Raw genomic sequence first — 71,736 nt, 5'->3', positions numbered from 1 at the left:
GAAGAAGCTTAGAGAAGAAATGAATGAGCTTGTAGAAAAAGGAAGAAACTTTATAAATGGAGAGAACAAATATGTAAGAGAAAAAGAATTTAGAGAAAAATTACAAGCTCTTAGAGAAAGAAAGATACAAGGAAAAAAAAAAGAGAGAAAAAAGTTAAAGGAAAATCCTTTTCCTGGAGTTGAACTAGACATTGGCATACATTCTTCTTCTATAGAAAACCCTTGTGAGAAGATGCTTGAAGACAAATCTGTGTATGGAGCTAAACCAGATATAGATATAAACCTTTCCTCCATAGAAAAGCCAAGTGAAGGGTTGTTTGAAAAAGAAGAAGAGGAATCTAGAAAGAATGAGAAGTATCTTACAACACCTCCTACAAGTATAGTGGAAAAAGAATCTTTAAAGAGGGATTGCAATACTTTGAACTATCCTTTTCCTTTGAATCATAATTCTTACTCTTATTCTCAAAAATCACAAAAACATTTTTGGAAAGGGCCCTATTTATTTCCAATAAAACTTTTATAAAAATAGCAAAGGGCCTTATTTCCTTACTATTTTATTTGAATACACTAGTCTTAATTTCCTTATCTCACTTTTCTTTGATGTTTATTGTAAGTTAATATTTGATCCTGAAGGATAAGCATAGTATTCAAAACAGGAATAACGTTGTTGTTCGAGATCAACCTAGTAGATCTGAGGACAGACCCTCTCAAGAAGGAGGGGATGATGGCATAGCCCTAGCAACACACAACCCCATAACAATGAGGATGAAGACTTAGAGATTGTTTATTGATTTAATTGCAAATATGGGTCTAATTGAACTTTTGTTTATTTTTGTAGGCCCAATCAAGATGACAACTCTAGGGTGAAAGAATGTACAAACATATTAAAAAAGACCCCCAACTCATCAAAATATAAACTAGAGTTTTGGTCAGAGGAACACAAGAAGACTGAGTTTATGCTGACTAGTCAACATTATTTGTGGGGCAAGCTTTAGCTTAAATAAATTGTATAAAGTTGTTTAGGATTTCATGGGCCATGTATTGGGCCTAGTAGCATAAAATAACTGGACCAAATATTTGAGCCAAGTAGCATAGGTTTTTGAGCTTGTATTTAGGCCATTAGTAAAATAGGTCTAGTTAGGATTAAAAGTGACTAGTTAGGATAACAATTGAGCTTCTTTGAACTTGATGTAATCCTAAAACGTCTAGGGTATATTGGAGAATGAAAATCACCTTGGCATGGAGAACATGAATGTCCACATAACAACCTAGGAGTGGAGAAGATTTGGCATGGAAGGTGCTTGACTCACATTTTCTAAGATTAATAAATGAGTGAAATTGTTGCCAAAGTTGCTAGCCAAATTCTCACTCTTGTTTTGCCTTCTTAGGATAGACACTTTAGTCTTCTTCTCCACCTAGCTCAAGTAATATGGCACAATCAATCTAAAGTGTCTCTTTTTATTCTTGAGAATCATGCAACCACTTTTTTACAAGATCCCATTCTCGCATGCCAACTTGCACTCCCTGGTCCGGAGACAAGTCACGAAATTGGGATCCTTCTATAGCTACACCCCCCTCCGTAAGTATGCCACATTCTTTAGCTATAGCTTTTCACCGTATTTATGTTATCACCGGTAACCATGCGGACAGTTATTCCAGCAGCTAAGCAAGTTTGAACAGATCTTAACCCCAGGGCGCACAGGATCCTTGATTCCCACAATGACTATCAGAGTATAACCATCTTCAGGGATGCTGGTTTCCCCTAGGGATTCATTTACATCTTTAGCAGCTAAACAAAGAGTTCGCAAAGCTTCAGAGGCAAAGCCATTTATAATGTCAGAGACATTCTTTGCCTGCTCATCAGAAAAATCAACAACTGTTCCATTAGGATCAATAACTTTGTTACACAATTTTAACACTATTTTTGAAACACCTTTGCAAAAAGCTTGGACACCTCCATCAAGAAGACCTACTAGCACAGACATCTTCTTTCGGAATGAATTGAAAGGCTCAACCTTAAGTATCTTATATGTTGCACGTTGTGCATCAAAATCGCCATCTGAAAGCAAGCCAAATTCCAATAATGTTGATTCTGTTGGTATTCCCAATATTGTTGTATTTCCATCATTTTCCTTAACTACTTCAGAAGAAGTATTTTGGAATATAGCTCGCAAAATGACAGTAAAAATTCAGGAATGATATTTCACAAGGGAACTTAACTTAGGCACAATTAAAGGCATACATACATGGTAGTACATCAACAAATTAAGCAATCGTGCCAACCTCTGCCAACGCAAGCATAAACATCACTATTCAAGGCAAATTAAAAAAAAAAAAGACAGAATAAATCTTCTAAGCACCAGAAAAAGAGTAATAAAATTCATAATGTGCGAGCCAAATAAAACAACACCAGTTAAAATAACAAAAGTTGATTCCACATGTGTACCTATTTGTCAGCATTAGACCCTTCCACCATTCAAACCGATTTAATAGGACCGAACTTGAATAGTTGTAAACCAAAAAAAGCACAACAATATTTCAAATACTGCAACCAAAAATAAAGACATCACTATCACAACAACATTGGTCGCATTCTTCATCACTAAGTTAACACACGAAAAAAAATAAAGAATCTAGCGAGATTAAAAAAACAGAAACAAACCTGGATATCTGTAAGATAAGCATTGAGAACAATATGGTTAGATTCGTTCTGAATTTGAAGAACGTTACCAGCGAACACAACAACCCCCCGCAAAGCAAAAGATGAAGAAGAAGAAGAAAACTCGAACTCGAACGCTAACGTGAACTCTCACTGCTTCGTCTTCTGCCCCACCAAAACCTCCATTTCAATGAATCACATAAACAATTAGTGAAATGAAGTGTGCAAAACTCACACGATAGAAGTACCGAGAATTCCTTGTCGAGTTTTCTTTCTGCCACCGAAACGCTCGCCACTACCATGTGCGAAATGGATGACGACGCCACTGTCTCGGAACCGAGGAACAACGTCATTGGGGAGGATTTGAGAACAAAGAATTTGCATCAAGTCAAAAAATCTCTCGGATTCGTGAACCCTAACGGGAAGAAGAGAATGAGTTAATTGTTAGGATTCAAAAAATTTGATAGAATAAATTTAATGCGAGTTAAAATTTTAGATGATATGGTAAATAAGTTACTATAACTGTTTACAGTAAACAGATATAATAAGTTATATTCTTAAGTGACATAATAAATTTTATATTTATTATAAAAATTCAATCATCACATTTTATGATAGGTAAAATACACCTAGTAAGTTCTCATTGTTTTCTATTTTTTTTTTAAGTGTAGGGTGGTTTTCAATTTATGAAATTTTCATATATTAATAAAAAATTTAATTTTAACTGAGATTATATTTAACATTTTCGACGATTTTAACCTTATTAAGTGTATTATTTGTGATCTGTTTTATCACTAGTAGATGCAGCGTCGTTAATAGATTACCGATTATTTTAAATAATCTCTGAAAGATCAATTATTTTTCAACAGTATGTATACTCCCATTAGTTTCATGAGTTTTTTTAACCCTGTTACTTTTAAGATTTTTTTTAACCCTTGTTACTTTTAGAAGTTCCCTGAACCCATTTTACTTCCAGAAATTTTCCAAATCCCGTTACTTCCAGGAGTTTGAAAAACTCCATTATTTATAGAGATTTTGCAAAACTGTTACTTTATTTTTTGTATTTTTAATTTTGTTGTATTATTTTAATAGATTATCTTTTTTTAATGTACATAAATCTTAAAACAACTAAAAATGATAAAAATAAATATTTTAAAATTTTAAAAATTCAATTAACTCCAACTTTCTTTTACTATTTTTATTAGAAGAATAATCCATGTATAGTTGCATGTACCTGGACTCATCATTTTAATAGGAATGAATTTCTAAAATCAAAGACATTCTATCAAACATGCTAAATAAGAATTTCCAACAAAATTGAAAAATAAAAACGAATAAAAGAAAGTAACTAAATTATAAAATATAATTTACAAAGAACATAAAATATTCTCTCCTAAAATGATTTTGTGTTCTATTTAACCTATTTATAGTAAAAATTAAATTCTTTTTTTACTAAACTTTGTCCCCAGTTAATAATGTTAATATTTATGCCATTTAAATATTACATGTATACAAACATTTATTTCGTTTCAATTTCATTCAATATACATATTACATACTACATATTCATTATAATATTTAGTTATAAGTTTTCACTTGTAACAGTGCTATAGTGAAGTAAGTTAATTCAATAACTTTGTAAGTTGGCGTGCTAATAATTTACATGCAGTTTAGAAGAATAATATAAATTTAATAAAGCTATGAGTTCCAGTTTAGGATATTAAGCATACTCTGAAAAATTAATTATTCCCCAATTATGAATCCACCATGGAAAAGAAAGAAATTATTTCATTGTTTTGAAGAAAAGGAACATAAAATATTACCAGTTCACAGCTGAGGACAAGACAGTAATGAATAATTGCCATCCTCTCAATAACTTTGGGAGAAAAGGGAAGTGTCAAGTTTTTCAGTAAAAACATCATATAGCCAAAAATCCAATAGGTATTGATAAAGAGAATCAAGAACTTTAAAGTTGTCAGATGGAAGAAAATCCATAGTTACCATTTCCCCATGGACACGTGTAAAAAAAATAGAGAATCCATTTAATACCGAGACAAATATTAACTTCTATATCAAATAAAAACGAATTTTAAAATAAAAAATAATTAGTTTCTATAATAATTAAATTATGAACCATTTTAAAAATTAAAAAAATTAGTTTATATTATTGTTAAATAGTTTTTAAATTGATATTTAATTTAATTATCAATTATTTATATTCTAAATTTAGTAAAAAAACTTTAATTGTTAAATAAATATTAATTTAAAAATCATTTAACAATAATAGAAACTAATTTTAAAAAAAAATTAATTTCTAAAATGATATCTAATTTAATCATTATAACAATTAATTAGATTTTATGGCATACATTTAATCATAATCAATGGTCATAGATTTTCCTTTTCTCTTATGAATCTCTCACTTTGAAGGAGCCAAATCCTTTACAAACATGTCTTAAAATATGCAAGTACAAAGAAGGGAATCTCTAGTTTTAGTCTTAGTTGTTTTCCAATTTCCGTCAAGTAAATGAAGATTGTTGCAGACATCACATTCCAAATTCAAGCTAGGTAAGAAATTGATAAATGCTTCATTGCTACAAGTATAACCTGTGATCACAAAATGCCCATCAAGTTACATGAAAATTGTAATGAGCAGCTACAGAATCAGAAATGTTGTGTGGAAGTGCTGGGTCGGCAGTGAAGAGTCAACAAGAGCCAAATATAAGTGTAGTTGAGAATAGAATATTGAGGTCCATTAGTAGATATACAAGAATATATATGAAAGGGAAATTGGCCACATGTAAGGTTGCATCATCAAAGAACTGAAGCTACAGTTGTCCAAACCCATATCCATAATCACTTAACCTCAAACCAAAACTACAATTCATGTTTCAAAAATGTGGTGTAGAAGGATAGAAAATAGTTTGGAAGATTCTAAAGAGTTACATAGAAGCGAAACTAAACAAAAAAAATCGTTTTTACAACTTAGACAATCAATCATGACTTCAACAAGTCTAAACTTGGAGACTTGTAAAATGAATAAGTTATTTTATTTTAAACACAATTTACAGGCCTTGGTGACTTCTCAGGAGTGGGCAATTAAAAAAACACATAGTAAGAGGGAGGAATATATGGTGTACTGGAATATTATACATCATGGGAAAGGTTGTGGCATCATATTCATGCTATTGGATTCTAACTTAATCCAAAAACAAATATCACCCATATGCCAGAATCATCCTTGTTTTTTTTTTATTGGATACTTCATGATTATTCCAACCGGTATAAAAAAAAACAATTTTTGACTTAGAACATAATAAAGCTATCCTAAAATCCCTCCGAAAAATCAACCTTTACATTACAACTCCCTTAAACCACAAAGAAAAGACCAAATCCATCTAGATTCTACTATGGGCCAAGCCCAGGGAATCAAAAAAGACAAAGAAATCCATTGCCCTTGTCAGCCAAAGAAGACTATTGGTGCAACTAGATGGGAATTAGTTGCAGGCCCCAAAAGAATAAACCTCTTGGCAAAGCTGCCCTTCATAAACAGCCACAGAAACAAAATCTATGCACTTATGTTGAAAAAAACATACCAGCAGCTGCTACGTTCTGCCTTCACTCTGATATCCAAAGAAAACCCAGAATCACACGTAAGGCATACAAAGATGTTACTCCCGGTTTTGTTTCACATTTGCAGCAACTGCACTAAGAATCCACCAATGCATCTACTCCTCCATTTTACCGCAGTTAATAAGCTGGTCCAACAACTTCCTTAGTTGTCTCAAGGCCATCCAAAAGCAACCAAACCTCCAACTCTAGAACCATCATAACCTTTCCACTAAAATAAAATCTGAAACAATTGTCGATAGGCACTACCATTCCAGACAACAATGGAGCAAAGCCAGTTTGCGGGAACTACTCATGCCCTTCAAAATCCAAGTAGCGGTTGAGAAGGAGACCATGATTACAACACCAAAACATCCTTAACAACCCTCAGATGACTTGCCACTCTCTGCCGGAAGAAGACTAAGCACATTAGTTGAGGGAGAACAGACAATTGAGGGGATAGAGAACCCAATGGGAGTAAGAGAAAGTGAAGCTAGTTATTTTCCTCTTCAGCCAAAACCAAACTTGAAGTTGTGCAAGGCTAACGATTTCATCAACGTCCACCTTTCCCCTTTAAAGACGACCTCATTCTTTGATTCCAAATATTCCATAAAACTGTCACTCACACGCCTTTCCATACTTTATTGCTTTTAGAGCTGAATTAATAAATATATGAAATAGTCCTTTAAACTGCACAAACTGTGATCTTAAATCACCTCGCATCATTGTTTCTATTTCCTACCAGTTCAAAACTGACAGCCAAACTGTTGCGTATGCTTTACATTGTAAAAAGAATATGGTTTGATTTCTCCTCATGCCTATCACATTGATTATACATCCTCTTCTCATATTGTACATGTTTCTTTTTTTCAATCAAGCATTCATCAGATTAAAATTGTATAGTTATACTAGTGTCTTTATTTATTTCTTCCATTGAAAAAGCAATATGTAAACCAACTCGACCAATTGGTGGCATCTTAAACCTTTGGTTATAAACCAACAAGACTAAAGATTCATATTCACATTTTATGGGTTGAAGATTAATAAAAGTAAGCAGGAAAACTTGTGTTACGCCACCATGCATTCACCATCGACAATACGGTACTGTATTCACATTTGTTTGACTAATAATGTTAATTTTTACCTTTACGAAAGTCATCTTTCATATAAATGACAAAAATAATTCTTCGACAATGCATATAAATTCATTTTCTTCATCTCAGTTGACAAAAGAAGAACAATAATGAAAAAAATCGAGTAACCATTTCTTAAAGCTCGACTGATCGATTAGAGAGGAAAACTCACTATTAATGGAGTTTTGTTTTGTGGTCTTCGATCCTTGAGCGAAACACCCAAAGCAATGTTGTTAAAATCGTGATCTAGATCGTCCGATCTAGCGCTTTTTGAGAAAAAAAGTGCAGGATCGCATGGGAAATTGTAAACTGATCGGATAAGAGCAATCCAACGAGTTAGTGGCCGAATAAGAGGATCTCTGAGTCTCTCTAATCCGTGACTCGGCCCATTAAAAAAAAAGCAAAAAACATACCTGAAAACGAGGCCTATAAGTGTTGCACAAAATCCCTTATCATTAGAAACCCTAAAAAAAACCTTAAAAACTCCTAATTTCAATTTTGTCTGTCACTAGTGATTCTACACTACTCGCGCTTCTCCACTCCACCGCTCGCACCTCCCTCTCTCTCTTATTTCATGTGTTGCAGTTTGTCTTTGGGAGTTGAGATGATATTAATGAAAATGAAGATCATTTGGAGGAGGAAGATGATTATCCTATGATTAATATGAATAATTTTTTTGGATAGATTATCTCTATTAAACATTATGTTATGTATTTAGACCATTTTATAAATTATGAGTCTATTTTTAATTATGTTATGTATCATACTAACTCGAATAGTAACTCTTTCGAGTCGAGTTACGATTCTCGAGTTACAAGTTTTCATTCCCTTTTTTATCCTCTTTCGAGTTACGAGTTTCACAACATTAACCTGAAACACCGAACTCCCAAACCGCATCGTAGTTCTGGAAATGAGAATTAGGAGAAATGAAAACCAATTTGAAAAATCAAATAGGACAAAACAAAAACGAATACCAAATAGGAAAAAAGAATAATGAAGAAGAACTTCAATTTAAAGACAAAGATCAGAAAAGTTAAAATCGACCCTCCAGAACTAATTTTCTATGAGCAGAGTGTAGTTTAAGAAAAATGCAAGAATTGTTGTGACTCTAGAAAAAACACAAAGTGGAAAAAATAAGGGGGGAATTTAAGTTTTTGGTGTGGGTCGAGACATAGTAATACTAGTACTGCTAGTAATACTAGTACATCTAATAATAACAGTACTAATAGTACTACTACTAACTATTACTGCTAGAAATATTAGTACTGCTAGGAATACTAGTACTGCTAGTAATACTAGTACTGCTACTAATACTAGTATTGCTAGAAATACTAGTACTCCTACTAATACTAGTACAGTTAGTAATACTTGTATTGTTAGTACTGCTAGTAATACAAGTATTGCTAGTAATATTAGTACTACTAGTAATATTAGTACTGCTAGTGATACAAGTACTGCTAGTAATACTAGTACTGCTAGTACCGCAAGTATTGCTAGTAAACCTAGTACTGCAAGTAATACTAGTACTGTTAGTAATACTAGTATTGCTAGTAATATTAGTACTGTTAGTAATACTAGTACTGCTAATAATACTAGTATTGTTAGTAATACAAGTACTCATAGTAATACTAGCAGTGCTAGTACTACTAGTAAAACTAGTAATACTACACTACAAGAAAAACTCAAATTACATACAGCCAATATCCGTATGTAACACACAAAATCCGTATATAAAACCCATTTACATACGGATTACATACAGACAAAAATCCGTATGTAAAACTGTCGTAGGTAACTGTTACATGCGGATTTTGGATCCGTATGTAATTACATACGGATTTATCCGTATATAAAATCCGTATGTAAATCCGTGTGTTATTACATACGGATAAATCCGTATGTAAAATCCGTATGTAATTAACAAGCAGACTTACATACGAATTTATTCATATGTAACATTGTACACAGCACCACCAACTATTTGTATTTGGAAGCACCCCATATTCTACACCTGCATATCATCCATCAACATTCCAGTACATTTCAGTTTTCAGAAGACAAATATTCATCACATTCAAAGTTATCCATACATACAATACTTACTATTTTCAAATATCTAAATATCTAAAATGTATTTCATTAAAACAAAGTTCTAGAGAAGCTAATAATTATTATTATCTTCATCGGGTGAATTTTGTTGTTCATCATGATTATTATGATGTTGTTGGACTTCATTTGACTGCTGATTCGGTTGTGTTGGTGGCGGGGTATTTGGTTGCTGAAAAAACTGTTGTGCTGCAGTTGCTGCCTCAGGTGGTAGATATTGCATCATGAAATTTTGAAAGTTTTGAAACCTTGCATCCATGCGTTCAATATGCTGCCTAAGTTCAACAATTTCTTCTGAATTAGCCTTCTTATTACTAGAAGATGGTTGTGTTTCTTGTAGGTAGCGACCAACACAGTCGTCCTGACGATCAACACGTCCAACCCCATATACTCGTCCCTTGTACCTTCCACCTACAGTTTCTAACCAACAACGGCTTTACAGAGACAAACTAAAGCCCTGCACATTCCCAACTCAATAACCCAAAAATAAACCATAAACCATGTATGCCAAAATAAACCAAAAAACCAGCAACTTCCTGCAAACAAAGAGAGCAGCATACAAAAAAGTAGATTCTATTTTTTCCTACAATTTTTGTTACATACTAAACAAAACCTGAATGATTGCAGCGGTGGTGGCCGGAGGTCACACGGTGGTGGCGATTGGGAAGACTATGTCAGGTCGGGTCGGTGTTTGCAAAATCTCAAGCACACGGGATGGTACAATGGCAAAGGGGGAAGCTGGACACTACTAAACCGAAAGAGATCGTGCGTGCGGTGTGGCAGATGGGGTTGTTGTTCGCTGGTGCCGTTAGCTAGTGTCGTTCGCTGGTGTCCTTGGGTGGAAATGGGGTTGTTGTGATTTAGGTTTTACTGAATGAAGATACGTGAAGTGGGCTAGTGAAGAATACATTAAGTAAAGTGAACCTGGGCTTAGTGAAGATTACGTTAAGGTGCCTGGTTCCAATTCAAATTCAACATTTTTTTTTAATTATTTTGTTTTTTAATTTTAATGAAATAATATAAATCACATTTAATTTTTTATGTTATTTATTTTTAAAATTGTTTATTTAGTTATTTTAATTGAATATAATTTATTAATATAATTTAAATAAATATTCAATTACTTTAAGTAATTCAATATATTAACTTTAAATAGTCAAAAAAAAATATTTTATTGAAATGAAGGTGGGCTGAGTGGAGAACTGTAGTGAAGTGACTGGGGTTAAAACTCAAATTCAACATATTCTTAATTTTTTATTGTTTTTTTTTTCTCAATTATTTTGTTTTCTAATTTTAATGAAATAACATAAATCAGATTTAATTTTTTATGTTATTTATTTTTAAAATTCTTTATCTGATTTTTTTTAATTGAATATAATTTATTAATATAATTTAAATAAATATTCAATTACTTTAAGTAATTCAATATATTAACTTTAAATAATAATAAAAAATGTTTTATTGAAGTGAAGGTGGGCTGAGTGGAGAACTGTAGTGAAGTGGTTGGGGTTCAAACTCAAATTCAACATATTCTTAAATTTTTATTGTTTTTTTTTCTCAATTATTTTGTTTTCTAATTTTAATGAAATAACATAAATCACATTTAATTTTTTATATTATTTATTTTTAAAATTCTTTATCTGATTATTTTTAATTGAATATAATTTATTATTATAATTTAAATAAATATTTAATTACTTTAAGTAATTAATTAATTAACTTTTAAATAATCAAAATTAAATATAAAATTAAATTAATTTATGATGTAACACACGTTAAGATCACTTATATTTTTATTTCTATTTTCAATATTTTTTATTTTTTATTGTTTTTTCTTTTTCAATTTTATTGTTTTTTAATTTTAGTAAAATAACATAAAATACGTTAACTCCTTATTTCTATTTTTTTAATTAACTAAATTTGTAAGAATTTCTATTTTCAATTAAATTTTAAATAACGTATATACGGATAATATTCATATGTAATTTTTTAAAAAAAAGAAACTTATGTAAATTTTTAAAAAAAATATTAAAAAATAGTTACATACGGATTATATTCGTATGTAAGTTTTTTTTTAAAAAAAATCGTTACATACGGATTCTATCCATATGTAAGTTTTTTTTTAAAAATAAAAAATCGTTACATACGGATTCTATCCGTATGTAATTTTTTTTAAAAAAAAAAACTTTTCCCTTACATACGGATTATTATTCGTATGTAAAAATCTGTATGTAATACTAACATTACATAGGAATCTGTATCCGTATATAATATTGGAGTTATATACGGATCAGAATCCGTATGTAATGTCGGAGTTATATACGGATCAGAATCTGTATGTAAAATCCGTATGTAATGTCCATTTTACATACGGATTCAGATCCGTATGTAAAAAATTGTATGTAACTAGCGATTTTCTTGTAGTGCTAGTACTCCTAGTAATACTACTACTGCTAGTAATACTACTACTGCTAGTAATACTATTACTTCTAGTAAAACTAGTACTGGTAATAATACTAGTACTGCTAGTAATTCTAGTCCTGCTAGTAATACTAGTACTGCTTATAATGGTAGTAATAATAGTACTACTACTAATTCTAGTACTGCTAGTAATACTAGTACTACCAGTACTGCTGGTAATACTAGTACTGTTAATAATACTAGTAATACAAGTATTGAGAGTAATACTAGTAATATTAGTACTGCTAGTAATACTAGTACTGCTAGTAATGTTAGTAATGTTAGTAATACTAGTACTGGTAGTAAAACTAGTAGTACTAGTAATACAAGTAATACTAGTAATGTTAGTACTGCTAGTAATACTAGTAATACTAGTATTGGTCGTAATACTAGTAATGTTAGTACTGCTAGTAAAACTAGTACTGGTAGTAATACTACTAATAATAATATTGTTAGTAATACTAGTACTGTTAGTAATACTAGTAATGATAGTAATGTTAATACTACTAGTAATACTAGTACTGCTAGTAATACTAGCAATACTAGTACTGCTAGTAATATTAGTACTGCTAGTAATACTCGTACTACTAGTACAGATAGTACTGCTAGTAATACTAGTACTGCTAGTAATATTAGTACTGCTAGTAATACTAGAACTGCTAGTAATAGTAGTACATCTAGGAATACTAGTACTGCTAGAAATACTAGTAATACTAGTACTGCTAGTAATACGAGTACTGCTAGTACTCCTAGTACTGCTAGTAATACTAGTACTGCTAGTAATACTACTACTGCTAGTATTGCTAGTAATATTAGTACTGCTAGTAATACTGGTATTGTTAGTAATACTAGTACCGCTAGTAATATTAGTACCGCTAATAATACTAGTACCACTATTAATACTAGTACCGCTAGTAATACTAGTACTGCTAGTAAAACTAGTAATACTAGTACTGTTAAGAATACTAATACTGTTAGTAATACTAGTACTGTTAGTAATACTAGTACTGCTAGTAATACTAATAATGCTTGTAATACTAGTATTGATAGTACTGTTACTAATACTAGTACTGATAGTAATACTAGTACTGCTAGTAATGCTAGTACTGCTAGTAATGCTAGTATTGCTAGTAATCGTAGTACTGCTAGTAATCCTAGTACTGCTAGTAATACTAGTACTGCTAGTAATACGAGTACTTCTAGTAATACTAGTACTGCTAGTAATCCTAGTACTGCTAGTAATACTAGTACTGCTAGTAATACTAGTACTGCTAGTAATACTAGTACTGTTAGTAATACTAGTAATATTAGTACTGCTTGTAATACTTCTACATTTACTACTGCTAGTAGTATTAGTACTGCTAGTAATACTAGTACTGCTAGTAATACTACTACTGCTAGTAATAGTAGTAATCCTAATATTACTAGTAATCCTAGTACTGCTAGTAATACTTGTACTGCTACTACTGCTTGTACTGCTAGTAATATTAGTATTGCAAGTAATACTAGTAACATTAGTACTGCTAGTAATACTAGTAACAAAATTCTGACACAACAGATTGGGCAACTAACCGCACAAATGGCTAAATTGCCGCAACAGTTATATGTTTTGCATTCATCTCAAAGCCAGATTCAATCAATCATGTGTTATTTTTGTGGAAATGATCATCCTAATGGTTACTGTTCTTATTTGAACAATTCACTTGAAGTATAGGATCCATCCATGCTTGAAAGAATGAGTAAAGTTGAAGAACTCCTAACAAAGCTTGTGATAATGGAAGAAAATAGAATGGCAACGATGAGGAATATAGAGTTCCGAATGGGAAAAATGGCCAAACAATTTGAAGAAATACAAAGTGGCCAATTTTCAGTCTACAACCAAACCAACCCAAAAGAGCATTGCAATAATGTAATAGCTGAAAAAGAAGATGAGACTAAGGAGTTAGAGAGAGAAATGAAAAGAAGTGAGGAAGAAAAAATTAGAAATTAGGAGAGAAGTGTTCTTGAAAATGATTTATCATATCCTCATCCTCCTTCAAAAAAAGAGAAGGAAAGAAAATTCTTTGACAAATTGCTCCCTATGAATTATTTTGCAGGAAATTTGAAGCAAGATTCAACATTTGAGAGATTTCTGAAAGAATAAGAGCTATATTGAAGAGAAAAATAGAGAGCTAGAGGCAAGATGCAGTGTCATGACTCAAAAGGACTTGCTTCAAAATATCAAGAACTTAGGAGGTTTTAATCTTCCCGTGTCTATAGGTGTTTTATCTGTGGACAAGGTTGCACTGTATTTAGGTGATTTGGAGGTTCAACCCACCAAAATGCAGTTGGCAAACAAATCCATCAAAGATCCTTATGGTGTGGTTGAAGATGTTCTTGTAACAAGGAAGAATGCATACAACATGATGCAACAAAGAGAGTTGTCCATCTTGAAATAAACAAGCGTCAAGCTAGATGACGTTAAATGAGCGCTTACTAGGAGGCAACTCAATCCACGTTTTAGTTTTATGTTGTTTTATTACCTTTGCTAATTTTATTTTTAAAAAAATTAAATAATATAAAAAAAATCATATATGCCTCCTAATCATTTTGCAGGTTATGTATTTCGACCTGAAGATAGGTTCTATTATTCAGGGGGCAGATCCAGCAAATGAAGTAAAACTGTAGATAAAGATTTTAACAAAAAGCTGGATGACTTCTTAAGAAGATAGGATTGAGCAAAAATATGGTTTTATCTTTCTAATTCTCTTTTCTTTTCAGTTATTTGAATTTTTTCTTATTTTATTTATTTTATTTTTCGGTTATTTTGTTTTATTTTTATTTTCTTATTTGTTTAGTTTGTTTTTATTGCTTATTTTGAATAAATTTCCTGTTTTGTTAGTTTGTTAGTTTTACGTCTTGAATTATCTTTCTTGAATAAATTTCAATTTTAATTTGTTTGTTTTCTAGTTTTTTTTTCAAATAAAAAAGAACTAGAATATTAATTTTGAATTGTGGAAAAAAGAATTTTTGTTTAAATATTAAATAGTGATATGATTAGACACGGGTTAGAAAAGAAAATATGATTGAATCCCTATTCAAATGTAGTTAAAATTATGATACATGAAAATTTAACAGGATGATTGATTAGAACAGATAATGACAAGACAAAAATGAATGAGACCATTTAAACCAAGTGAGTGTGTGAACCTTAAACAGTTTTGAGAGTTTTACTAATGAATTGACATTTGTGGTTGCTTAATTTTTATTTTTGTTGCATCATAAAAGAGCATGAAGATGATTGAGGCATTTGTTTGTGTTAATTAGGAGCCAGGGCCAAAAGCCAACCTTTATATTAGAATTCCATTTTTTTTATCCCCTTTGGGCCAAGAATTTTTGTTAATATTGCACCTTAATCTTTAATGATATATTTTCCTACCCTTTAGCATGTTTAAGGAAGGAGAATATAGATGCAATACGTATACAAAAGGGAATGGTTGGTTCTGATTATGAAAGCTCAAAAAGTTAAAATATAGGAAGAATATTTTCCTATTATTGAAAGAAAAAAAAAAGAAAGAGAAACAGAAGAAGAAAAAGAAAGAGAAACAGAAGAAGAAAAAGAAATAGAAAAAAAAAATCATCATGAAAATCATGAAAAGTCAGAAAGAAAAAGAGGAAAAAGGTGACATCGAAAGAAAGTGGTAATTAGATAATATATATGTTCTCTATAATTGAATTGTAGGTATGTTCTTCTTCTTTAAGATGTGCATTTTGTTATCTAAGAAAAACCAATATTTTTTGGAAACCCAACCTCATTACAACCCTAGAAAAGACCTAAAGATTCATGTTTCTAATATGTTTGTGATTTGAAGATGAAATGAAAAACAACTGTGATTTGTTATGATTCAATGAAAATAGAGAGAAACACTTACCCGTGAGAATATGAGAAAATATTCTTTGATGAATTATCATTTATTTGTTTTGATTTGATCTTGGAAATTGAATGTGTCTATATTTTTCTATATTTGAATTTGTAAGCATCATAAGTTTCTAATTTGATTTGTTGTTTAGTGAATTAAGCGGTTTGATATTTACATTCAAATATATTCATTTACTTTGCTTGAAAACAAACAAGATTCTAAGTTGAGGAGAGTGATAAGTGCCTAATTTCAGTAATATTTCATAATAAAATATAGGCACTTATGAGGATTTATTGCTAATTTACATATAAAATAATCCTTAATTTATGAATTTATATTTTTTTTTACATTTTTTATGAGCTTTATTTGAATAAGAAGAAAGATAGAAGGTCCCATAATGGAAAGATGCAAAGAAAGATTGGGTCTTTTGTATGTTTTATCACTTAGCTCATTAACGCGACATAGGAAGCAACCTAACGACAGAAAATTAGGATAAATAGGAGGCTAGAGGTTCAACCCTAGGGTTCCAGATTGAGAGGAAAACACCATAGAGTGAATTGTAACCTCATTGGGAGAATGGAAGGTGCTAGAAGTATGTGTGGCTAATTCTATCCTTTGGGATTGGGAGTAATCTGCTCAAACTCTTATGTATTGAGCTGATATTTTATATATTAATATTCAATTCTTGATTGATTATTGGTATTGTTGTTTTACTTTTAACTTTCCGTGACAAATTGAGAATTTTAAATCTGACCGAGAGGTATTTTTAGGATTCGGACCTAAACATCAATACTTAGCATATTTGAGTGCTAGAGATAGACTTAAAATGTTAATTGCCATTAACGTCTGATTGTGATTTCTAAGTTGTTTTTATTAGTATGCAAGAGATCGATATTTAGGAAACATTCTTAAGAATTTTATATGCGAGAGATCGATATAAATGAATTTTCTACGGGCATCATATTCAATCAAAGAACTTAATATTGACATGCTAATCAAAATACATGAGAGTGAGAACGATGAAACCTAATCCCTATTTTTCCAATTGAAGCAACTAATTCTTTGTTTGTTTTCTTATTGATTAGTGCCAACATAATCACTTCAAACTCTTTTTATTGTTCTGTTGTTATATTTAGCGAATATTGTACTCAATAATTCATTATTCCTTGTGGGATCGATATTCGTCCTTAGGACAATTATTACTTCTGACAAACGCGGTGCACTTGCCGTAAAAAGTCATCAGTAAGCATGAGTTATATGGACATAAACTAAAAAAGATAATTGTGGGTCGAACAGTCACAACTGAAACTATAAATAATAAATAATAATAAAAATTTAAAATTTTGTAGGTTAAGCCCACGGAAACATAATATATATATATATATATATTTTAATTAAATTTAAATGTGTAATAAAATTATGAAGGTTAAGCTCATGTTTGTTCAAAAATTGTGTGGTCAATTCGTTGACTAAGTCCACGCTTCTTTGAATAAACAATATAAAATATAATTTTGTGTGGGCAACATGTAGGCTAAGTCCACGCTTGTTTAAAAATTATGTGGCCAATATGTATGTTTAGCTCACGCTTCTTTAAATAAACAATATAAAATATAATTTTTTGTGTGAGGAGCATGTAGGCTAGGCCTACGCAACAAAAAAACACATCACTTGTGTCTCACGCAACGCCACTATTTTTATGTCAAGCATATTAGCTTCCAAATTTTAATGATAACTACACTTTTGCGTCCATTTATTATAGCTAGTGTCCCTTTTTTACTCATCCTAATAAACATATTTCAATTTTATTCTTGTACATGTCTTTTACCATTAAACACTCTTCCTCGTACAATCTCTTTCCTCCACCAAAAACCTCATTGATGTTACACACAATCCAAATGTTTTTAGGATAAAACATTTCAAATTATTGGTCCCAATGTCATTCTACTCCACCATTTATTTATATAAAAATAAGGCTAAAACACAATATCATTGCAACCCCTATACCAACTCTTACACTACAAGAAAATCATCAAATAGAAACCAATATTTAGATACCAAAATAATTAGTTGCAATAGTAACTAAATTAGAGACCATTTTAGAAACTAAAAAAATGGTTTCTAAATTAGTTTCTAGAACTAGATTTCGTTGCAAATTGCTATACAATATTTTACTTTTTTTTAATATTTTTTATGATACGGCTGTCCCAACCTATCCATTTGATTTCTGCTGTCATGTTAAATAGTTTCTAAATTGGTATCTAATTAGCTACCAAGGTTTTAACTACCAATTATTTAGATTCTAAATTAGGTAGCAAAAACTTTAGTTGCTAATTAGATACCAATTTAGAAACCATTTAACAATAATAGAAATTAATTTAGAAACCAAAAATTTATTTAGTCCCTAAAATGTTCTCTAATTTAGTCACTATAGGAACTAATTATTTTTTGTCTCTAAAATTAGTTTTTATTTCATGATTTTCTAGTAGTGTAGATCAAATATTGACATGTTGATCAAAGATTATCTTTTTGACATGTTGATAGTTTAAGATTTGTATTTCGTGGCCTATGCTTATACTAACCAATATAAAAGAAAATATTCAAATTAGTTCGAAAATAATCATCTTGATTAAATATTAAAGATATTTCATACTCAATAATGCATTATTAAGTTACTAATTGAAAGTTAATATAAATATGAAGAAAGTATAAATAATTGATGAGTATAATTTTTATTCACAGTTTAAATCTTTTAATCATAGATTCTTAAGTGTAATCATAAATGAATTCATTTTTTTAATTTATATTTGTTTAATTAGTTTATTTTGTCTTTAACTATTATTTTTTTCTAATTATGTGGTTTTAGTCAGAACATACAATTTGACTAAAAGCTCTATTGGTTACATACAATAAACGGTCTTATAGGAGCATTTGACAAGACAGTTGGAAGGAAGTCTTTATCATCACTACAAGAAAATCATTAAATAGAAACTAATTTTAGAAATAATAAATAATTAGTTGTTATAGTAACTAAATTAGAAACTATTTTATAAACTAAAAAAAATTGGTTTCTATTATTGTTAAATAGTTTCTAAATTGATATCTAATTAGCAACAAAGGTTTTAATTACCAATTATTTAGATTTTAAATTTGGTAGCAAAAACCTTGGTTGCTAATTAATTAGATACCAATTTAGAAACCATTTAACAATAATATAAACTAATTTAGAAACCAAAAAAATTTTAGTCTCTAAAATGGTTTTTAATTTAGTCACTATAGCAACTAATTAATTTGTGTTTCTAAAATTGTTTTCTATTTCATGATTTTCTTGTAGTGCATTATGAATGGGCCTAGAAACGCAAAAGTTCAAGTTGCTTCTTTGAATCAAAACAGAAAACTAAATCTGAGGAGAATAATTATGAATAAAATCTACAATTTCTCAAAAAAAGAATTGGAAGCAAATCTTTTTCAAATTACGAAGAAACAGAATTTGCGATAAAACTAGAAACAAAATCCGAGAATTCTGAAAAGTTGGAAACTGAAAACTGTGAACAATATTTGAACCGGACTATAATTTTGAGATCCTTATAATAAATAAAAAAACTGTAAAAAGATCAAGCTTCAGAGTGACATTCGAAAAATGAAGCATTAGGGTTTCTTTAGTTTTCTTTATTTTATTATTTGTAATTCTTTCTTGTTTTTTCTTCCGTATGGAAGGTTAAACTCCTTGTGGTTGATTCTCTTGTGATTTCACAGTGAATTTTGAGGTTTATGTTCAATAAAGTTTTATTTTTAAATTATCTATAGCAAATGGTGTTTTACTGTTGGTCTTTTTGAAATATCGTTTCTGTAAAAATGTAATGTGTATCTCTTGTTTACTTAATTCAAGAGGTAGAAGATAAACCTCTTAGGAGTAGACATTGGAACTAATGAGATAATACATATGTGGACACTTGTTTTGTTATAAGATTTTATTAAATTTGATTTGACACTTGTTTGATTAAGTTTCACACCGTGTGAGAATTAATAGAGTGAAAATTAAAAAAAAACAATGATGGATTAACTTGAAAATCAACATGCTTTCTTATATTTTTTTCAATTGTATACTTTTTTTTTTCACGACAATCTTAATTGTACTTTTATTTTCTTTGTCATTTTTAACCTCTTTATTGTGAATAAGTTTTGAATATTGCCTTAATCAAATATTTACCATTAGATTTATTAGGGTGATTTGATATTTTCTATACTATTATGTTTTTAATTGGATGATGATATTTTGACACCCTGCTCCACTTTACATCCACAACAAAATATTAATATTTGTAATAAAAAAATTAAAAATAAAAAAAATTAATAAAAATATAGGCAAAATGTAAAATGTTAAAATAATTTTTAAAAAATTTTAAAAAAAAAATTAAAATATTAATATTTAGTGAGGTGTAGAGTGGATCATTGATGTCAAAAAACCATTTTCCTTTTTAATTTTATATAGTCTAACAGAGTACAACTATCAACTATACAAATAAAATTTATTAAAATACTTGAGTCTTACTAAGGTTGTCAAAAGCTTATAAGAACAATAATGTTGTGCAAAAGCATCCAAATACATACCTAAGGCAAACACTAGCAACAATTATTGTTCAATTATTCAAAATAGCACAAAGAAAATTTCAGGAAGACTGTCCAAAGACACAAAAGCCATTGTTGACAACAGTGAAGGCTCCATCTACCACAAGATTGTGACCACTAACATACTTGGACTCATCACTGGCTAAATAAAGAGCAGCTTCGGCCACATCTTTCGGCTCAAGAACAGCACCCTTTAGGTTTGTGTACACTCCGTGAACCCCCTTGTCGTCAAGCTTAAAAAAGTTCTTAGCCAAGGGCGTGGCAACCACGTAGGGTGACACGCAATTCACCCTCACCCCGAATGCTCCAAGCTCCACCGCAGTGTTTCTCGTCAGTCCCACCACACCGTGTTTGGAACTTGTGTACGCGTGTGAGGCCACGCCACCTATGCTTCCGCAAACACTAGCAGTGTTAACTATGCTTCCTCTTCCCGCAGGAATCATAACCCTTGCAGCGTGCTTTGTTCCAAGAAAAACACCAACTAGGTTAACGTTAATCACTGCCTCAAATTCGGACTTCGTGTTGTCCAGTATGCTGGTTTTGTTCGCCCCAGTTATGCCGGCGTTGTTGAACATCGTATCTAGTTTGCCATGTTTGGAAACCACTGTGTTCACAGCATTCTCAACGTGGTCTTCGTTTGTGACATCGCAATGGATGTAGGAAGCGGATTCCAACTCCTTGCTGAGAGAAAGACCTAAATGGTCTTGGATATCAGCTATCACTACGTGTGCTCCATGCTTAGAGAAGAGTCTTGCAGTGGCCTCACCTATGCCGCTTGCACCACCAGTGATCATTGCCACTTTCCCCTCAAGCCTGCTAAATCAGTGTTGAGCATCACATGTATATTATGTTAACATTTATACTATTTCAAAAAAAGGTTTTCAAAAGTTATGTTGAAACAGGTTGTAATAACAAGTTATATATGAAGATATTCACTAGATATCTTAATTGGTTGTAATAATAAATACTTTCACAAATATTTATCAAGTGTTTTTACATGTTTTATAATAAATTGTTGCAGTTTAGAAAAAGAATTGAGTAATTACAACATTAAGATGAAATTATTTGTAGTTGAGTTACTAATTTGTATCCAGAAGTATTTATATTTTTTGTAAGAAAGAAAAAATGGGCTAAGATAACTCTCTTTACCTTTTTCCGGCAGCTGAGATAAGAGGGAGAGTAGCCATAGCTGAGCTTTGGGATGGAGAAATAAGGAGTAAGATATGGATGACTTTCAACTTCGAAGTGCTTAAGAAAGAAGGTTGTGTGCTATATTGAGCATCTTAGTGGTTCTCTATTTATAAGAGAGAAAAGAAAAATGATAGGTTCGGAACTATAGAGAAAAGGAAAATGATAGGTTGACAACTCTTGGAGTTGTATACAACTTTTGATGGGATAGGTTTAGCAATAAATATATATAATAAAGAGTAAATTTGTAATTAAATGATATAAAAAAAATATTAAAATAATAGTATTGGGAGTTAAGTGGTCGTATAAAAAAATTAGGTTGTCCATATATCATTGCCCGAGAGAAAAATATCTTCTTTTACCTCGAAAAATAGCAAATTATTTTTTAGCAGATAAATGAGTATGGAAAGATGTGAAATCTGCGTACAATTATTTGCTTGGAGGATAGACAAAAATAGGATTGTCACTAAGCCAAATCTGGAAACCTAACATCAAAGCTTTGGCACATGTTGAAGAGGTAGAATCTTCAAGGCATATATAATTACAAAATGCAAAGTTGACTGTAGGGCGTGGAACCTACTATAACAGGGTTAGGAAAATGATAGTTTGAGAGTTCGGTCTAAAAATAAATAAATATATTGATAGTTTGAGAGTTTATGATTGTGAATATATCATTACTTAACTGGATAGAGATTATACAATGTTACATAATTCTATTCGCTCTCATTTTCATGAGTTTCAATATTTTAGGATTCTTTAATAGATAAAATTTATTCTGGAAAACAAAGTGGTGATAAAAAAAATCTAGGATAGGAACAAAGTGATCTTCAATGGTGGGTGGGACGACGAAAAGACATTTTTGGATGTGTAATTCAAAGATTGGATCTGGATCCCTAATCTTAATAAAAATATTTTGTTTCTAGTTGGTATAAACAATAAATCATTACATAATAATTAAATTTAGAATGAAATAATAATTAATAACTAGATTAATTATTATTTTAGAAATTAAAAATTTATTAATATTTAAAATTATTTTTATTATTAATAAAAAATTTAAAATAATTTTAAAATTTGTATCTAAATTAACTACTAAAATTTTAGTTACTAATTTTAAATTCTTAACTGATAGGTAATAATTAAAAACCAATTTATAAATTATTTTATAAATTTTTATTAATAATAAAAAATATTTTAAATATTAATAATTTTTTATTTTATAAAATATTCTTTAATTTAATTAAATAATAACTAATTATTTTAATTTTTAAAATTAATTTTTATTTGTTTAATAATTTTATTGTAATGATATGTAATTAATGTCTTTCAATATAAAGCTAAATATTCTGGTGCAGACCAATTAAGGATCCAAAATAACTTAAGGGTAAGAATATAAAGGGGTGCAGGAAGAAACAAAGTAATGTAATTTTATTTTATTTTAAGTTGAAGTTCATAGTGAAAAAAAAAAGGTCCAAGTTAATATGAAAACCTAAATTTGAAGGAGCAGAGTGCGAGAGAAGAGAGAAGAGAAGCCGCAGAGAAAGAAGAAGAAGCATGGGGCGCCTGAGGACGAAGACGGTGAAGAAATCTTCACGGCAAGTGATCAAGTGTTACTATTCGAGGATTCTTGTTGCTGCTGTAAAATTGTGCAATGGCAGTGTATGCAACTGTGTAACTTGAAAAAAAAAAGTAAAGGAACGATGGTATTTTATTACATCCTAAATGACTTTTCTCTCTAACCACTCTCCATATTTGAGAGTAACCGAAAATCACCTGTCTTTCCACTCAATCTGACCCTCCTCCTCTCACAACAAAACGGGATGGCACTCTCAAATCCAAATCCGTCCGCGATACAATGACACTCCTAGTCCGAAGACATGCTTAGTATGATGGTATAATTTCATTGCGCACTGGTTATTTGATTCTATAGAATATACATTTGTTTATTCATAAATGCAATGCTGCAAACACTGCTAGTCTAGGATGTGGATTCGTGCATGAAACAGAGTTGCAGCAATGGCAAAAACATAGCTCAATAATGGGGTCTCAAACTAAATAATTGTGAAATCCCTATGTAATGGTAATATAGCACGGTGTTTCGGTTGTTGGTTTGGGACTGTCCGGTGTGGACCACGCGCTATAATTTTTGTAATCAAGAAAGACAAAGATTTCTTTGGATATTTATCATTGATGCTAATTATCTTGGATTCGAGTGAATACTTTTTAGCATTTTTTAATTTCAAGATTGGAAAACGTTAATTTGCGAGAGAGAAATTAAAACAACTCCCCTGTATGGAGCCAAGAAAAAAAATTAAATAAATTCACATAATACTATTAAAAAATCAAAAATATTTTTAATTGTTTTTTTATACACATAAATAACCTAACCTATATATAATATTATACTAAAAATATTATATATAATATAATATAAATAAATAATAATTAATTATAAAATTTATAACATAATCGACTACGTCTACCTACAATAAAATCATGAAATAGAAATCAATTTTTAGAAACCAAATTAATTAGTTGCAATAGTAACTAAATTAAAAACAATTTTAAAAACTAAAAAAAATGGTTTCTAAATTAGTTTCTATTATTGTTAAATAATTTTTAAATTGATATCTAATTAATAACCAAAATTTTAACTACCAATTATTTAGTTTCTAAATGCATCGAACACTAAACCAAAAATCATAAATAGATACTCCCTGCACACAAAAATTGTGTTTTCTGAAAGTTCATTTCTGCATAATTATGTAAAGTACAAGAGTTATAATTTTAAACCCACTAGTAAAACACGTAGAAACAACTAATAAATTTACAATTAAACATGTATTAAATACGATAATATTTTTAAAATTAAGTTCATTTATAAATACGATTATTTATAATAATCCCATTCGTAAATTAAGCGTTTTAATTTAAGTCACGAGTCAAGTTAACTTTATATTTAAAATCAAACTTCTCTGATGAAAAAAATTATTTAAATTAAGTATCTTTCTTTCCCGTATTAAATTATCTAATTCATTTAAAAATATAATTTATATAATTTTGTTAAAACCCATTAAATTATTAAATGACACATAACACATTGTGGAAAAAAGTTAAAAAAATATTACCTAAGTAAGATTTTTGTTGTAAATATCTTATTTATTTAAAAATATGATTTTGTTTATGTAATAGCATTTTAAATTTGACTCTTATCAAATATATAATATATTTTTTATGTTTTAAAGTTTATTTAGATTTATAATAACATAAAAGATGTAATATATATCAACATTTATAATAATAAAGTAATATTTAGAATGATTTTTATTTACTGAGCGCAATTTTTGAAAGAATAATACATTAAAATTAAATAATGTTTCAATATTTTATTTTATTTTATTTTTTTATTCATTAATATCTTAATATAATTGATAAATTTTCATTAAATAATGTATTTTTATAAGTAGACATTTAAAATAATTCATGAAGAAGAGAGAAAAAGAGAATAAAATACAAAACTCTGTATAAATTTTTTTATTTTCTTAAATATAATAAGTAACACAAAATAATAAGAAAATATAATAATTAAAATTCAAGGAAAAAATAATAATGAAATATATACGGAACAACATTTACATTTACATAACTATAACTGTATAATGTTTATTAAATTTTATGTGATAGATTATTATTAATTGAAATGTTATTATTGTTATATTATTATTGTTGAAAAATTTTATTGTATTTTTAAATTTATTTATTATATATTGAATTTTTTTTTTTAATTTTTTATGTATTTGTTGATATGCTTAGTCTTACAAACTAGTTTTTTACTTAGCAATCCAATCAAATTTTAAACCAATAGTTTTTTTAAAACAAATTATTTTAAAACTAAGTATTTTAAATCTAAATAAATTTATTAATTATGAAAATATTCCTTTTAATTATATTAACAATTTAGCTTTTCATTTAATTTTGTGAATTAACAAATTATTTTCTCACATGCATATATGTTTGCATGCGTAACAAATTACATATTTATATGATACAAGATTGAGTATATATCATACACTACTTGTTATGTGATAATTTTTTTTATATTGATCTGATTTTTTATACTTAACTTTAATCATGATAATACAATATTAATTAATCAAACTATTATAAGTTCTCAAAATTAGTTCTACTTCCAAAGTTATTCAATCATGGAATGAAACATATCACATGTTTTGGAAAGACAAAGAAAAAATAACTAGGAAGTAAGTATGTTCCATGTGTTGTTGTACATATGTTGTCTCAATTATTGACTTTAATGATAATGATACATTTGACACATTTTATGTACATAAAACAATGGATGATTAGGTCAATCTTTTTCAATTTGAATCACATGGTGATTAGGCACCACGACAAAAACTGAGTATTTGTTTACTTGTATTGTGTGTTGTTAAAAAATCACTATAGTTATTTATTAATAGTTATATGTTAAAATATTCAATATATGTTTCTTAAAATGAAACTTTTCTTACTATTATTTTACTTTTGCATAATAAGTTTTCTTGTTGTTGCTACTTCTTTTTTTCTCATCCCGTCCCATCCTCACTTTTTCTTTACTTTTTATGATTTGCAACTGGAGACCAATACTTTTATTTTCCTGAAATTTTTTTTTTTTTAATTTTGTGCACATAGTTAAATCTAAGGAACTATCACTCCACCATGAGTTGACTATCTCCCTATCACAAGGTCTCAAATTTTCTACCAATGACAATGATGACCTCTGTAATATATGCATAGATGGATGAAATCTTTTGTATTGTGATGAATTCTCAAACCCTAAACTTCTCACATAGGTGAATTTTTTTCTTTTTCATTTTAAGTAATTTGTTGATATATTAATATGATGTTAGTTGATCTCATCATCACTTCTATCACATGCATGTACACACATCATTGTAATATTAGAACATTTTTAATCATTTTTAATCAAATAAGTTCAAATTTTAGGTCTTTGTTTATTGATATTGTAATCATGCATATGTGACAAATGGTACAAATTTAAAATACTTTATGAAGTCGTATGAAGTTCACACAGGTTTTAAAAAAATTTACATTTGTCACTACAACACAATCTTAGATTTGTGGTTCTTTAAGATTAAAAATACCCAAAATTTGGTTAAGGTCTCTACTAATTCATCTCACAAATAATGCAAAAAAAAATCTTGATTTTTTAACTAAAAATTAAAAATCTCATAGGTTTGACAAAAATAAAAAAAGATGTTAAGAGTACTATAAGTAAGAAGTAAGGAGGAAGTAAAAAGTGATATGATGGATATAAATGAACTTAAGAACTAAGTGAATGAAGAAGCAATAATATTTATTATTTGTGAAAAAAGAATAAAAAAAAGTATAATAAATCTAGAAGCAAGTAGACAACAAATATATAATTATTGTTATTTTGTGAGAAGGAATATATGGATAATAAATTTATTTTAAATATTTTTTAACTCATCAAATTAAAAAATATTAATTTAAAAAATAATTCCTCTTCAAATTAAAAACAGTTAATTTTAGTTCCTTAATTAATAAAATAATATTTTTAATTTCTGAGTAAAGTGTAACACTCATTACTAATTATATTTACATAAATAATAATATATATGAGTAAATAGTTATACAAAAAGTTTTTAAAAAAAAATTGTATGTAAAGTACTTTTTTATTCTTCTATGTTTAAATCGAATTTTATTATAGTTTAACAGATTTAAACTCTAATTTGTTTGTGTCCAATGATTTTTTTTTCAACCTAACTAGCCTTTAGAATTATTGTGTTATCTCTAATTATATATTTTTATTTATATTATTTTTAAAATAATTAGTAGAAATTGTGTCTTTCTGTTCATATTTTAATTACTCTATAAAAAGTGATCACAATGAAAACAATAATCATCACTTAATTTTTTTTTATCAAAATGTTATTAAAATAAGAATAACATTATAAATAATTATAGATAAAAATAGTATATTTTTACAAATAATTAATATACAGAAAATACAGTAGTACTTTATACTGTACCTTTAATTAAGTATGAAAAATGAATATAACTTTTAAAATGTTCATTTTCTTCAAAAATAAAAATAATCGTTTATTAAATATTTTATTTGAGTTCGGCAAAAATAAACCTTAATAGTACGTATTTCCATTTACAGTAAAAAAAATCATAATTTACATAAGTTTAAATGATAAATTATTTGTTTGTATGTTTAATATTTAAATTTTTTAATTTCTAATTTTTAATTTTTCATATTTTATATATTTTTTATTATTTATGTTTATTAGAGTATAAGATTATACTTAATACTCTTTAGGAACCATGCAGTGGGCGGAGATAGTGAAACTATACCAGTTGTTACATGAATCTTATTCGAAGAAAATATAATTTTATTTTTTTGAAAAAAAATGTATTGAGTATATGATGTGTAGTCATACAAATACCAATAGTTGGATATATATATATATATATATATATAAATACCAAACTTATGAGCCGAAAAAATGAGGCTTATGTATGTAGAAAGAACGAGTGACGTGCAGTGAAATGATGGGTCAACGTATGAGTCCAGATAAAAAAAATGGTGCGGTGTGTATAAAATATATGAGTACGAATAGTAAACTTCTGGGCCAGCCAAATGGGCATTGTATAAAAAACTGCTGAAGTGTATATAAAAAAGAGATTTTTCTATCTGCACTCCTACGTTTTTCTTTCTGCATCTCCACAATTTTCTAAATCTTGAAACTGGCCTGGACCTTTTATTTAAAAAAGGGCACCGTATTTACTGGAAATCGAGATCTGAGAGTACTATGTGGATTCATCAATCCGGAACTGAATATTTTTTTCTGGATGAGGAGGTGTTCTGGAAACAAATTTTGCATAAATTATTGATTTCTGGATTGTCGAATCCGAAAGCCTGATTCTGTTACGGATTGGTGAATCCAGGATGCTTGTTTTTTAATTATGGATTTCTGAATACGGATTGCATATTTTTGTTACGATTTGGTGGATCTGGAATTTTTTTTTTTTAATGATAAATTTTTTAATGTGAAATGCATATTTTGAATTACGGATTGGTGGATCCAAAAATTTTCCAGAAGTGTCAATCCAAAATTTTTCCAGATTCCATAATCCAGAATGCAAAAAAAATAAATACAGTGCATTTTAGGGTTTTTAAAATATAATGGAGACAATTTGGTCTTTGCATAACCTTTTGGGGGTGCAGGAAGGAAAATATAGGGGTGCAGGAAGAAATTGTCATAAAAAAGATGCGCATAACGAATATTAAAACTGATAGGCCAACAAAAAGTCCCAAGCTTTTCAAAAATAATACTTGGGTGTTTCTTCCTGTACCTTATCATTCTTATTTTTACACCATAAATATGTAAAATGATGAAAATGATCCTGGAAGATTTTTTTCTCTTCAAAATGCCAGAAAAAAATTTGCATTACGAAGCATCCATTATAAAATGATTTTTTTCTTCCAAAAATTCCATTCTAGAAAATAACTTTCCATATTGGAACACCCCATTCCATAATTAATTTTTTTTTTAAGATTTCAAATTCCAAAATTCATTTTTCAATTCTGAAAGTTATTCTGGAATCCGATTTCCAAAAACACCCACGTCACCATATCCAACTAAAACTAAAAATAGTACAATACACCTCATTTTTTACCTTAAACCACCAACAAAATATTCTCAACACACCAGCAAGTCCAGCATACCTATATCGAGTTCCACCTTTCCTGCGCCAGCCTCTACAATCCCATATGCAATCCACACACTACCAAGTTGCATTTTGAAATGAAATGCTGGGGTGCATAAAGAAACACCTAACATGGTGTAATGTGAAAAGGTAAGTGGTAAATAGTGAAATCGCTGGCCCAAATATAAATGGACTTAGATTTTTAAACAAAAATATTGCAAAAGGGGTATTTACTTATAAAAAGTATAGTGTAAACTTGGAGAAATAATAAAAACAAGAATGTTTCTTCATGCACCTCCATATCTTCTTCTGCCACCTCCATACACAACATGAAAATACATTTTTGTCCTTCTTGTATCACCCCATAGAATAGTTTTTGGATTATGTAATTCAAAAACTCATTTGAAAAAAGACTTCCGGATTACATAATCCAAAAGTCTTATTTAACTTCCGGATTATATAATCCAGAGAGTAATCATGTATCTGAAAAATGGCTTCCGTATTATGAAATCCGGTAGCTAATTACAAATTTGAAAAATGAATTCTGGATTACGTAATCCAGAATATTATAAAGGAGCATTTTTAGAAATTTGAAAATTTATGGAGGTGAGAAGAAGGTATGGAGGTGCAGGAAGAAACAGTCTTAAAAACAAAAGGGGGACCAAAAGCAAGTGATGTCCAATTCAAGTACAAAAACAAGTGACACGTTTTTGGGCTTAAAAAAAGAATGGGCCTAACGAGAGAAGAAAAGGGGATTAGATTAAACCAAAGAAAACCAAAATTGCTATAATCATATGAAAATATCATAAGAATGAAACACGGTCCTGACATGCACCAAAGATGGAGAGTGTTGAGCAAAGAAAACAAGAAAAAGCAATGGAGCCCACATGCACATGGTTGGCACATAAATGCATTAATGGCCTCATACATTGGTGGCCCCACTTGCATATTTGTCATGCAAAGCAACACAGGCTACTTCTTTGCACTTCCATACTTTCTTCTTCTGTCACCCCCCATAACTTTTTATATTAAAAAAATACATTTTTTTAATATTTTAGATTATATAATTTAGAAGTTCTTTTCTAGATTCAGAATTAGCTTCTGGATTATGTAATTCATAAGCCTTTTGTAATTAGCTTTCAGATTACATAATTCAGAAATTTTTCTATATATAAGATTAGATTTTGAATTATGTAATCTGAAAGCCTTTTTTTTATATGTGTGATTAGCTTTCAGATTATATAATTCGAAAGTCTTTTCTGAATATGAGATTAACTTTCGGATTATGTAGTCCGAAATATATCTACATTACATAATCCATAAGTTTATTTCAAATCTAAAAAATAGTTTCAGATTTTATAAATTTAAAGAGCACTTCCAGATCCAAAAACATTTTTCGGATTATATATGGAGGTGGCAAAAAAAGATAAAACGATATTTTTACATTTAGTAGAGGGTGACACAAGAAGGTATGGAGGTGTAGGAAGAAAGAGTCACACAGCAATTGCAGCTCTTGTTGTGTTGTAGTTGTGAGTGGTGCAGCAATTTTAAAAGGAACCGATGGAGCAGGAGCAACGGATCCGTAAATGGTCTTGGACATATATATATCATTTTACCTCATTTTAAAATAATTTATGGATTAGTATTTCTGAAATATTCTCGACATTCTTTTCCAGAATTTATACATATATTCTGGAAAACGCTTTTGGAATTTTTACAAAGGATTTCTAGAATAAGGTTTCTGGAATCAAATGTGTATAATACATTTCTGAATGTGTTTTCAAAAAGAATATTTCTGGAATATATTCTGGAAAGAGCTATTTGGAATGCGACAAATTAGATGAAACATTTAGATCATTTTATATTTTTGATGGAGGTGTATGAAGAATTTTGACGGGTGCAGAAAAAAAATCCTAAATACTTACATAAATAGATATAAACTTTATCATTTGAATATTTTTGGAAGATTGAATTATATTTAAAATTTATTTATTATTAAATAAAGTAAAATCGGTTGATTCACTGAAGTGTATAAGTAATATTGAGAGAGATGTAGAAAACGTAAGTGTCGATAGAGAACGTGAGAACAGAGGCTACCAGACAATGAAAAAACATTTTTTTATTCATTACATTTTTAAAGAAAACGAAAATGGGCTGGCCCAAAATTTTTCATGTTTTCTCTCTCTTCTTTCCTCTCACTTTTGGCTTCTTCTTCCTGCACCTCCACAATTTTAAATATTCCAACATTAACCTTGACCTATAATTTCAAAAGGGGCTATCGGATATTGGGATCCAGTAATATATTTCGGATTCATGAATCCAGAATTGATTACATTGTGTTTTTCGGATGAGGGGGTGTTCTGGAAGGTAAAAGGTCATAAATTGTTGTTTTCCAGAGTGCTAAATCTGAAAGCCTAAATTGCATTATGGATTGGTGGATCCGGTTGTTTTTTTGTGTTATGGATTCCTGAATCTGGAATGGTCTTTTTGAATTATGGATTGTTGGATCGAGAATAATGTTTTTGACTTATGGATTCATGGATCCGAAATGCAATGATTTTGTTTCATTTTTTTTATTTGTAGAAGCATGGACATTATTGATGAATTTGAACAAAAATTATATGATGGGGTTGATCTGTGGGATGATGATGATATTGAGAAATCATTATATGATGGGGAATCCAGAAGCCTAAATTGCATTACGGATTGGTGGATCTGGAATTGTTTTTTTGTGTTATGGATTCCTGAATCCAGAATGCATCACTTGCATTATGGATTTATGAATCCGAAATTGTTTTTTTGTGTTATGGATTCCTGAATCCGGAATGGTCTTTTTGAATTATGGATTGTTGGATCCAGAATAATGTTTTTGACTTATGGATTCATGGATCCGAAATGCAATGATTTTGTTTCATTTTTTTTTTATTTGTAGAAGCATGGACATTATTGATGAATTTGAACAAGAATTATATGATGGGGTTGATCTGTGGGATGATGATGATATTGAGAAGTCATTATCCATGTTTTTCATCTTCATTAACATGTCTTCTTCTAACAGAGTTGTGGGACGTAGACGATCACCTTGTGAACCTCCTCCCCTAGTCTTCACCATTACTGTTCAATTACACCATTCAAGACCAAATTACAAACTAATGAATAAGATGTTGAACCAATACAAACAAAAAACAGCAAATATAAAATTCTATTGAAACCAAAAGAGGGAAAAAAAGCATTGTATCATTTCTACTAAACAAATATAAATAAACTATAGACCAAAAAAAAATATTAAAAGAAGAAAAAAAAAGCTCATTGCAAATCATATTTTGAAGATAGAAAAAATCTTTTGATGAAGTTTTATATGTTGAAGAAAGGATGACCATAAAAACACAAATCCGAATCCACAAAATTTGAAGCTTCCCAGATCCACAAATTCGGAACCTTCCTGGATCCACAAATTCGAAATCTTCCTAGAACCACAAATCCAGGATTTTACCGGAAGCAAAAATTCAAGATTTTACCATATTTTGTGATCCAAAATTCTATCAGATTCTATAATCTGGAATGGAAGAAAACACTTACAGAAACAAAAATCCATAAAAGAAACGGATGTGCAGATCCGAAAGCAAAGAAATTTACTTACCTTTGTCAAGAACACTCTAAATGACCAACAAAAAGTGAGATTGAAGGAGAAGGATTTGGAGGTGTTGCACTCTTGCTGGAACATGAAAGCGTGTTGTTGCTGGAACATGAAAGACACGGTTGCGCAAGAGAGCATCCTTGCCTGCACCTCTTTAGGGTTTTTTTAGGTTAAGGATATTTCTGAAATTTTAAAAACTAATAAGGGTGATTTAGTCTTTTCATAAGAGTGTGGGGGTGCAGCAAAAAAATGTGGGGTGCAGGAAGAAACTGCCCTCACTTTTTTAAAAATTAAATTGGGCTGGGCCTAACATTTTTTGTTTTGTCTTTTTTCTACAAATAAAAATTTTAAAAAATGATATTTTAAAATTTTATAATAAATAATAAAAAGAAATAAAAAATTTAAAGAATTACCTTTTTATTTATTTTTATTTTTTAAAATTATTTTATTTTGTTTTCTTTAAAAGTAAAAGTTATTTTATCCGAATAAAATTGGTGTTAATAATATTTAATAAAAAGGATAAAAAAATAACTTTGATTAAGGAGTAAAAACTATTAACTTTTATTAAAAATCATATGAAAATACTATATCGTGTCAATTCAAAGATAAATAGTTAAAAATTTAATAAAATATGTTCACCTTCATTTATGTTATTTATGCATCAAATGTGTGATTTTTACATTCAAAGGAAAGTATGGTATAGAATAGAATTAAGCATGTGTTTGTTTCTGAGGTCAACTATAAACAAGGATGAATTATGTTTATGAAGGTTTTTTTTTTTTTCAACTAATTGAAGCAAAAATGTGAGTGTGTAAAAGCGAGTAAAGCATGAAAAGGATTCCTCGTGTATGAAAGGAAAAATGTGAAGAAAGTTACGTAGACTACACCTAATTTACGTTTTTACCTTTTAATTTGTAACCAATCTCCATAAGTGCACAATGTAAATTCCTCTCATAAAAGTTGCATGGTCATGCATGCAGAACAACAATGGAGATTCCTAAGTAACTTTGACTAGGTCGTGTGTGGTTGAGGGTGTTAAATGTGGTTGAACACTATATGTTTGTATCACACGTTTTCCAAAGGAGCTTGTTCCAAAGCTTGTGAGTTTAAGACTTCTAATAGTAGTGCATTTATCTTGTTGGAGAACCATAACATTGAAGATATTCACATACTAGATGACCTAGCAACGAACTAGAAAAACTAATTTAGCAAAAGACCGTCAACACAAAAACTAAACGGTCTATTGAAAGACTGTTTATAGAAAGATTAGACGGTTTAGCGAAAGACCGTATAATGGAAGACTATCTATACAAATACTAATGTAGCAGAAGACCGTCTATACACAAAAATAGTGCGCAAAACAACATTTATCATTTATCATAAAACAAAAAATTAATCCACTCTAGATAGTGCTTGAATCTCGATCTTGGAAAGGAACTTGTAAACACATATGTAGGATTCTCCTCCAAGACTATCTTCTCGATTCTGACCTCCCCAGACTCAACAACGTCTCTCACAAAGTGAAGTCTTACATCTATAGGATTGACTCTCTTGTTATATGTTTGATGAACAACTAGATGTATGGTACTTTGACTATCACAGTGAGTAGTCACATAATCTTACACGGTAACTAACTCTCCTATTATCCCCTTCAATCACAATGTCTCCTTCACCTTCTTGATAAACATGACATACTTTGCATGGGTAATAGATAAAGTCGCCACTGATTGAAAATGGACTTTCCAACAAACTACAATTCCAAGCAATATGAAACCATACCGAGCAAGCGACTTTCTGGTATTAATATGTCATGCAAACCATTCCATAGCAACTTCACCATAGATAAATCGTCAATACACCAAACCAGACAATATTGTTCCATTAAAATATCTCAACACCCTCTTCAAAGTCTCTTAGTGAGGACATCTAGGACTTGTCATGAACCTGCTAACCACATTCACAATGTCCATCCCTGGTATTTGTCTCGCAGAATCGAGATCTTTAATCTCAAACTCTGAGCTTAATTTTTTTTTTGAGCTCCTTTGTTTTATTTTTATACTGATTGACTATAAGAATATCGTCTACATATAAAAGCAAGAACAACAAAGTCATTTCTTCTTTTTCTGAGATGCTTACAATAATTATCATAATTGCTCATTTGGACTCTCTTCTCCCTCACAAAACTATCAAATCTTGTGTATCGCTACTTTGGACTTTGTTTCAAACCATAAAAAAATTTCTTCAAGAGACACATTTCCTTGTACTTTAACAAACCCCTCTAATTGGTACATGTAGACCATCTCCTCCAAAGTTCCTTGCAGAAAAATTGTTTTCACGTCTAATTGTTTAAACACCATATTATATTGGTTAACAATAGATATCAAAAATCTTATCGAACAATGTTTTACCACAAGTGAGAAGATCTCACTATAGTTTATCCCATCCCACTTCTGTAAAATCTTTTGTCACCAATCTAGCCTTGAACCTATATTTCTCCATACCTAGTATTTCCTCTTTCTTCTTGAACACCCACTTGTGTTCTACTGCCTTTTGATTCTTTGGTAGATCTTTAAGTGTTCATGTGTTGTTTTTCTTTAGAAATACAATGTCCTCTTCCACAACTACTTGCCACTATTGACCTTATACGCCTTTTATAGCCTTTTTAAAGCTTTTAGGCTCTAGACCTTCTATATCTTTAGTTGTTGTCAAAACATAGCAAATAAGATCAACATATCAAAATCTTTGTGTAGGTTTTATTGTTCTCCTCTCCCTATGACACGTAAATTGGCTATCATAATCAAACTTTGCACGTCTTGACCTTCTCGAGTAAGAGGTAGATGGTTGGTTTATATCGTCTAACCTTCAGATGGTTTGATTCATTACCAAAAGACTCCACTTCAACATGACTTTTCTTCTTACCTTTCTTTGGATATGCACATTGTAGTCATTTGAATTTCATTGAATATAACGCCATACTAACAAAGCATCTAGCCTCATCAAGTTCCAACCTCCACAACTTATACCTTTCATACATTTTACATATCCAATAAAAATAAACCTCTCAGTTTGTGTTTCAGATCTCCCACTCCATACCTCTAAAGGAGTCTTACAATTTAAATATATCATTAACTCATGTTTATCAAGTAAACTAAAGTGTTTCCAACTTTTTTCCAAAAAGATTTTAAAGTTCCTAACAAAATACACCTCATTCTCTCCAAAATGTTCCGTTTTAGTTCCTAACAAAATACACCTCATTCTCTCCAAAATGTTCGTTTATTCTCAAAATTCACTATGATGTACATACTTGGTATTATGCATATGTTTTTGTTTTTATTTTTGTAATTATTGTGATAATTGTTCTTTTATTTTGATGATTTTTTTTAACTTTTATTTTAATTATATAACATATATATATATATATATATAACTTGTGTGTGTATATGTATTAATTAGTGAAAATTGATATAAAGTAAATATAGGATTTTTATAAAATAATTAATTTTTCTTAAAATTTTAAAATTATATAAAAAAACAAGTTTGATAGCATTAGGTGTTATTAATATACAGTATGGTGTTCTAACATTTAACGTTAGGTTTGTGAAATTGAAGAATTTCTATTAACTAATAAATGAGGCTGGAAAGAACTTTTGAAGTTTCTTAAAATAATTTAACCAAAAATAACTTTTTGAAATAATTGGAGTTCCATAAGAAGGATTGTGATGCTTGAAACAAGAAGGGAGAAGATCAGAAGAGAGTGAAGCTGTGGAAGAGATGGCACTCGTTACAGCAGAGCCAATCATAAACGAGGGGCCTCTGTTCGCGGAGGTTGACATGGCTTCGGATTTCAACGCCCCCACTGTCCGAGCCACCGTTGTTCAAGCTTCCACCATCTTCTACGACACTCCAGCCACTCTAGGTCCTTCTACTCTTCTCTTTTCATCCGTTTACCCTTTTGCGTTTCTTCTCAAATTTCCCTTCTTTTTGTGTTTTTGTGTTGAAAGCGCCATCTGGGGTGCTCCAGATTGGTCCACGCAACGATCCTTTGGGTGGATAAGTTATCTAATTTGTTGGTTCAGGGGAAATTAACTTGGTTGGTGATTTTTGTGTGCAGATAAGGCAGAGAGGTTGTTGGGTGAAGCTGCAGGGCATGGGTCCCAGCTTGTAGTGTTTCCAGAAGCGTTTGTGGGAGGGTACCCGCGTGGTTCCGATTTTGGTGTTTCTATTGGAAATCGCACGGCCAAGGGAAGAGAAGAGTTTCGCAAGTATCATTCTGCAGCCATTGATGTGCCTGGTAAGGCTTAGATCAAACACACATTGCAGTTCAGCTGCTAAACTTACTTTATGTTGGAACAAATTACTATAAAACAGATAGACAATTATTTTGTCTTAAAGGTATAATAAACATATAAAGGGTTGCAGGAATCAATATGCTGTCTGCTGACATTATTTTCTTCAGTCTGTACGGATTCTTTTAAATTTAAGATGTATTTACCTATATGCAATTTAAGTTTTAAGATAAATATGTTAAATTATAATTTTTTAAATTATTTAGATCTTATTTGGATGTTAATTAGAATTATCATTTAATATTCTTTTGTTTGATATGCATATTAATATAACATTTAGAATTATCATTTACAGGTGTTACTTATACTCTCTTTCTTTCTTTTTGGGTTATTACATTTTCTTTTCTGTGATGAATTTCCAATTAACTAATTGACGAATTATTATCTTCAATATTACTAACTTAAGAGGACCATAACTTTTTAAACGGTTGTTCAAACCTAAATAGGATTTAATTTTTTACCTACTAGGTTAAAGACTAATCCTTCCCAATACTATGATTGTCGTTGCTCCAGCGATTTTTGCACACGGTGGAATCAAACACAGGTTTTCCTTTGCATGAATCATCCCACAATATGTGAGGACAGAGTGTCTCTAACTACTAGTCAACCCATCGGACTGTAACCAATTGACTATTGAAAGATTGAAAAAATTGTATTAGTCTTACTTTGTTTAACCTTGTTTTTTCTTCCCACTAAATCTAGTAATTTTTTTTTTTTTTTAAATTCATGTCGTTGTTTTATTTGAATATAAGCTGAATATGAAGTTGCACATTAGATAAAAATAGACAAGTTGAACAATTGTAAGTAACAAAATCCACAAACTCAACCTTAAGTTTGGTTTGAGTATAATCTCAAACGAGATCCACGTCGATTAAAGATAAAGTCATTTTATAATAAATAAAAAATAAATAGGTGTAAATTTCACTTTATAAATTGATTTTGTAAGATTGAGTACACTTCTTAATAGCAATTGTGATGTGATCATGGATATGAAGGAAATATTTCAAGCTAGGAAGGTAAAGGAAAAAACTGTAAACCCTTTATGGTATAAGGTTAGCTAGGAAGAATAGGATAAAACTTCTTATGTTTGATTACATGTATAAGATGGGGAGTGTTTGGCCTCCTTCCCTTCTCACATGCCTCCTGTATAAGTAGTGCCCATTTTGTAGACATTCTTTTACCTTGGAAATAAAAGTCATTTTGTGTGCAGAAAGCCTGGAGTGCTTGTGTAAAGTAGAGAGTTTCTCTCTACAGGATTTTGTCTTGAGAATTAGGTTTCAAGTGGTGAAGCACCATACTTGCTTATCTGATAAAGTTTGAGTGGCATAAAGTTCTTTTTAATTCCTAGTCCTTTTTTGAGTTATAATTTTGATTAACTTCCAAGAGAAGTTAACCTTAGCAAAGATCACCTTCCACCATCAAGATTCAACCAAATCTGAACCATTCAAGAAATTTTCCAAGATTCAACCAAATAGCTTCCTACAATCAAAACTAAAGCGTGAAGAAAACCCATTATATTAAACCATGGATTCTGTAAGAACTTAGGATAGCCGGTCCACATCTTGGAGCAACCCTCCAAGGTTCTCATCAGGTTGACTCATGATTCATGAATGAAATCTCTTTCTTCCAATTGGAATTCTAATAATCTCAAACAATGGCATAGAATGGCAGATTGTTAGTTGAGAAACATATAAGTAAAGAAAACTCGTAAACTTAATGCCTCAATGGTTGGTTCATAATCCATTTGTGAAGATTTCTCTTTGTTTTCCCCATACTAATAAATGGTATTAAATCTGATAGTTGGTGTTGATGATCGGTACAGAAGAGTACAGTAGAGGATACTTAAAAGGGAAAATTGTTAATTGAAAAACATATAAGGTTTTGGATTAAGTATGGTGTCAATCACATTTGTATGGTTGGCTCATGGTCCTTTACTGAAGATCCCTCTTTGCTTCTCCCCCTTGGATTACCCTTAATTTCACATATTACAAAGCCATGTCCTTTCCAATTTTGTGAATTGATATATATAACTCCATTAAAATTCATACTACAAAATCTTAGTCATAAAAGTCTTAAAAAATTTATAAGTAGTAACATTCTTCAACATACCCAAGTCCCTGAAATTATTAGCAAATGTTGTATTTGTTGTAGGTCCTGAAATTATTACTCATTGATTTTAAATAATACTATTTCTAATAATCCAAATCCCTGGAAATATTACTCATGAATTTTACAGATCCAAGTTAGGGTTTCCATTAACAAATGTTGTATTGTTGTAGGTCCTGAAGTTGATAGATTAGCAACAATGGCAGGGAAGTATAAAGTACATTTAGTGATGGGTGTGATAGAGAGGGATGGCTACACACTTTATTGTTCTGTTCTATTCTTTGATTCTCAAGGTCATTACCTGGGAAAGCACAGGAAAATCATGCCAACGGCATTGGAGCGAATTATCTGGGGATTCGGGGATGGATCAACCATTCCAGTGTTCGAAACTCCCATTGGAAAGATAGGTGCTGCCATTTGTTGGGAAAACAGAATGCCACTATTAAGGACAGCAATGTATGCCAAAGGTTGGAGTTTTTATGTTAGCTTTTTTATCTTCTTGTTACACGCAGTGTTCTAGCATTAGAGAAGAGCATTTAAAGTTATTGTTTTCTGGTATTGGGGCTGGTTCTTTACACCAAATAGAGTGTGCTATTATGTTTTGAGTTTCACACTGACAATCAGTGTAAATTTTTTTACGCTATCATCTAATTAGAAATTATTTTTGCCAGAGTATATTTAAATTAGTTATTATACAACTCAACAAATTTACCATGATGATTTGTTATTAGATGATAGAGTGAAAAACTTTTACACTGTAAGCACATGTATTATTTGTTCTTATGCTTTTGCTGAGTCTATGGGGATTTGTCAATGTAAAGATGTTTCAGTGTCCACCAATTAAAAATAGAGAAAATAATCTATCCATTGACAGTGTAAAGAATCTGTACTCTGCCATCCAATAACAAATTGTTATGCATTACAAGTTTGCTGACTATTACACTAATTAGCTTAAAAACATACTGACTGTGATTTTTTATTGGCTAACATAGTAAAAGATTTTACACTATGATTGCATAGAAATTAAGCTTTAAAAAGTATGACTTTTAAAGCATCCATTACAACAGTGAATAATTTTAATCACGACAGTTCATGATTAGATGTCATTTGTATACTATCATGACATTCTAATTAAAATCCTCATGCTATAGGTGTAGAGATATATTGTGCTCCTACAGCTGATGCCAGAGATGTGTGGCAAGCATCAATGACCCACATTGCTCTTGAAGGTGGATGTTTTGTTTTGTCAGCAAACCAGTTTTGTAGGAGGAGGGATTACCCTCCCCCTCCGGAGTATGTTTTTGCTGGCACAGAAGAGGACCTGACACCGGATTCTGTTGTATGTGCTGGGGGTAGTGTCATTATATCACCATCAGGGGCTGTTCTGGCTGGACCAAATTATGATGGGGAGGCACTAATCTCAGCAGACCTTGGTATGTCATGTTTACTCTTTCTGCTTCCATTGTCTTACAATGCTCAGAAGAGTATTACTTTCTTTGATGGATGATGTATTTGTTGGGGACAAAGGGTTTCACAAGTATGTACAAAAGAAAACAGCAAAGTGGGTAAGATAATCAGAAAGGATGTTAGTTAGGTAATATATAAATAACAATATCTATAACACTATAACAATAACAAAAGGATACCCTATTTCGTTTACTTATTTTACCTCTTTTAACTACTATAAGTCTAACAGAATGTATCTTTCCCCTAGTATAAATAAAGGGTTTGAGGAATTAGGTGGGCAGCGAGATTGATTTGTAACATAAGGGACTCTCCCTTGGAAGAGTTATTACTTTGAAAAATAATCATTAATTCTTCAATCTTCGTTAGTATTTCACTTTTTTCCCTCAAACTCCTGATTCTGGAAGTCGTTGAGGTTGTTTTTGATTGCTTCAGATATTCTTAGTTTGATCACTTTCTTTGTCTTTGGTTATTAAAAGACGTCTATTAACATTGTGATTCTTGAAAATGTTGCACAGATCTTGGAGAAATAGCAAGAGCTAAGTTCGATTTTGATGTGGTTGGACACTATTCAAGGCCAGAAGTGCTTAGCTTGACTGTAAAGGACCATCCAACAAACGCAGTTACTTTTACATCAACATCAAAAAAAATTGAAGACAACACCAAGTAGTGTCTTTCTTTCATGTTCAGCAACTTCTGAACCTGACCCCTTTGTATGTTAACACTTGCGTTTCATATATGGAAGTTATTTGGGCTTTAGCTTGTACAATAAGCGCTTGCATTTTGGGTTGGCTTATGTGACCACATTAAATGATATTCGAACTCATTTTTAGTTAAATTCAAACACCAAAAATAAGGTCTGCAAAATTCAGTTTTTTGTAAAAAATAACTGAACTGAATTTTAATTAAACAATGTGTTCAAACAGAACCTTTTTATGAAAATAGTTTTGCTCGAACCAAATAGTTTTTATAAAAATATTTTGGTTCGAATTAGTTTAGTTCTAAAGTAGTGTTCTTTGGTCAATTCTATAGTAGTCCAGATCGAACACCACTTATGAAAGAAAATTCATTAAAGCTCTATTATCATTTGATGACGTACATGGATGGAAAATGAAGTTGGACTTTAAAGTATGTGCAATCTTAGGCACTATTCTGCATTCTGTTAAGCGTTGTTTACCATAGTGTGGCATCAAGTAGTTTTATGCTTTGATATTTAATGGGTTCTTTCTCTATTAATTTGTCAACACACGTATTTTTTTGAATTCCATAAACAAACAATAGAAAGTGGTAGAACAGAAGCATGTTACTAAACAGATTCCCTTGAGTACCTATGATTCTTTGATCCATATAAAGTTTACCATGTGGTGATAAATCAGCATGTATACTTTCAAGAAATAGTAGCTCAATTAATATGAACAGTAGAAGGTGCTAGGAACCCATTAATATTGGAAACGTTTGTTTTGGAAAAGTTAAAGCCGTTGTTGTCAAATAATATCCAATATGGCCCACCACACGATGGTTGATTCAAAGTTCCAAACAGAGGCAACATAGAGTACAGAATTCAAATATTTGAATTGTTGGAGTTGGAAGTATCCAATGATAATGTTATCCGTCACGCTGTCACTGCCAGTACTGTTTCATTTAAATCACAACTATGCATCTCTCTAACGTATAATTGTGTCCCCAGAATAGTTTTTAGTAGCAGACTCTTTGTTCTTATCTCATTTGTTTTGAGGTCAAGCCGAAAAGCCTCCATTATTTCCTTTTGGAACTATGAGGGAAATTGAATATGTGTGACAATGACATTGTTTGCCAGCAATTTTCGTCCTGGTGGATTATTAACAACTTGTTCAAATTAGATTCTTTCTTTTTCTTTTATAGGTATGTCGGCTGAATATTCAAATAGGAAAATTTACTTGCACATCAAATGCCAGTAAAGCTAGTAAAATAACTAGCACAAAACTGCAGTATGCGACTCTATTCAATATGTACATTTTTCTTGCTCTGGCTTTAACAATTACCACACAAAACAATGATATAAGAGCCTTCAACATATTTAACTCATCAAAGACAGCATTTACAGTTCAGAACAGATATAGTAGAAGCTATCCATGACAATAAGTTACTCACTACCACTATCAAAATTCTCAACATCCAGACTTTTCTCCTGCAATTTCTTGCTTCAAATTGTCATCCTCCAGGGCAAGAGCTTTTTCACCAGCTTCTCCACCAGCACACTGCAAAGTTAATAGTCTGCCATTTATCTTATCAGAATTAGCACATGAGATAGAGTCTTGGAGCCCCTTAATTGACCTTTTGCTTTGAGTTTCATCATTATCATCTTGTATCCGAGCTTGTGAGAGAAATTCAATCGACCTATCAGGATCAAAATGATCAGAAACTTCCTGAATATTTATAGAAAAATCCCTCTTCCTACCACTTGAAGTTCCCTTGTTGAAGCAAATACTTCCCCACTGAATTTTCTCAGAGAAAGACTTCCTCCCTATACTTTCTTTGTCAATAGAAAATCTCTTGTCTTGACCATCATTTTCACACGCAAAATTCCACTTGTAGCCTTTGCTGACATCATCCATGTTCAATTCAATTGAATGAAGATCACTGTCATCTGAGTCATCATCTCTTCCTTGTCCTACATCATTTTCAACATCTGAATCATCCTCTTTCTCTGCATTCTGGAATCCCCTATAGACAATATTGTTGAAATAAGACTCAAGATCCTTGATATTTTTACATTCTGGAGAAGCATCCTCATTTTGTTCATCTTTAGTCCTCACATAGTCCTCAAGCTCATTTCTCAGCTTTTCCAGGAAAGCATTCTTCTCCTCAAACTGATACTTAGCCTCTGAAAGCTTCATCTGGACTCTCTCTTCGCGTAAGAGATCAGCTAACTGAAGCATTTCCCTTTCCTTCTCCACCTCCTCGCGAACTTTAGCCGATTCCCTTTTTAGTTCCTCCACCTGCGCTCTATCTTCCCCAATGCCTCTAGCTAGTTCGTCACAAATTTGCTCCAGAATCTCCTTTGCACGCTTCTCCCTTTCAAGTTCTTTAGATGCTTTCAAATGGGAAGCTTTTACGCTGGCCATTTCTTTGGCAATCTTCTTGTTCAACCGTTCAGTTTGCCTTCTCAACTTCTTCTCCACCGCAAGCTCTTCCGCCACATGTTTTATGGCATCATGGACCCTTTCTCGTTCTCTTCTTTTCCAAACAGCCTTTTCTTCTCCAAAATGCTTCATGACATACTCAATATCGTTCTGGTTTGAACGCTGTTCTTGGATCAGTTGATCAATTTGGTGGCACACTCGATCAAGCTCACTCCCCAGAGCCAAGACGAGGGGCATGCTTGATGCTTGCTCCTCTCTAAGGCACATTTGATTTAACACCTTTAGAAGCTTCTTTGATGTAGATAATCCACTTCTAGCTTCCTTCAGACGGTTCTTAACACCACCAGTGCACTTGCCTCGATTCTTTTCGCTTCTTAACTGATTTTCCACCTCCTGCGTTTCAACTTTTCAACATAGTTCAGTTTCATCCTTCACACCGAACAGAAGGAACAGAACAAAACACCATATGTGCAACAAAATTATAAATTATTTAATTAATCAGATCTATATCTAAAGTTTCTTGTCGTTACTGTTTCAATTGAAATACGAATCTTAAATCTCTAATCTGGATACAGGAAACCATGTAAAGAACATAAAATAAAGGTTCGAAGTGAATGATAACAGTCTAATCTTTAAACTAGTGATTTCCAATTCAGGAGCAATAATTTCATCGTTGTTACTTGAAAGTTCAAACAATTCACTATATTTTAAGACAGTCCTTGTAAACAATTTAAAAGATACCATGGGCACAACTTGTGTTGCTAAGAGGCTTGGGAGAATCACAACAAAAGCTAGTTGTTGCAGTCAGAAAGTCCTTATGAACCCCACACCTCACCACCACATCCTCACATACCAATTGATAAGGATGAACTACACAACAAAAAGTCTCACGTCTAGGAGACCCCAAAGCCTAATAAACCCCACACTTCCAATATAGGACTCTAGTCTCATGTCTTGTCTTGCAATTGGATCCTAACGTAATCCACCTATCTTCTTTGTGGTCCATTAAATAAACCCCCCAGATAAAATAATAATAAAATCACCGGAAGAACTTTGTGAAAACGATGACCAACCACTTATTCTTACCAAATTTTCAATTAGTCTGATAAATTCACTCTTTACCTCAATTAAATTAGCATTGCTATGAGCATCCAGAGCATCCAAATAGTAATCACCCGACAGAAGCTGATGAGAAAAACCCGACACTCTTCTTTTGCAGCTATCCCCTTCAAGACCCTTCATCCTCTGCAAAAACAAAGACGACCCAAAAATCACGCCACACCCAATGAACCAACACAAGAAAAAAACAGAACTTTAAAACGAATTTACCTCAGAGGCAGGACTATGCGATGGATCTGACATCTGTGACCGCAACAAGCCCGATCTGCACAACCCCGCACTTTTCTCTCTGCCTCTACCCTTCTCCTTGCAGCCTCTCATTTGATCAACCTCGAACTCCTTCTTGACCCTGGAAGGAGGCAAATCATTGATTTCCCAGAGTGTAGCAGCGAGTTTCCTGGCTGACACAGAAAGCTCCTTGTCCTTGGAGGGTAACATGGAGGCAGAAGAATGCAAAGGCTTGGTGTGGTGTGCAGGAAGAGAAGGAGAAGCTGTTTTGGTCTTCCACATGGGAACTGGGGTGCTGGAACCTCCTTTCTTCCCAACCAAAATGGCTCTCTTGAAACGGTATCTTCTGACAAGAGATGAGGAAGAGGAGGAGGAGCAACCTCGTTTCCTAGTCTTGCTGTGGTTCTGTGTGAGACCTTCTTTGAGGTTGAGGTTGTTGTTGGTGTTATGACACGAGGGCATGGTGATGAGAATTGTGTGAAGGAGTTTGAGGTACCCGAAAATCCCGGGTTTGCGAGATTCACATGAGGATTCGGACACGGGATAAGGGCATGGCATGCAGTGTGTAGTGTGTAGTGTGTGTATATGTGTGTGTGCTAAGTGCACAAAGTTTCTTGAAGCAAGGTGCCAGTTGTGGTCAGCATCATCATCTTCTCTCTTTTTTCAATGCTAAAATAGACATGAGACTATTTGGCCTTGAATTTAGCAAAGTGGGTCATCAAAGATCTTCTTTCTAGCTTTCTCCTTATGCTTGTGCTTATGCTTATGCTCCTTCTTCTTCCACTCCTATTATTTTGAACGGCTAAAGGAGGTTGAGGACCAAGGAAAGTAGGAACATGTCAAAAAATGGAAAGATACGTTTGTGATGGAAAAGAAACTAAACAAACCGAAGAAGAAGCTTTAAGTTGAGTTTGGTGAGAGAAATTGAGTGTGTGAGAGGGAAAGAAAAAGGTGAGGGAAATCCTGTGAGAGGGAAGGGTGCACACAGTCTATTGGTCATTGGAAAACCCACTTAAAAAGAAGAGACAACGTGGCAGACACGTGACCTGCATGTGCTTTCTATCAGCAACGTGCATGTGTTGTGTTTGTGTTACATAAAACTTCTAGGTTCAAGGAAACCTCCATGCCTCCAACACTATCTACTAATATATTACTATTATTATCATTATTTAATAAATATTTCTGTATTATATTTAATTCATATTTCAATTCATTGCCCTGATTTATTGCCTTCATTCTCTGCACTGCTTTCATTCATTTTTTCTTCTTCTTCTTCTGTAATTCTATAATAATAATAATATATGGATTCTGCATTTAGCACTTAAACCCTGATCATACCTGGAATGTTCTTCAAATCTGTCCATCATTGCACACTTTTCACGGCATCATCTCCTCCTTTTCTTCAACTATCTTATTACTTTAATCCTAAAATTCCATTTTAAACTCTTTATCACATTAGTATAAATTTTTAAAATTATAACTTAAACATAATACCATTCCATATTTAAAAATCCAAATGGTAACAAGTTTATAAACATAAAAATTTTAGATACTTAATATTTTTAAGAATTAATGTGATGGTATTATATCTTTCAAGAAATCAATGTGATGGGGTTACTGTATTGTAGTGATTTTTTCCTTTTATCCTGTCAAATATTTTCTTTCTTATCTCTCTTATGATTGATTGAATATATTTTTGGTTGAAGAAAAGGAGCATGCTGTCAAGAATATATTTTTTCTCTTCCTTGTTGTCATCACTCGTTGAAGTTATAAACTTATTGTAATTGGACCAATCCCAATAATTTTCTTGATATGATTGAAAGATGATTAATGGTAAGATAAAGTTTAATTATTGTCACATCTCAGCAGCATGTGGAGACTAGTAGTATATTGATGCATTGAATGCTAAATCATTAGCAGTCACACGACTGATTTATTGTTTTCTTAATTTGAGGAATAGCAAAATTAATCAACAGATGGAGATAACCCTAACATTACAACCAGATCAAGACAGATTAGGGTGAAAAAAAGGTATGCCGAGATAGTTGAAAGGGTGGTTAGAAAAACAACTAAAATTAAACATCTATTCATCCTTAAACATGTAAAATGTTTTCCACTGCTAAAGCTAGAAAGCTACCAATTTTTTTTATATCTATATTAACCATACATGTTATCACTATAACGAGAATTCTAATAATAGTTTTTATGTATAAAATCTTTTTACAATTTTATTTTTGAAAAAAATAATTATTATTTTAATTTTAATAAATAAAAAAACTAATTTTATCTTCAAAAAATAACATTTATCAATTTAATACTTTTTCTTATCAATTTAATAATTATTCTAGTCAAAAATATATCTCGTGACTATAACATTTAGTTTAGTTTAATTGTCGTCTCTCCTTATTGGACTTACTTCTTATTTTTATATTGAGTAATGTTCTCTCTTTTTCTTTTTGAATTCGATTTCGTTTCTAGCTATATTCTGTAATTGATTACAATATTGTATATCTAGTCAATTTTCATAATCACGGTCTTTAATAAAAAGTAAAAAAGATTTTTTCATTATTTTTATGAATCGACATTAGAATATTTTTATCCTATAATTTGCCTCGACTTATGATGTGAGGGTCCCTTAACCTAAACATAAATCAATAAACTTAAAAAGTAATTAATTATAAATTGATCTTGAAACTAATCTTCAAGCATGACCTCACAATAATATTCTAAGCATATACACATGTCATCATTCTCATTTCTCTTTCTCTCTCTATCCATATCTTGATTAATTAATGTCTAAAAAAATTATTTTGTCCCTAAATCTAAATTCAATTTTTGATTGATTTTATTCTAATTCTTCCAATTTTTTTACATGCGTTATATTTTTTACATAAGTTTATTTTAAAAATAGATTAAAAGAGTGAATATATTGATAAAAGATAAAATATAAAAATGTATTTTCAGAGACTTAAATTATATTTTGATCATCTAGATTCTTAAAAACAAAAAAAAGTGCACCGAAGTAGGTAATGTAAGAGTTGTGAATACTGTTTTTTAATAGATGAAACAGATGATATGAAGATGAGAATTAAGTTAGAAGAAAAGAAAAAAAGAATGCAGTTGCAGAACGCAGAATGCAGAGAGTGCAGAAGGCAGAGTTAGGCGAAAAGAAATGAGAAGCACGGAGTAAGTAATAATTGAGGTAGGTGTCTAATCTCACACACACCAGTGCCACCTTCTGCATCTTAAAACTCACAATCAATCATGTCAACAAGTGACCGGGTAATGCTTTTTTTTTTTTTGGTGTGGGCTCCAAGAAACGGTTGAAGGTGTCTTTTGGCAAAACAAATCAAATGGAGTGAAGTAAATACACACAATTTGCCTGTTACCATCATCCATTGTTTCGGAAAGGGAACATACAGTGTGCTTTCGTTTCGACATTTGGCCGTTATGTGTGGAAGAATGCGGGAAATTGCACGGAACACCCATTAACCCTATTTTTTGCAGGCCAAGAAATTGAAATGGAAATTTGAAATTGGTGTGTTGTAGAGTTGGTGAAGGCTGCATTAATGGTTGAAGAGAGAAGAAGGAAAATGGTGGCATCTTAATTTGAAGATTGCCGACAAGGGAGGGTGGCTAGATGAAAGGATTGATGAATGAAAATACTGGTCCAGTGGCTCCTTCAGTTGCAAAATCAATGAACTCTTTCTCGGTGTCTGTTCCTACAAGACACGACTCACCCGCAAACGGAGAAAAAATTAATGTACTTTTCCTCAATGCAACTGCCAAACGCTACCCAACTCCATTCAACTCCAAACTATCATTAGCTTCTAAAGAATTCGTACCAAACCTTTCCCATCCATTTTTTTTTTAATTTTTATTGTTTACAAATTAAATGCATATAAGTTTCGTTTTCAAAAAATGAAAATGAAAATTTTGAATCCATAACAATATATATTTAGCCATTTAAGAGTCAATAATGGATTATCTTTATAACCGATTATAATTGCAGCAAAGTATCATAAGGTACCTTGCATTGATGTTGGAGAATGAAAACGTATTATTCACACAAAAATATATTACTAGCTAAGAGAATGAAGAAACATAATTATATAAAAAAGTAACCACAGTACTATTGGGTGACTCAAAATAATAGCACATATCAAAATATCTGAATAATTAAGCTTAATTACTTAATTAAAACACAATCATAACCGTAAAACATAATTATAACCGTAAAGTGAAGATTAGGAATGTGTCCATATATATAATATAGTATGTTATAGTAAAAATCATCTAATAGTAAAAGAATATTCTTATTCTTAACCACTTTGAAAAGTAAAGATTGTTTATGCTCTTATCTAGAACACTATCTATTAATTATATATATATATATATATAAATATAAACTGAGCAATTTAACTATTAAATTTTTTAAGCTAATTTCACAATATTCTAATCAAAATTTTAATAACTTAAATATTTGCAGTCAATATTTATATTTGCTTATACTTCTTAAAAGTATAATATATGAGGAATTGAATTATTTTATGAAGTTTCAAATAGCAATACAATTTTGTAAACTTAATATATTCAGTGAAATTTTTTAATTTAATGATTATACGAGTAAAATTATATATATATATATATATATATTATAAAAGTAAATAATTTTATTAAAAGTTACTCTAACGGGTTTATAATCTCTATAGTTATTTATATAATTCAATGTTGATTTATCTGTTATCACATTATCTGAAATTAATATATATTTATATTTAATTTTTAGATACCGTAAAACTAATGGGTTTGGATTTTGTTTATTATCTTTATAAATTTTGAATTACTATTTTTAATCCTTATAAATTTTGTTTATTAACATATAAATTCTGATTTTAATCAGTAAAACTATTAATAAACAGTATTTATGTAAAATCATTTTATGCATCTTTTCCATGTTACAAAATGCTCGAATAAAATAAATATTTGCTACATCAAAACAAGATTACAAATTTTATCTATAAAAAAATCAGCAATATCTTATAAACTTTAATCCCTTAATCAAAAAGTTACATAAAAATGATAAATAATCTTTCACAAGAAATATTCTTGGATCTCTTAAAGTCGCATACATCTTCTTTTTTAAGCACCATCCCCTTTTTGACTTAAGAAGTCTCTTCTATTCACACAAGTTCCTCTAATAATAGTGAGTGGTTCCTCTTAAATGACATACTCATAAGTACAACCTAATTACAAAAATTGATCATTTTCTTTGAGTAACTCAAAGATTGTATATGTGGGGCAATGCTTTATCAAAGGAAGAATAATGTTGTAAAAAATTGTCATTAAGGTTGTGTGTTTCATAATTGTTAGGTGCAACTTTGACCACCACATTGTTTCTTCAGAAAAAAAAAATGTTGGTGTTTCATAAAATAGAAACTGCTAAAAGTATATGAATTCATATTGTGTTGTGACAATGGCTTGTAATTAGTTCTATCACAACACATGCTATTTGTTTATCTATTACAAATTTTTTTCTTTAGAAACCTTTAAAAGAGAAAAATAATAAAACATAAGTTTTACAAATTAATTTATGTATAAACTAATATTAACTTACTTGTTTTGAAAATATAAAAACAAAAGTGTCTAATGAAACATTTGGATTTTGAAAATACTAGCATAATTGAGATGGTTTCTTTTTGTTGATGAATAATTATGAGAATGATAGATTACTGAAAGTAAACTGTAGGGTTTGAAAAAATTGGTGGGGTAAAAGCTGGGACATTGATGAGGAAGAAGGTAGTACAACAGCAATAATAATATACAACATTATGAAGACAATATTACACGGATTTCTAAGGTAAAAGGTAGCATATAGAGTTATACATCATAGATTGCAGTTGCAAGGCACAAAAGGAGAAACAAAAAAGAAAGTGAAAACAGACCATAGGTTTGGAATTCAAAAGTAGTCTTCAGTCCTTCCCTTGAAACCAATTTGCCCAAAAGTGAGACACAGGAACAACCCAAGGTGCCATGTAACCAGCCATAACCTGGGAATAACATGTCTCACCAAATCATTATTATGTCTTCTCTTCTTCAAAATGTGTTTACAGTTTTACAGTTTATTAAGCAACAAATTGCTTTTGTTTTCATCTCTGGTCCCATGGTCTAGTGGTTAGGACATTGGACTCTGAATCCAGTAACCCGAGTTCAAATCTCGGTGGGACCTTTTGTTTTGATGATAATTTCTTTTTTACTTATGGTTTTTCAAATGTTATTTGTTTGGGTTGGGTCACTGAACAAAATGGGCTTAAGCCCAAGTCCACTCTTTTCATACTTCTGTCTTCAAAATTAGGCAAAACTATTATAAATCTTAACTAGCCAAAATAAAAATTTAACTAGGAGCTATTATTGAAAAAAATATTTTTAATTTTTTTTCTGTTGTTTTGAAAAAAAAACAGTTGTTTCTCTAAAACAAACAGAGTAAATAGCATGTCGATATTTAGTTTTGTGAACGAACAACATGTATTTAAAAGAAGAATTACATTGAGTATATTTTTGTTGCAGTAGTTAATTAAGAGTATTGAAAGAAACTCTAATAGGGTTTTATTTTACTTTAAAAGGTTTGTAGAAGTATTAGAACAGTCATTTTTCATTAGTTTAAAAATTTATTTTTATTGTTAACACTATGTGTTTCATGTTTAACTAAAATTTTATCGATTATTTATCATGAAAAGAAAAGTAATAATTAATAATTAAAGCGTAATTGTTTCAAATTAAGGCGTTACTGTTTAATTTTGACTTCATCGGTGTATTCTATAACAATTTGTCCTACAAAAAATGGAGAAGTGACTAACCAGAACTGGGAAGTAACAGCAGGAGGAGTGGGGAAGTGAGCAAGCTCAGCTCCAATGCTCTCAAAGAAGAGGCCAGTCAGACTTTTACCGCCGATAGCCGGTATGCTGGAAGGTGCTAACCAACCGATCAACCCAAACCCGATCACACTGTAATCTGCGCGCAGCCAATTCCTCTGGAAGCTTCAATCACCATTCACAAATGTCACCATTCATTCATTCTATTTTTCCCTTTTCTGTTACTTTCAAAAATTACACAAATTATTAATCTCTTACTGAAAAATTACCATGTAACCCTCCCACCATTTCCCATTGCCACACCTTGCCTCAAGGGATTCCTAGCACTCACAGGCGATCTCACAAACCCTGCAACAATTCACAAACACAAAACATCTCCCACATCATGCTCTCCTCAATCAAAATCAATTTTTACTAACTTCCTTCATGCGTACCGGAGGTCAGACGAGATGCGGTGGAGCCCAGGGATGCGCCACCCAATCCTGCGACGGTCGCCAAGGAGGTTGTCATTTTCGCTCTGCTCTCTGAATCACCAGCGTCGGGAAGTAGTGGCTGTGCTAGTTTTTGGGTTCCTATTCTTCGTATTCTTTTCTACCAAATGGATTCCATTGAATTAGATTGGGTTTGGATTGCGTTTGCATCGATGCCAACGTTACTCAATCACATTTCGCCACGTGGAGTTTATCAGATAAAGTGGGGTCTGCATTAATCCCTTGTCCACAAGAAAGAAAATCATTGTCCACGTGGAACAACTAGTGGCATACATTCAATCAGATTCAATCCTCAAAATGATATTTATGTAAATTATAAGGAATAAAACAACAAAAAATAATTCTGTTTAAAAAATCAATAAAAATGGTGTATGTTGTTGTATACAATATTGTGGGTAAATTCCCTATCAACCACCATTTACATTTTTATTTCCCTAACTAGCATCCTTTTGTTTTTATTTCCATATCTAGTACCTTTTTGTTTTTATTTTCCTATCTAGCACCCTTTTATTTTTCATTTCTCTATCTAGCACCATTTTAAAAATAAATAAATAAATAAATAATAATTTATTTATTTTTTGATAATTTTAATTTTGAATGCATTAAAAAATAAATATTTGTAATGTTTAAAATAGTTATAAATATAATTAATGAATAAAGAAATTAATTTTTATAAAATAAAATAAAAATAAATAAAATGTTTAGTTTAAAATAAACCCTACAACATAAAAGTTGAATCTATAAACATAAATTACTATTTATTTTTATTATTATTGATGATGTAATCATGTTAATTTTAAGTAAAAAATACATGACATAATTAAAAAAAAACAAAGTCAATTAGTATTAATTAATAATGGAAGTAATATTGAAGTGTCTATCCTAAATGCAAAATCCTAAAAAAAAAACTAATGCAATTGTTACACTTAATGCTTAAAAATGAGAAGCAAAAAATGAAAGAAAAAAAAAAGTCTAGAAAATAAAAACAACAACAATAAAAAAAATAACTAAAAACATAAAAGATATAAAATAAAGGCAAAACAAATTAAGACAAAGATAAAAGATATAAAAATAAATCCAAATAAGATAAATATAAGAGATATAAGGCGATACTAAATAAGTATATGTTGATCATAAAAAAGAAAATAAATGAAAGATGATAATTCATTTAATATTTTCTTCAATGGTACATTAAATAATTTGTTTGAAATGAAACATAATTAATGACGAGAAGTGCACAATCCAGTAATGGTGGGACATATTATTTATGTGTGTCTTGGTGTTTGACAATATGAACATTTTTTTTCCGATCATGTTGTTCTTTTATGTCCATATCAGTCATTATTTAACTTTGTTTTTTTATAATTATGTCCTGTATTTTTTACTTGAAATTAACATAATTACATCATCAATAATAATAAAAATAAATACTAATTTATGTTTATATATTCAACTTTTATGTTGGTGTAGAGTTTAATTTTTTATTTTATTCATTCTTAAAAAAATAATTTTTAAACTAAACATTTTAAATTTATTACTTTTTTATTTTTATTTTGTAAAAACACATTTCTTTATTCATTAATTATATTTCTAACTATTTTAAACATTAAAAATATTTATTTTTTAATGCATTCAAAATTAAAATTATCAAGAAAAAAATTAATTTATTATTTTTTAATTTATTTTTGAAATGGTGCTAGATAGAGAAATAAAAAATAAAAGGGTGCTAGATAGGAAAATAAAAACAAAAGAGTGTTAGATATGTAAATAAAAAGAAAAGGGTGCTAGTTAGGGAAATAAAAGTGTAAATAGTGCTAGATAGGGAATTTACCCCAATACTGTAAATACACTTTTAAGTATAGGTTGGATACTTAAAATAAGATTACTATTGGGCTCTAATTTGGGCCAGTATTGGGCTTCTCTGTTTTGAACCTGGGTCAGAAAGCCCAATAGTGAACCGTTTTACTGATTGCACTCTTCAAACGAATATGATGAAGAGTCAAAAAAAGGTCAGAATCCGGCGAGGAAGCAGAAGAAGAGAAAAGCGAGGAAAGCGAAGAGTGTTGAAAGAAGATCACGTGCCTCCTCCCTCCTAAACTTCCTTTCTCTTCTCTCCTTCATCAAGCACGTGAACTTCTGAAACCTCTCCTTGTCCCTCACGTTATCCACTCTCTTCCTCACTCCACACTCCATGGCCCTCTGCAGAATCGCCACTCCTTCCTTCCCACTCACCTGCCTCCCCTCCGTGTCCTCCATAACCAGATTCACCCCCGTCACGTGCACCTCCCCTCCCACCTTCCCGCCGCACGTCACCTTCACCACGCACTGCACCCTCTCCCTCGCCATCTCCGCCGCGTACACCACCTCCACCTCCCGCGTCAGCCAGTGCCGCCGCGCCAACACCGCCCTCCGGCTCGAAACGTTCGCCGCACGCTTCCCTCTGGGCTCTAGCATGATCCAGCTCACGGTCAGACTCTCCTCCAACTGCTTCAACCACTTCTCCTCCTTCCTCGTGAACTTCACCGTCGTGGGAATCATCTGTAACAAAAATTAACCATCAAAACTATTTAGAAAAACAATCTCATCAGAATGTGCTCACTGACTTTTAATAATAAAATATTTTAACTAATAAAATACAACGACACACTAAAAAAACACTTCTTTATAATTCATTTTAATAAATAAAATAACATATAATAGTATTTTAAATAAAAAATAATAATTAACATATTAATATATTAGATTGTTAAATAGTTATTCTATTATTTGTAATATCACCTCCAATATTCTTAGTCCAATTTAGATTTAATGGGAAGAATAGTTTAGAATTTGCAATCACTATTAATTCTACTTCTATAAAAGACACTAAAAGTTGAGACGCTTGAACTGACTAGTTTAAAGCTACTGTTTTGAACCAAAAGAGATAGTAACTATTGCTATAAGAGGGACAATGACAGTACAAAAAAAATTACAACTTTTAATACGTTCTAGTTAAGAAAAAAAAAAGTACTTCGTGCCCTTAATTAGCTTCATTCGTAAATAGTAAATGTTATGAATTTTTTTTTACCAATGATAAATTGAAGAGCCTAATTTAAAAATAAAAACAATAATTTCAATTTTGATCCTCGTATTATATATTTTTTATTAAGTAATATATTTGAATCCTAATTCCATCACATTCATTCATGTTACTATTAAAAGAAATTAATTATTGAAATAAAATAAATTAAAAATGGTTTAAATTTTTAAAATTTAGTTATTAAAATCATGGAAATATGAATAAGAGATCAAAATCGTAAATGAAAAATTAAAGGGAATGGAATTTATGCATTACCCAAAACCAATAATTCACTACTATTATTCTCTTTCCATACATAGTTATTTTAAAAAACATTGGAATGTTAATATTTAAACAAATTAATGTAACAACTCTATTTGTCCTATTATAGTGGTCATGTAAAAAAATAAACTAATTGTCATTTTAACTTTATAGTACATTATTAATTATTATTTTTACCCTTGAAATACACGCGCATTATCAGCATAAATCAAGACTTAATATTAATCATTTAAAATAACTATTTTCATTCGTCTATTTATAAAATCTTCTTTATCAGTATATCTCCTAAGACAACAATAATAGAAAACTAAAAAACTTTCTTAATAGCTATTAATTAGTTAAAATGTCGTATTAAGGGATCGAGCTAGTATTAAAAATAGGTTTAACTACCTCGTTGGGCTCGAGCGCGTCCACCCACAGCGGCGAGGAAAGGAAGCAGTTTTTCTGCGTTTCGATGCGTTTCACGCGCGAGAACACGGGCCTTCCAAGGTAGTATATGTCCACGGCGGAGATAAGATCCTCCGGCGGTGGCGGTGGCGGGAGCCTGGAGTGGAGAGATAAATGATAGAGGGAAGGGAAGGCGTCGGAGTAGATGGAGCGGTGGCCGCCGGGGATGGTGGAGATGACGCGGCGGGCGATGGGGTCGTGCAAGGAGGGCCACGTGGCGGTGCAGATTTGGCGCCAGAGATCCTCTTGGGTGCAGAGGCGGTGCATGAGGGAGGATACGGACGCAGCGGATGCTAGCGTGGCGGCATCGAGGCGCGTGAGGATGTGCGCGTGGATGATGTCGGGGTGGAGCGTGGCGAGGATTGAAGTGTTTTGGGTAGTTTCCGATGGTGGCGAAGTAGTATCAGGCATGGTGGTTGCGTTCCAAATTCTAAGAGTTTGTTGGTGTGGGAAAGAAGGAACGTGCAATAGACTTAAGAGAGTGATGAAGAAAAGAATGGAAAGTGCGATAAATATGAGTTAGAAACACGAGTCAAGTCAAAGGTGGCTGTCGAAATCCAACTCGGCTTCGTCACTTCTCATTGTAGATCTCGTTAGTTTCGTTTGGAAACATCCTATGCTTTTCATGTGTCACTCTCTATTAATCACTCTTTTAAAAAATAACATCAATTCAATTTTAAGAAATAAAATATTAAAATAAACCTCTTAAAAATAATTTAAAAAAAAACAAATTTTGTTTTGATTATGTGTACATATATAATTTGAAGAAAAACACAAACACACTAAGAACATTACAGTTTCCAATGAAGATGACAGCATTACAGTGGATATGAAGTTACATTATATGTTGAGAAAATTTATTTATTTGTCTATAATAATCATAATCACTTTGAAATGGAATTTTTTTTGAAAAATACGTGATATCATCAAGTTTTTACACTTCTTTTAAATACACGTGTCAAATATGGTGCGACACTTATAGAACATATTCGGTGAAATATTAAATTAAAATAATATTTATTAAATTTTTGACAATTTTAACTTAAATTTAATATAATTTAAAAAAAATACATTAAATTTTTAAAATTTCAAACTAATCCTTTTGAAAAAAACATATTTTTCTTAAAAACAGGAACATACTTGATACACATAAATTTTCATTATCAATTTATATAATTTATAATTATATAATATATCCATATCTTATATTTTGAAAATTATATATATATATATATATATATATATTCGTGTTTATTGTATCTATGGTAAATAGATTGGCATTGACGTGAAAGTTAAAGAATTAAAATAAGTGATGAGATGGTGTAATGGTAGGGTTAACGGTTCATACGTCACTGAACCTGGACTATGATGTTCCATTAAGGCGGCTATGGGCCAAGTAATCGACTACCTAATTCCAATTTTTATTTTTGCTTACCTACGCACCACTATTCAAATGAATTAATGTCAAAACAAAACAAATCTGATTAAATATAGAATGAATATATGTTGAGAACCTTACACAAACTTATAAAAAAACAATAAAAGGAAATAATTTTCAAATTATAATATTTATCTTTATATACTCGTATTTTTCTATTCTACTATTAAAGTAACACTTTTCTTAAATATATATTATATTTGCATGATTTTCGTCAAGATTAGACATCAACACTATATAACTTTTTGTAATAATGAAAGAATGAAGCATTAATTAATAGGTAAAGAATGATTTAATATAATATATTTTTATATCGTTATAACAAATTTCTAATATTTATATTAAGAGATTAATTTGTACTCATGGTCGGTGTTAAATACAGTTGACTTGAAGAGACATTTTTTAACATCTGTGTATTCTATCCATTAATATAAAAATTTAATTGCAATGTAATAAATTATATATAATTTATTTATAAATTTGTCTTAAACGATCTCAACATGTGGATCGTTTGGGAAAATACTCTCTCGGCGATTATTGCAACAAAAGCAACATGTTAATCACAAATATAGAAGAATGACCAAAATACAGAACGACATAAACGTATCCTCGAAGATCGTCTTGCAGTCGGTCTCTGTGTACAAAGACATCAGCGGTCAAGCGGGAAGCTTCTTCGGAAGGCTATCAAACAGAGCAAAAACCTCTCGCTCGCCCTCGCTTGGATTGGCCGGACATGGCAATCCTTTATCTTCGTCGAACTCCTCGTCTAGAAGAAGGGAAACCTCGACTGGCCAACCTCGTCAAAAAAATATCGTGTGCCCGTCGGCTCCACGTACACCTTAAAGAATTTTTCCTTGAAATTCTTATAGGAGGTTGTGAAGGCTTTAAACAATACGCTGCCTGGACGACTGACCAAGGAATGCCAGCCAACCAACTCGGAAGGGTGAGAAGCATAGAAATGCAGGAAATAAGACGACAGAGGGCGCACCCCGAACGTCCGGCATACCACGCGGAAAGCCTGCATGGACGCCCACGTATTCGGGTGCAGCTGACTCGGCGCCACGTTAAGTGCCCAAAGAACGCTCACCGTGAACACGTCGAAGGGAAGAGACACATGCAAATCGAAAAAAAAAGACAACTATACATAAAAAAGAAAAGGGGCTCGGTTGACGACCATTCCCTATACACACGATCCTCCAAGGAACAAGGATCGAATGCTAACAAGGAGTCCTCGGCGGAGGCCTTCAAAACTGGAACCTTGTCCAAGAATTCGGCCACTGAGGCGTCCGTCAGACGCAATCTTGCACACCTTGGGGTCAACCCAAGCAGGACCCTGGTGAAAGTGCGGTCGCACAAAAGAGTTAGACCGGTCTGACGCATTGCCAGCGTCATCACCCCTTACCCCCTTCACCGTTGGGGCGACGGCCTGAATCACCCCGACCGAGATAGGTTTGTCAGATGATGGTGTAAAAGAGGATGAAGAAGACGAAGACGAACAGGAGGGCGGTTCGGGAGAGGAGACCGAGCGGGAGAAGAGGTAGAAGTTGGACGCGAATAAGTAGACATGACTAACCTTTGGACGAACGAAGGAAGTAACTAGGTCGCTCGGATTCGTTCTGGTGTCAGAGCTCAATCAGTATTAAAACGCGTAAGAGGCAACTACTCCCAGCCCTTATTTATAGCCCGAAGACGTCTTGGAAACCCAAACGTCACAAGATCTCAACCGTCGGATTTGCTTGATCTAACGGCCCACATCGCTTGGCGCCCAAAACCCTCCTCATAAATGCGCGTCACATCATTCACTCAGCCACCGTTTTTCAGTCACTTCACCCATCATTACACCACCGCCCAAGGCCCATTTTTAGACTCTTCGGCTGTCTCAGCTCTTGAGCCTAGGGGCTACTGTACTAGTACGACCGAACAATTCAGTGCGTCGGCCAACACTCGGCCCACGCCGACCGACCTATAACGCTCAAGTCAAATGTTGACCACATTAGCAAGGCTAATCCATGGTTAAGGGTAGCTTAACGAAACCCTAAATGCAAACCAACCCTCTTAACCTGGTCCAACAGTGAAGGCTAATTAAAGTAATATAAATAGCACGCACTTCAAGGAGAAATGTACGTCATTATATACAGTACTCTGACTATCGAGTGCCGATACTCCACTGACTTGAGTGTTGGAGTGCCTTCTGCAGGTACCACCTCCACCTGAGGAGCAGGACGACTGAGAGAAGAGAAGCACAACATAAGGAGTATCAAGAGTGTTAGACCGACCGAACATTGGAGTAGGAGCAATCGTTCTCTAGGTCCCCAAACCCGTTCGAAAACAATTTAAAAAAAGTTGTATAGTAGTTTTTACGTAAACAAACTTTATTTTTTAAATTATTGGAGGAGTGGTGAGACTAAGAAAGGTCATGGACAATCTACTAAACATGATGACCAACAAGTGAAATCAGAAGTATCTAAAAGATTAAAATGACAAATAATAATTTACAATTTTTATTGAACAATCAAAACACTGATTAATGGGATTTGCTTGATAGATTAAGAAACAGTTATGAGAAAGCAATGGAAACAAAATAACAAGTTGACAGTGATGCAAAGAGAGGAGGTGAGGAAAGAAAAAGCATACATAAGTTAAAACTAATTTTTACAAATATCCATTTATCACACAAACTCAATCGTCTCCATCCATTTTACATTTAGTCACCAAACAATAAAGGAATACATTGTGTGAGATTATGGGTGATCTGTTATCAGACAGAGTGGTTGGCAGATTTTGGAAGCTTATTAGTTTTATTGGCTTATGTCTGAGGTTGGAGGTTGTGAGGTTATGGGTCTTGTAATCAAGGAGAATGGTTTAATTTTGATTTAGAAAATTAATGGAGATATTGTCTTTATCATTAGGAATTATGAGAATTATGGTGATTGGCAGATATGCGGGATAAAGTTGTTAATGCACAATAAAGACTAAGAAACGGAAGAAAGAAAAACCCAATATAAAATAAAAAGAAGACCGATTAAGAACACAAACTACTCGACTAAAAACCACTCTTTATAGCTAAACTAAATGCTCGGGATCTTTCTCTTATCTATAACACATTGTTATATATAATTTCAAAATCATAAAAATAAAGAAATATAAAATTATATCAAATGTAATTTCTCAAAAAAAAATAATGATTGATGTTGAGTTACTTACGTACAAAAGTGATAGAGATGACAAAATGGATCTTTTTGGTTCTTTTTAGTTCAACTCATTGTTAGTCCATAAAAAAAGGGCCAAATCAAGCTCAGTTGTCTATAAGGGTTGAAATTGATAATTCAAATGAACTCTAAATGTTAACTCTAAATGTTTCCCAAAACAGAAACCCCACTGCGGCTCTGAAATTTTTTGCTGCACCACCAAATGCGAAATATTTTGCTACACCACCAAATGCCCCTCACAAACACGCGTAACTCAAAAAGTTTCAGTTTCTCCTGCTATATACCCTAAAATTCAATTTAAAAATTATTTTTGAAATTGTCCTTGGCCCCACATCACCCATGTTCATTGACAAAATTGCCCTTTGCTTCCTCAGCAGAGCTGAGCCACCTGGGATTGTATGCATGCATAACTGAGAAAGAAGCTGTTCACATAACATTTTTCCAAAATCTTATACCAGAACATAGGTATATTGTGTAAACAAATATTTTGACCCTATTTAAAAAATAGTTTAAAATTTTAAAATACTAAATAAAATACTGGCTTTCTAAGGATAAGTAACATAAATAAAATTAATTTTAGTTTTTAAATGAAATTATTGATGTATACATTTTAACACAAGTATATGCTTTAATAAAATAATAATATTTTTTAGTTTCTTAAATTATTATTATAATTCATAAAATAGGTTCAGTCTAAGTCTAGTTGGACTGGGGATTGGCATGCTTTAATTTAGGTTACTATTTTTTCGGCTTGAAAGACTCAACTCATTTTATACGTTGGTCCATTCGATGCACTTATTGTTGTAAAACAGAATCTCTTTTTGTAAAACATATTCTATAATATTGCAAAACAGAAAATCTAGAAACAGAGCATGTGCAGAAACAGAAATCTGAGTGAGCGAACAAACCTCCGAAACCCTCGTTCGTAGAGGACCAACGCTCGGAACCCTCGTTTCTCAGAGGTTGAACGTGGGATAAAGTCCCAATGTTCCGCAACCTAAGGGGACCTCCAGTAACGGTTCCTACCTTGAATGGGTCTTTCAGAACGTGCGTGCTCTCAACATATACAATCTGCTCCACACTCTCCGGGAAGACGTAGTCTTTCTCTCCGCAAACTGCTCGGAACCGCCTTGACCGTGGAAGCAGAGTTGCTCATGTAATGGGATGCGGTTACTTTCTTCATCTATAAAAGCCGCAACCCTTTGCCTCAGAAGACACAACTCTCACTCATCTTCTTCACCCAACACCACCTGAAACTCCTCTTCCTATCACCTTTAATTTTTAGTTTTCTCTCTCATCTTTATTAGATTATTTTAATATTATAAAACCTTGGGTTCCATTGGGTATTACTCTCTTAAAGAGTAACTTGCTAGTTCTGATCCTCGGAAATATCCGGGAAGTTCTTGTTGTATCCTGGGGGACTTGCGCAATACACTGCGGATAAGTCCTTACGGACAGTGATTACTCACGCCTTGGGAAACCATTTTTTATTCGTTTTAAAGCCTATTTAACTACAATCGTAAGGACTTATGACTGAAAATCCGAACAACAACGACAACACCGCTACGGGAACATCAAATGTTGTTTCCGCAACGCAAACCATTTTTGCGAAACCATTTCCGGACGTCTCCAAAATTGAAGTCTTCACCGGTCAGAACTTCCGAAGTTGGCAAGAACGCGTGTCCACCCTATTGGACATGTACGGAGTTGCTCATGCACTTACAACTGGCAAACCCGACTCAACCACGGCTGCGAAACAAGTTGACGACTGGATCTATGCGAATAAGGTATGCCGTCACACTTTACTCAGTGTGTTATCTAACAATCTATTCGATGTTTATGCTTCTTATAAGAATGCGAAAGATATTTGGGATTCTCTTATCCTCAAATATACTGCCGAAGACATCGTCAGACAAAGGTTCGTAATTGCAAACTACTACCGCTGGGAGATGATCGAAGGCAAAGACATCAAAATCCAAATAAACGAATATCACAAGCTGATTGAAGATATCAAAACTGAAAGCATAAAATTGCCAGATGAATTCGTGTCTGAACTCTTGATCGAAAAGCTTCCGCAGTCTTGGACGGATTACAAACAACAACTGAAGCACAGACAAAAACAGATGTCTCTATCAGATTTGATCACCCACATCATCATCGAAGACACAAACAGGAAGGAGTGCGCTGCTGCAAAGGCCAAAGCTTTCTCTGCCAAAGCAAACGTGCACTAGTACAAAATTCTTCAATAACGACATCCTTTAAAGACGGTTTAGTGATAACCGTCGTTAAAAACGACGCGGTGGCATTCCTGTAATTTTTTTCAAATTTTTTCAGACTTTTAACGACGGTTCGCACCAGAACTGTCGTTAAAACCAGACGCTAAACATACAACGACGGTTCGCGCCAAGAACCGTCGTTAAAAGTGAAGTTTCAAAGACGGTTCTTCAAGAACCGTCGTTAAAAGTTTCAGAGTTGATTTTTTCCCCCTCTTTCTCACACTCTCTCCAATTCTTTCACACTCTTTCTCACAAACTCTTCTCTGCAACCCTCACACCCGTAGACGACCGAGCTCCACCGCTGACGTCCGACCGTCCGCCGACCTGACAGCCCTGCCGCCGACTGCGCCGACCGCAACCCTCACACCGGCGACGACCGCGACCGCGCGAATCCGCAGCGCTTGCGACCCCCGCGCGACTCCCCACCGCGCCGCTGCCGCTCGCCCCTGCCGCGATCGGGCCCCACGACCGCGACCTCCTGCGCGACTCCGCACCGTCCCTGCCACGACCGGGCCCCGCGACCGCGACGATCGCGACCGCTCGCGACCCCCTGTCGTGACCGCACCGCCCGTGCCCCTGCCGCGACTCCGCACCGTCCCTACCGCGACCGGGCCCCGCGACCGCGACGACCGCGACCGCTCGCGACCCCCTGTCGTGACCGCACCGCCCGTGCCCTTGCCGCGACCAACCGCCCGACGGACACCACCTTGACCGTTCCAGCAACCGCCGGCCGACTCTGTCGTTGCACCTGCGACCGCCGTCCACGACTACGTGACGACCGACCTGTGCCGCGACGCACGTCCGTGACCACTGACTCCTTGCTGCAACCGCTTGTCGTGACCGCCCATCCATTTAAGGTTAGTGTATTCTTATTTATTATCACCTATATTTTGAAAGTATTCGTTTTGATTTTGATATTAATTGTTTATATTGAACGCATTGGTTCTGAGTCCGGAGGTGTTCGACCTTCGGCAATTTTCAGTCATTATATATTGTTTTGACATATTGAACGCACTAGTTCTGAGTCCGGAGGTGTCCGACCTTCGACAATTTTCAGTAATTATATATTGTTTTGACATATTGAACGCACTGGTTCTGAGTCTGGAGGTGTCCGACCTTCGGCACTTTTGTTTTATTTTTTCATGATTACATATTGAAAGTATTGGTTCTTAGTTTAGCAGTTCTATGGATCAGAGTTGGATTAATACATCACGAATAAGTGATACTTATGAAAAAGGGGTGGAAGAGTTCATACAATTCACAGAATATAATGCCGTTAGTTATAAGAATGGAGTAAGGATAAGGTGCCCTTGTATCAATTGTTTAAATGGAAGGATATTGACTGTTTCTGAAATTAGAGAACATCTTTTGTGTGATGGATTTTTGAAAAGTTATACAACATGGACGTGGCATGGTGAATTGTTAGACTTGCCAAGTGTGCACGGAGGTTCGGAGGAAGTTAATTTCTCAATGGATGATAGATTAGAAGACATGATACGTGATGTGGGAGCAGAATCATTTGCTAATGTAGTTTTTGAAAATATGTCTAATGATGCAGAGACTCCTTTGTATCCTGGTTCAACTAACTTCACACGATTATCAGCAGTGTTAAGGTTGATGAATTTGAAGGCAATGAATGGATGGACCGACAAAAGTTTTACAGAATTGCTTCAATTGCTTAAGGATATGCTTCCAGAAGGAAATACCTTGCCCAATCGAAATTATGAGGCGAAAAAAATACTTTGTCCAATGGGTATGGAGTATAGAAAAATACATTCATGTCCTAACGATTGTATTTTATACAGAAATGAGTATGAAGATTTAAGAAGATGTCCCAGGTGTGGTTTGTCACGCTATAAGGTTAAGGTTGGTCAAAATGATGAAATTGATGAATTGACAAAGGAAGGTCCTCCTGCTAAGGTTGTTTGGTATCTTCCGATAATTCCAAGGCTTAAGCATTTGTTTGCAAATGCAGATGACGCTAAAAACCTTAGGTGGCATGCAGATAATAGAAAATGTGATGGATTACTTCGTCATCCTGCTGATTCTTTGCAGTGGAAGAATATTGATAAAGAATTTCCTGAATTTGGAAAAGAATCAAGAAACTTAAGACTTGGATTGGCAACTGATAGAATGAATCCCTTTGGAAATTTAAGTAGTAATCATAGTTCATGGCCCGTTTTGTTAATGATTTACAACTTACCTCCTGCGTTGTGTATGAAGCGCAAATACATGATGTTATCTATGATGATCTATGGTCCAAAACAACCTGGAAATGACATAGATGTTTATCTTAATCCATTGATTGAAGATTTGAAATTATTGTGGAATGAAGGGGTTGATGTGTTTGGCACGTTTAAAAATGAATCTTTCCGATTGCATGCAATGTTGTTTTGTACTATCAATGACTTCCCTGCATATGGGAACTTGTCATGTTATAGTGTGAAAGGCCATAGAGCATGTCCAATATGTCAAGACAAGACATCTTATGAGCAGTTGAAACATGGAATAAAAACCGTGTATCTTGGGCATCGTAGATTTCTAAAGAAATATCATCCGTATCGTCGATTGAAAAAAGCTTTTAACGGATACCAAGAACATGACATTTGTCCCACTCCCTTAAGTGGTGTTGAAATTTATGAAAAAATAAAAAATGTTAATGTGACTTTTGGAAAAATGAAGAAGAAGCAAACGGTGAGTGAAATATGGAAGAAGAGATCAATCTTTTTTGATCTTCCGTATTGGTGTAAGTTGGATGTTAGACACTGCCTAGATGTAATGCACGTAGAGAAGAATGTGTGTGACAGTCTAATAGGAACACTTCTGAACATTAAAGGGAAAACAAAGGATGGTGTGAATGCACGTCTGGATTTGATTGAAATGAATATACGAGAGGAATTGGCACCGAGAGAAGTTGGTAAACGTACATACTTGCCTGCAGCGTGTTACACTTTGTCAAAGAAAGAGAAAACAAGTTTTTGTGAATGTCTTAAAGGTGTTAAGGTACCACAAGGCTACTCTTCAAATGTGAAGAGTCTTGTATCTATGAATGATTTGAAACTAATTGGCTTAAAGTCACATGATTGTCACGTTCTAATGCAACAATTATTACCAGTGGCTATTCGTGGAATCTTGCCCAAAAATGTTAGGCATACAATCACTCGACTATGTTCATTTTTCAATTCCATATGTAGTAAAGAGATTGACTCTCAGAAGTTAGATGAACTTGAAGAAGAAATAATTGTTATCTTGTGTCAACTCGAGATGTTTTTTCCTCCATCTTTTTTTGATATTATGGTACACTTGGTTGTTCATCTTGTAAGAGAAATCAGATTGTGTGGGCCAGTTTATATGCGATGGATGTATCCAGTTGAACGATACATGAAGATTTTGAAGGGATATGTGAAGAATCAATGTCGTCCAGAAGCTTCCATTATTGAAAGATACATTTCAGAAGAATCTATTGAGTTTTGTTCCGAGTACATGTCAAAAGCCAAATGTATAGGAGTTCCTGAAAAAGGTTGGCACTCTCGTAGATTCATAAGTAAATCTTCAAGAGGTGTACATGTCATTAGCAAATCTAGAGAAGAGGTTCTGCAAGCACACTTGTATATCTTGAATAACACTGATGAGGTGTTACCATACTTAGATACACACAAAGACATTGTCAAATATAAAAATCCAAGACAATCAGAAAAATGGGTGTTAATTGAGCATAACAAAACTTTCATGTCATGGTTTAAGCAACAAATAATGAATGATCCATCAGCATCTGAAACATTAACATGGCTTGCAAACGGTCTCAAATTTGATGTTTTATGTTGTTCTGGCTATGAAGTAAATGGTTGTTTGTTTTACACAAAGTCTCGAGATGATAGGAGTACAGTGCAAAATAGCGGAGTCACCTTGGAGGCAGAGTCTATGCAGTTTTCAACTGCAAAGGATCAAAATCCTGTTGTGGGATCAATGCCTTATTATGGTGTCATAGTAGAGATTTGGGAAGTTAATTATACCAAGTTTACTGTACCTGTTTTCAAATGCAAGTGGGTTGACAATAAGACTGGTGTCAAAGTTGATGAATCAGGAATGACTTTGGTTGACTTTCGAAAGATAGGTTATCATGACGAACCATTTATAATGGCACATCAAGCTTCCCAAGTTTTCTATATCCAAGATCCTACGTCTGACCACTAGTCTGTTGTGCTACATGGAAAAAAAAACAACATAATGACCCAGAAGATACAAACAATGACATTTGTGAGATTGAATCACTTACAAGAACGACCATCAATAAAGAGTACGAGGATGTTGCTGATGTTGTACATGCAACTCGAAATGATCATGATGAAGGAATTTATATTTGTATGTACATGTCATTCATGTTTAGTTTTACAATATATTTCATTTTCATTATATTTCATATTCTTGATGCTTATTATATTTTTTTGATAACATGAACATGGCAGATGATAAAGTTTCCCATTCAAAATCTAGTAGAGGACCTACAAGATTGAAGAATATGTTTAAGAAGATAACTAAAGATGACAAAATACCTTTGTCTATTGATATCCACACTGGTGTGCCCACTGGGCAACAAGCAAAGAAATATAGGAGTTATCTCGGAGTACTATCTCATGAAAGGATCTCTATCTTAACTCAGTCCTGGGATCACGTGACTGACCACGAGAAAAACATGATTTGGCAAGATATTCTGGTATGTAACTGTTTTTACTTTGCTCAATCTAAAGTTCTTTTATACTTTGTTTTTGTTTATGAACTAATTCTTTCAAACAATGTAGATGCATTACAACATCCCGAATGTGGAAACCTTGAAAGCGAAGGTTCTTTCTGATGTGGGTGTCAAGTTTCGTCAGTTCAAATCAAAATTGACAACAGATTATATATATGGGAAAATGAAAGAAGAAAATCCTTGTGCAAAATATGCATCCATTGATGAAGAAACTTGGCAGCAGTTTGTCAATATTCGACAAACTGAAAAATGGCAGGTTAGTATCACTTTTATATTTGAATATAGTTTATATTAACGTATTACTAAATTTTGAGTGTTATGATAGGAGGTTCGGAACAAAGCAAAAGCCAATCAGGCACATAATGATACCCCACACTTATTGTCTCGTGGTGGTTATAAGTTGCTAGAGCAGAAGATGCTTGAAGAAAAGAAGAAAGCACGTTCTACTTCCATTGAGGAAATGAATAGTGTAGATTCTTTAAGACCTCCATCCCCACCACTCTGACATGAGATGTGGAAGGGTGCCCGTATAAACACATTAGGGACATGGAGTTCTAAGTCTACAGAACAAACAGTTGAACGCATTGTAAGTTTGACAATTTCTTTTCAATGTGTTATTTTAAATTCAATGTGTTGAAGTTTGTCAATTTCTTTTCATTTGTTTTAGGATTCTCTTAATGAGCAATCAACACAAGGGACTTTTAAACCATGTGGTCGCAATGATATTCTTAATGTTGCTCTCGGACGACCTGAACACCCTGGACGTGTTCGTGTAGCTAGATATGGGGTTGGGATTCGGTCATACTTTGGAACTCCATCACACAGCAAGGAACAATTTTCCAATGAACCTAGCCAAGAGTATTTACTACAACTACGTGAGCAGTTAAAGGCTGAGGTAACTCAAGAGCTTAAAGAAAGCTTCATGGAGGAGTTTAGTGCGCGAATGGAAATGGAGTTCAAAAAGCGGTTGGAGGGTTTAGGACACTCACAGCAACCACCTACTATGGTAGAAGATGAACCACCTCCGCCTCCTATTAAGAAAGTCAGCACTAAAGGGAGTTGTTCGGCAGTTGATCTATCAGGGGATGACTTTGGCTCAACTAGCCAATGCGAACTATATGTTGAGTGTAATTCTTTGACCCGATTCGTTGCCTTGGGTAAGTGTTATGAAGGGGTCACAATGTTACACAATGTGCCTCTTCCTTCTAATTTCATGAAGGTCACGGTGGAGAAGGTCCTTTATGGTGATCTTGCAGTTCCTATGCCGACATCAGAGGTGACAATTGTGGCAGAGGCATTACATACTTTCGTTGTCTGGCCTAGACATCTCGTCAGACCTATAGCCTCTATGGTATATATTTGCACTAATACTAATAGAATTATATATCAGATATATTACATTCTAACTAATTTAAGTATTTTTTTGTTTTGATGAGTAGCAGGAACCTAAGACAAATCTGCCTTTGGGAAAGAAGAAAATAGTCTCCATTGATGATCCTTTGGCGGCATTGGTGGAAGTTGCTACAGCTTTAGATACAACCGTCTTAGAGGTTCCATGGGATGCCAATGTATTTGGAAGGCATAGTAATCTACCGTTGTACGTTCACATGTCTGATTTGTTGGACCTTGCATCCGGAGATCAAGAGATTAACATAACAGTTCTGCAATTATGCATGATGTAAGTTCAAATTTTAAAATCTTTATACTTTTGATTTATTAAATATATTAGTACTAACTTATTGAAATTTAGGTATCTTTCTGGATTATGCTTTGATGAGGGGAAACACAATATATATGGGTTTTTAGACCCTCAAATCACTCAATCAATTGGAAACAAGAAGTCGGAAACACAAACATACATCACCACCGCCTTAAAGAATGGTGGAAAACACATTTATTTTGCTCCGTACATCCATGAGTAAGTTCTTATTTATTAAATAAGTTTTAATAAATTATTGAAATAAGATAAACTAATTAACTGATTTGTTATACAGGCGTCATTGGCAACTATTGATCATATCTGTTCAAGATCATACCGCTGCATGGTTTTTCTCCTTGCATAAAAAACCTCATGCCTATTTTAAAAACATTATAGATAGGTACGACAGTTTCCTTTAACATTTATTATTACTTATATATTATATAATGTTATGTATTCTAACATGAAATCTTATTATTTTAGTGCTTACTCTGGATATAATATGTTGTGTGGGAGGAGAACTTCAAACGCACAAAAACTCACTTGGATGTACCTTAAGGTATTTAGAGTATATTTGTTTACTTAATTTAATGTGTTTCACTCATTCATTTAATACATTTATTTTCACATGCAGTCCAACAGGCAACCTGAAAATTATGAGTGTGATTATTATGTTATGCAGTGGATGTTGACTATTTTGCAAGCTGAAATTAAGAAAGGTTGGGATAAGGTAATACCTCAATACAATAAACACTTTAAAATTTGAGATTTATTATTCATGCACTAATTCAAAATATTTCAAATGTCACAATTGTTCAACGACCAACACCCGCTAGATTTAGAAGCATTGGAGTATGTGAGAACAACATGGTCAAAGTATTTTGTAACCATGTATAACACTCTAGTATAGATAAATAATTACAATGACAAATTTTTTTATATACTACCAAACTTTTTTTTATAATGTTATAATTTGTTGTATTTAATTTTTATATTTAAATTATGATTTGAAATGTTTTTATTTTCTGGAATTGAAAACTTTTTAAGCAGGTTATTTGAGATTTTTAAAAGATTTTTTTTTTAATCAAGACATATAACGACGGTTCCGTCTTTAAAAGCCATACTTATAACGACGGTTCCTATGGGAACCGTCTTTAAAAGTGCCTTCAATTTTTTAAATCAAAAAAGCGCAACATTTAACGATGGTTGTGGGAACCGTCGTTATAAGTCGCGCGTTTTAACGACGGTTATGGGAACCGTCGTTAAAAAACCACCTTTTAACGACGCCGGTAATAACGACGGTTCCAGAACCGTCTTTAAATGTCGATTTTAACCGTCGTTAATTTACCTTTTTGTACTAGTGGTGATAGAAGACAAACCAGCTCCAAAAAGGTACGAGAAAAAAATTTGATCACAAAAAGAAACCTAATAACAAATTCTCTCGTCCCAGTGGAACTAACCCCACTTTCAAGAGAAAAGGTAATTGCTTTGTCTGTGGAAAGCCAGGCCATCATGCACCTCAGTGCAGACATAAGGCTAAAAACGACTATCCTCCAAAGGAAAATCTAGCCGAAGGGGAAGATACTATTGTGGCAGTCGTTTCACAAGTAAACCTTGTGACAAATGTGAGCAAATGGGTGGTAGACTCTGGGGCTACCAGACACATCTGTGTAAACAGAAATGTGTTCACCTCCTACACAAGTGTGGGGGATGGAGAAGAACAAGTATATCTCGGTGACTCCAGGACAACTCCTGTC

General features: G+C 32.3%; 7 protein-coding genes, 1 long non-coding RNA gene and 1 other non-coding gene across 10 annotated transcripts; 4 read left to right on the top strand and 5 right to left on the bottom strand.

The window, feature by feature from the left end:
- Positions 1-2,399: 2,399 nt before the first annotated feature.
- LOC137818032 (uncharacterized) lies at positions 2,400-3,129 on the bottom strand. Its single transcript, XR_011082030.1, has 3 exons — positions 2,908-3,129; positions 2,663-2,824; positions 2,400-2,545 (listed from the first exon to the last, which is right to left on the bottom strand). It is a non-coding gene; the product is annotated as an uncharacterized lncRNA (long non-coding RNA).
- Positions 3,130-6,552: 3,423 nt separating this feature from the next.
- On the top strand, positions 6,553-9,115 carry LOC137833921 (cell wall integrity and stress response component 2-like). Its single transcript, XM_068641989.1, has 2 exons — positions 6,553-6,601; positions 8,622-9,115. The coding sequence occupies exons 1-2, from the start codon at positions 6,553-6,555 to the stop codon at positions 9,113-9,115; spliced, it is 543 nt and encodes a 180-aa protein (XP_068498090.1).
- A 2,698-nt stretch (positions 9,116-11,813) lies between these two features.
- LOC137833917 (uncharacterized) lies at positions 11,814-14,110 on the top strand. The gene is made up of 6 exons (XM_068641985.1): positions 11,814-11,842; positions 11,932-13,097; positions 13,252-13,255; positions 13,318-13,573; positions 13,682-13,931; positions 14,064-14,110. The coding sequence occupies exons 1-6, from the start codon at positions 11,814-11,816 to the stop codon at positions 14,108-14,110; spliced, it is 1,752 nt and encodes a 583-aa protein (XP_068498086.1).
- A 6,268-nt stretch (positions 14,111-20,378) lies between these two features.
- LOC137831192 (borneol dehydrogenase, mitochondrial-like) lies at positions 20,379-21,806 on the bottom strand. 2 transcript variants are annotated; one of them, XM_068638778.1, is made up of 2 exons: positions 21,642-21,806; positions 20,379-21,305 (listed from the first exon to the last, which is right to left on the bottom strand). In XM_068638778.1, the coding sequence occupies exons 1-2, from the start codon at positions 21,677-21,679 to the stop codon at positions 20,534-20,536; spliced, it is 810 nt and encodes a 269-aa protein (XP_068494879.1). In that variant the 5' UTR covers positions 21,680-21,806; the 3' UTR covers positions 20,379-20,533. The 2 variants fall into 2 exon arrangements, with proteins under 2 accessions (XP_068494879.1, XP_068494872.1); XM_068638771.1 differs by having other exon boundaries at positions 20,379-21,308; positions 21,642-21,795.
- A 14,851-nt stretch (positions 21,807-36,657) lies between these two features.
- LOC137818381 (bifunctional nitrilase/nitrile hydratase NIT4A) lies at positions 36,658-41,760 on the top strand. The gene is made up of 5 exons (XM_068621779.1): positions 36,658-36,988; positions 37,184-37,363; positions 39,698-39,991; positions 40,676-40,957; positions 41,507-41,760. The coding sequence occupies exons 1-5, from the start codon at positions 36,844-36,846 to the stop codon at positions 41,656-41,658; spliced, it is 1,053 nt and encodes a 350-aa protein (XP_068477880.1). The 5' UTR covers positions 36,658-36,843; the 3' UTR covers positions 41,659-41,760.
- A 1,156-nt stretch (positions 41,761-42,916) lies between these two features.
- LOC137818022 (uncharacterized protein At5g41620-like) lies at positions 42,917-46,647 on the bottom strand. Its single transcript, XM_068621246.1, has 3 exons — positions 45,440-46,647; positions 45,233-45,355; positions 42,917-44,503 (listed from the first exon to the last, which is right to left on the bottom strand). The coding sequence occupies exons 1-3, from the start codon at positions 46,013-46,015 to the stop codon at positions 43,136-43,138; spliced, it is 2,067 nt and encodes a 688-aa protein (XP_068477347.1). The 5' UTR covers positions 46,016-46,647; the 3' UTR covers positions 42,917-43,135.
- A 4,610-nt stretch (positions 46,648-51,257) lies between these two features.
- LOC137818017 (photosystem I subunit O) lies at positions 51,258-52,986 on the bottom strand. Its single transcript, XM_068621241.1, has 4 exons — positions 52,764-52,986; positions 52,599-52,677; positions 52,315-52,494; positions 51,258-51,507 (listed from the first exon to the last, which is right to left on the bottom strand). The coding sequence occupies exons 1-4, from the start codon at positions 52,837-52,839 to the stop codon at positions 51,417-51,419; spliced, it is 426 nt and encodes a 141-aa protein (XP_068477342.1). The 5' UTR covers positions 52,840-52,986; the 3' UTR covers positions 51,258-51,416.
- On the top strand, positions 51,615-51,686 carry TRNAQ-CUG (transfer RNA glutamine (anticodon CUG)). The gene has a single exon. It is a non-coding gene; the product is annotated as a tRNA-Gln (tRNA).
- Positions 52,987-54,559: 1,573 nt separating the features above from the next.
- On the bottom strand, positions 54,560-57,223 carry LOC137839254 (F-box protein At2g27310-like). The gene is made up of 2 exons (XM_068648401.1): positions 56,551-57,223; positions 54,560-55,358 (listed from the first exon to the last, which is right to left on the bottom strand). The coding sequence occupies exons 1-2, from the start codon at positions 57,016-57,018 to the stop codon at positions 54,831-54,833; spliced, it is 996 nt and encodes a 331-aa protein (XP_068504502.1). The 5' UTR covers positions 57,019-57,223; the 3' UTR covers positions 54,560-54,830.
- Positions 57,224-71,736: the final 14,513 nt, after the last annotated feature.

The sequence above is a fragment of the Phaseolus vulgaris genome, chromosome 11, assembly GCF_000499845.2.
Source record: "Phaseolus vulgaris cultivar G19833 chromosome 11, P. vulgaris v2.0, whole genome shotgun sequence".
Taxonomy (NCBI): Eukaryota; Viridiplantae; Streptophyta; class Magnoliopsida; order Fabales; family Fabaceae; genus Phaseolus; species Phaseolus vulgaris.
The sequence above is the reverse complement of the archived record's forward strand: the minus strand, read 5'-3'. Positions and strand labels throughout refer to the sequence as shown.

Coding starts and splice junctions, on each gene's coding strand:
- LOC137839254 (XM_068648401.1), bottom strand. CDS start 57,018: ATGCCTGATACTACTTCGCCACCATCGGAAACTACCCAAAACACTTCA. Junction 55,359..56,550: donor ACGCGCTCGAGCCCAACGAG/GTAGTTAAACCT, acceptor TTTTTGTTACAG/ATGATTCCCACGACGGTGAA.
- LOC137818017 (XM_068621241.1), bottom strand. CDS start 52,839: ATGACAACCTCCTTGGCGACCGTCGCAGGATTGGGTGGCGCATCCCTG. Junction 52,495..52,598: donor AATGGTGGGAGGGTTACATG/GTAATTTTTCAG, acceptor TGGTGATTGAAG/CTTCCAGAGGAATTGGCTGC. Junction 51,508..52,314: donor GCTGTTACTTCCCAGTTCTG/GTTAGTCACTTC, acceptor TGTTATTCCCAG/GTTATGGCTGGTTACATGGC.
- LOC137818022 (XM_068621246.1), bottom strand. CDS start 46,015: ATGCCATGCCCTTATCCCGTGTCCGAATCCTCATGTGAATCTCGCAAA. Junction 45,356..45,439: donor CGCATAGTCCTGCCTCTGAG/GTAAATTCGTTT, acceptor TTGTTTTTGCAG/AGGATGAAGGGTCTTGAAGG. Junction 44,504..45,232: donor GCAATGCTAATTTAATTGAG/GTAAAGAGTGAA, acceptor GTTGAAACGCAG/GAGGTGGAAAATCAGTTAAG.
- LOC137833917 (XM_068641985.1), top strand. CDS start 11,814: ATGTCGGAGTTATATACGGATCAGAATCT. Junction 13,574..13,681: donor AATTGCCGCAACAGTTATAT/GTTTTGCATTCA, acceptor CTTGAAGTATAG/GATCCATCCATGCTTGAAAG. Junction 13,932..14,063: donor AGAGAGAGAAATGAAAAGAA/GTGAGGAAGAAA, acceptor ATTATTTTGCAG/GAAATTTGAAGCAAGATTCA.
- LOC137818381 (XM_068621779.1), top strand. CDS start 36,844: ATGGCACTCGTTACAGCAGAGCCAATCATAAACGAGGGGCCTCTGTTC. Junction 36,989..37,183: donor CGACACTCCAGCCACTCTAG/GTCCTTCTACTC, acceptor TTTTGTGTGCAG/ATAAGGCAGAGAGGTTGTTG. Junction 39,992..40,675: donor GACAGCAATGTATGCCAAAG/GTTGGAGTTTTT, acceptor CTCATGCTATAG/GTGTAGAGATATATTGTGCT.
- LOC137833921 (XM_068641989.1), top strand. CDS start 6,553: ATGGAGCAAAGCCAGTTTGCGGGAACTACTCATGCCCTTCAAAATCCA. Junction 6,602..8,621: donor TCATGCCCTTCAAAATCCAA/GTAGCGGTTGAG, acceptor TAATAATAACAG/TACTAATAGTACTACTACTA.
- LOC137831192 (XM_068638771.1), bottom strand. CDS start 21,679: ATGGCTACTCTCCCTCTTATCTCAGCTGCCGGAAAAAG. Junction 21,309..21,641: donor ATCTCAGCTGCCGGAAAAAG/GTAAAGAGAGTT, acceptor ACACTGATTTAG/CAGGCTTGAGGGGAAAGTGG.